General features: G+C 45.9%; 1 protein-coding gene across 10 annotated transcripts; it reads left to right on the top strand.

Annotated features, from left to right (window-relative positions):
• Nucleotides 1–419: 419 nt before the first annotated feature.
• Nucleotides 420–28,087, top strand: Ppcdc (phosphopantothenoylcysteine decarboxylase). 10 transcript variants are annotated; one of them, XM_008766306.4, is made up of 7 exons: nucleotides 493–524; nucleotides 4,406–4,593; nucleotides 5,618–5,788; nucleotides 19,744–19,839; nucleotides 20,687–20,815; nucleotides 25,435–25,603; nucleotides 26,019–26,811. In XM_008766306.4, the coding sequence occupies exons 2-7, from the start codon at nucleotides 4,516–4,518 to the stop codon at nucleotides 26,102–26,104; spliced, it is 729 nt and encodes a 242-aa protein (XP_008764528.1). In that variant the 5' UTR covers nucleotides 493–524; nucleotides 4,406–4,515; the 3' UTR covers nucleotides 26,105–26,811.
• Nucleotides 28,088–60,948: the final 32,861 nt, after the last annotated feature.

Genomic DNA, 60,948 nt, shown 5'->3' with positions numbered 1-60,948 from the left:
CCACCAGAGCCTGTCCTTCCTCAGCACCCATGGGTCTCTTGACGCTGATTGAGAAGCTCAATGAACATGTAAGTTCTTGAGACTTATGATGGCTGCACGGTAATGACTGCAATGATTCGAATAAACCGCGTCTTTGCCAAAGTTGTGCCCTCTAGGAATGCTGCCCAGATCCTCTGTGTTGCTCATCCCTCAAGATTCCTCTCAAGTAGCAATGGGCATGGTAGCACAGCCCTTTAATCCCAGCAATTAAGGAGGCAGAGACTGGCAGATTTCTAATTTCCAGACCAGCCAGAAGTTTTTTAAAAAAAATTTTTTTTCCCTCAAAGTGACCCTTTCAATGACATGGCTTCCCTGACTAATGTGGCTTAAATTCTGCACTAGGAGCACCAATGACTACAACTCCCAGAAGCCACAGAACTAAACTACGACTCCCAGAATGCCATGCGATCACTAGCTTTTCTCTCGAGTCATTTAGAGCCGGAAAGGCGCTAGATACCGCGATACTTGGGGGTATCCTGCAGCTGGTGAGCAGTGGAAGGGGCGGGAAGGCTGTGTCTCTGGTCCCACGGGGTGGGGCTGTGGGATATGCTTCTCTGGCTGCTGTGGGTCCGCGTGAGGGTTGAAGTGTTATGTGTGTGATGTGGGGATATAGGTGTGACCCCAGTCTTAGAGTTGGGGGATTTGCAGCTGCACCTGTGCTCCTCGACCAGGGATGAATCTAGTTTAAAAAGCGACGCAATCTGGACACCCACATTTGACATTTACTTTTGAAAAACTGCCACATAAGGTGCCCCAACAAAAGATTTAGGAGCGTCCCAAAGTGCAAACATTTTAAACAAAATGCTTGTTTTGTAAGGGGTGGCTGTCACAACGTGCATGTAGAGATCAGAGGGCAACTTGCAGGACTCAGTTCAACCCTGTAAGTCCCGCCCTCATATTCAGGTCCTCAGGCTTGGTTGCAAGCTACCGTAATTACTGAGCCAGCTTTCCTCAAATTGTATTTTAAAGTAATAAACGAAAGAAAGGAGAATTTGGGAATGTTTAGGTACTTAAACCCTAAACTTAACGAGTGGCATTTAAAAATTAGAGTCATGGCAGTTTTTGTCAGAAAAGAAAATCGCCATCACCATCGTTTGGAATATTGGAACCAGAACTAGATAATGGGCAGGAGAGATTCCCAGCTTGAGAAGCGACGTGTGTTTGGGAGCTGGGGTCTTCTGCTTCTCTCTAGCAGTTGGGAACCAGCAGGACTCTGATGTATCTTTCCAACATGTGTCCACAAATGAAACTGCAGTAGCTTTAGAGTCAAACATGCCTACTTCTGGTTTGAGAGAAGTCCATTAGAATGCCAAGCCTTTTGACTGCACCCAGAATTCCTTGGGTGCAGCTCAGTCACGCTTTCTTGGCTACATTCTTGCCCATTTTGTTACTGGTAGGTATTCATGGAAATTTTAAACTTTGTGCTTGATTAAACTGAGAGAAGGAGAGTTATATTCACACACTGAGGCCCCTTTCTCTGCTGTGTGTGTTCTCTGTCTCTGTGTCTCTTAAGTTTCTCTCTCCCTCCCTTCACCCCTCCTCCTTTCCCCCTTCTTCCCCCTCCCCTCAGGGTCTCTTTCTGCATTCCAAGTGCTGGGATTAAAGACATGTGCCACCAAACCCTACTTTTTCTTTTTTCTTTTTTTTTTTTTTCGGAGCTGGGGACCGAACCCAGGGCCTTGCACTTGCTAGGCAAGCGCTCTACCACTGAGCTAAATCCCCAACCCCTCTACTTTTTCTTGAAATATACATATAACTAAGTTCTGTGGTTATAATAAAGGTCAAGTAAAATAGGGAAAAAAATTGTTCCCTGCACATGCAGCTTAGACTATAAGACTGGTCTAGAGCTAGTTAGTTGCAGCCAGCACACCACTAATACAGGTGTCTCCCTTGTATCTGTACCTCAGCCTATGAGAGTGGAAAGAAAAATGAATCCGAAGTCCAAGGATGGCTCAAGAGTGACTCAGGCTCTACCCTGGAGACTTAAAGGGAACATTGAACCACATGATAAAATAAGCTTTTTGTCTTGGGAGGGTCAGGAGTGGTGGGAGAGAATCAGATATTATAATGCTCAGCTCCTGGACACTCCTGGACCAGCATGATAGGTCAGGGAATGCAGATAGGCACAGCCTTATCTCTGACCACACCAGTGAGCTCTGTGGTTAGGATGGAGGGTACTCTGCCGTCCTAACTGCCTGCCAGAGCGGAAGGAATTGTGCTGGAAAGTTCTTGCTCTGAAATATCAGAAGGTAATGTTAGCCAGCTAAGCACAGACAGGAACCCTTTCTACTGTACAAAAGTTTCTCTCTTGCTGTTGTGTTTTGGAAGTTGTTTATCACATAAGCAGAGGATCTTCGTGTCTCTCTGAAGGATGGAGAAAGTGCAGTTTTCTGGCTGTGGTTTACCTGCATGGCCAGCTGCCCTGATCCCTGAGCTCAGGGATCACAGCCTTTCAGTCATAACCTGCTGCCTTCTTGTCCACTCTTCTCTGCTGCTCACAGTTCCTGTGAGTGGCAGGATCCAAGGAGGTAAGGTACTTCCTATAGTCACCCTGACCGTGTTAATTAGTACAAATTTTAAAAGTCTTTAATAGGATCTGGGAGGAGGAAGAGACTAGATGGGCTTGGAATTTGATCTTGGAGAGCAAACAAACTCTTGCAAGCTGCCACTTTTCCTGGGACTCAGGGTGAACACATATGCTTCTAAAGTGGGTTAAATCATCTGGTTTCTCTCTCTTCTGTCTCTGTCTCTTCCCCTGCCCCAGCACACACCCCCTCCCTGCCCCACCCAAGAAGAATGGCTTTGGTCTTGAGCAAAGCTTGACTCTCACAACAGTGTTTCTTGGGGCACAGTGCCTTCTGTGGAGAACAGCTGAAGTGAGCAGTAGAGTCCTGCCTCCAGTGTAACCAATGGCTTTCTGTAACATGACCCTTAGGAATGTTATCTTTTTGAGGTTCAGGGACTGCACATGAAATCGTGTGTCTGTTTTACAGGACTCTTCTGTTCTTGCATCATTTATTTTATTTATTTATTTATTTTTTTTGGAGCTGGGGACCGAACCCAGGGCCTTGTGCTTGCTAGGCAAGCGCTCTACCACTGAGCTAAATCCCCAGCCCCTGTTCTTGCATCATTTGACTGAAGAAGGACAATAGGGTCGAGGTTTGAGGATCGACAGGTAAGTTTTTCTGGAGATTCAAAAATGTGCCTTTTAACAAGCATGGGGGCTCACTCCTTTAATCTCAAAGTCAGAGGCAGGCGGATCTTGGTGAGTTTGAGGCCAGCCTGGTCTACAAAGTGAGTTCCAGGACAGCCAGGGCTCTGTTACCCAGAGAAATCTGTCTCGAAAAACCAAACCAAACCAAACCAAAAAGAAAAAAAAAAAAAAAAAGGATGTGCTTCTTATGGGGCTGGAGACATGGCTCTTGTACTGCTCTTGCAGAGGACCCAAGTTCTGTTCCTATCGCCTGTGTGTACACCCATGTCAGGAAGCCCACAACTGCGCAGAACTCCAACTTCCAGGTGACCGGATGCTTCTGGCCTATGAGAGCATCTGCACTCAAGTTCATATACTCTCTCTCTCACACACACATAATTTAAAAATAATTAACAACAGAACCCAAACGTGCCTCTCACCTACTAATGATGTGCTCTGGGAGAAGCTGGCGGTAGGTCCCATGGACTCTGTCAGTTGTTAACAGTGCTCTTCAGATTTTGGGTGGACTCATTTCTCTAACAGGCCTGGTCCTGGGTGAGGCTATGAATTGTAGCAAGGGTTCTTTGGCATTGGTGGTGGGGCTAGGGTAGAAAGAAGGCTCAGTGGTTAAGAGAGAGCTCTGCTCTTGTAGAGGACCTTGGTTCAGTTTTCTAGACCCACATGGCAGGTCATAACCATCTATTACTCCAATTCCAGAGAACCGGACACCCTCTTCTGGCCATTGTGGGCACTTTACACAAGTGAAGGACAGACATGCATACAGTCAAAATACCACACACATGAGACATACATGCAGTCAAAATACCACACACAGTGCTGACATACATGAACAGTGCCTGCACACATGAACAGTGCCCACACACATGAACAGTGAATATGTAAAGTAAATCTTTAAAAAGTGCTGAGCAAGGTAAACTTTACGAATAGGAGTTGTACCTAGAGAACTAATTTGTGCTTACCCCCTTTGAGAAGGGTACTCTGTATCACCTCAGCTCTTATGGATATATGACTGAATGCTGTGGCAATTGCAAGTGGCAGACAGCCCCATGTGGTTACCTAGGCTTGGAGGGAGCTGGAGCTACTGGGTTCTCCTTCTATGGCTGACCTTGACCTTTTGGAGTACATCTTCTACGACAACATTTTGTCTTGCAGAAAGAGCCACTTACCATTGCTTTTGGCATACACTCAGGCTGTATTGCAGGAGGCTTCAGAAATCAACTGTTCCCATGTCTTTCATATGAGCAAAGAGTTTGGGGGAGGGAATGATCCCTGCTCAAGATCACACACCAGATCAGGAGAACAGCCCTGGACAGGACCTGGACTCCTGCTTCACAGGGCAGGTACAGTGCAGTTTATTCTTCCGGCAGATAACCAGGACTGTGACAGTGAGGGACATGGTGGGTGGTGGTTAATCTGGTCATCTGGTCAACCCAGAGAGATGGCTGGTAGGGGAAGAAGCAAAGGCAAAGGAAACTGATGTCTGAACCGTGAGAGACCCTTGACAAGGTTCAGTGGAGAAAAGGGCGCCCCCCAGATCCATCCACAGAGTCTGTAAAAGCAGCAGTGTTGTCTTCCACACTTTGCTGCCCAGGGTTTGGTCCTCAGTGACTATGGCTGATGGAGTGAGGTGTGCTGGCCCAGCCGCCAGGGTAGAGTTTTGATGTGAGCATCAGCCACAGCATCAGAAGCTGGAGGAGGAGCCCAGGCAGCTGCTCCTGTGGAGTGGCCCACTGCTTTGTATTCGACTGTTAGAAGTCAGTTTGTATTTCGGAGCTCAACAGAGGCAAGTCTCCTGCCTCCAGATGCACTCCCCATTGCCTGTGGCTCCAGTTTACTGGCATCCTTGTACCTTGTCTTCTCTCTGTCTGCTTCACCAGCCAGCCAGGCACACCGCAGTAACTCCCCGGTCTCCACCACTCACCACGGCCCTCTCACATTGACAGCACTCACATCGCTTTCTTACATCAAAGCACCCCATTACAACCCCACTTGTCCCTCCTACCCTTCTCAGGACTCTTCAGCTTCTCTCTTAACCTACCCTGTGTTTTCTGCCATTCTCCTTCAGACCTCTCCGCTTTGCAGGGTCATTCCATTTGAAGTAACTTCCTCCTGCCTGAAACAGTGCTCATCCTTCAGACTCAGCCTGAATGATAACCTTTACGTGACACAATCTGAGACAGTCTCTGGGCAGCCATGGCATAGGCATCGAATGGAGAGGAGGCCTGATTTGGTCCTCCCACTATGTGTTACCAGAAGCTGGGAATGTTTTGCCCAGAGCAACCCCAGCATCTAGATGGCCTAGGGCATACCACATGCAGCTTGTTTTATGACTGAATGAAGAGGGTGCCCTTTATTCTGTTTTAGATTCTTCTCAGCTCCCAGAAAGCCACCAGATCCCGCATGGAACCAGAGGCCCCATGCCCAGCCTCCATACCCTCAGTGGAGAGAAAGTTCCATGTTCTTGTGGGTGTCACTGGAAGCGTTGCTGCGCTGAAGCTGCCTCTTCTGGTATCAAAGCTTTTGGACATTCCTGGGGTGAGTATCCTCTCAAGATAAATGTAGTGGCTTCTGGCACTAAGGAATCGCCTCTTCTGGGGCAAACTCGTTTCTGCAGATGTATTTTTCCCTTAATCCTGGTGTGTTAGAGGGAGATCCTCTGTGTGTGCTGGCGTGTGAGGCACACAGGAGACAGACGAGTGTACAAGATAAGCACAAGTTAGATTGAGATACTGTAGGTGGGGCACGAGAGACGGGGAGGGAGCCACGACCCCACACACTGACCCTGAGGGTTCATGAAGTCCTCTGGTCTTGAGAAGGGCAGAAGAGTCTCAGCACCCCTCATTCCCCTGCTCCCGCTCTCATTCCTCCCTGAACGCCAGGCTCGGGTCTCCGTCCTTGGTCTGACACTTTGCTTGTCTCAAACGTACTGAGCTCTCCAGGGGCTGCTCTTGTTCCAAGCCCAGTTCCCTCCAGTGTTCTTAGATACTCCAGAAGCCACTCCTGTGTGGTGGGATGGGAGATTTTTTTTCACCCTGTTTTTGGCCAGGCCACCTCAACTTTGACTAGTTTTATATCTGAGGGTTCAGGAGCAGAAATTCAAAGACTGAAATATGATCAGCTCCAGCAGGTAGATGCGTCATTTCCGCAGAATCCTCTGTGGGTCTGTGTAGCCTCCTGCTGTTCCTGTGTTCTATCTAATGACCGTTGCTGTGGGTTACCTCCTACAGATAACTGCCCCTTTCTCTTCACTCTTCAAGTCTGTATGAACCCCCAACTCACACATACCTTTCCTGCCTGTCCCAGCCTGGGTGGTTTTATTTTCTCCTAAACTTACTTGACATAGAGCCTAGGCTGCGTTGGTCCTGCATGTGTTAATCCAGCACTAGTTTTGTGGGGGCACACATTAAGACACTGAGGTTCCTTTTCCTTCCTTGTGTCTGAATAGCCCCTGATGTGGGACCGCCTAGGTGGCTGTATCCTGCATGTCCAGCAGAGGGCGCTTCTCTCACACAAATGACTGATGTGGGTCCTTCCAGTCCGGGACTGGAAAACCTTGTTTCTTTCTTTCTACCAACTTCTACCGCGAATGTTACCTCCTCTCCAAGTCCCTCCCTGCCCCCAGGCTGAAATAAGCGATGACGATGCCAACTGTGCACAGTCAGGAGAAGAGAGATTCTCATGGCCGCTCTCTGTTTCATGTGCCCCAGAGCTGTTGCTAGAAGCTGATCAGATAGAGCCCGAGACAGAAGGCCTGGAAAGGGGCTCTGACGTAGTCACTGCCCCCTGGGGAGACAGGCGCTCAAACAGTCCGTTTTCCCATAGCCCCAGAGCAAGTGAGTTTCCGGGTAGGGGGATGGGGGTAGGGAGTCCTATCCCAGGACACAGATGGGCAGCCTCAGAGCACAAGGGAATGGTAACACCACTTCCTCCCAGCCCATGCATGTGTGGGGGTGTAAGGAAAGGGCTGCTGGCAGGGTGGTGGCTCCACCTACCCCAGGCTTTCTTAGCCTGGGCCCCTGGGAGGGAGGACAGGCTGTGTCTGGAACAGGCCTTGGCCCGTTCTTTCTCTGGCTGGGGTTGGAGCCCAAGTGAGGCAGCCAGAGGGCACTGAACTGTGGAGGCCTCTCCTTCACTTGACTCTTGAGAGCTGGCCTTTCTTGTTTCCAGTAGGGATGGTTCCTCTTGCCCATCCCCCAGGTGTGGAGGTGGAGGGCAGATGGCACAGTTTGACAGCAACTTGGCACAGAACTTGGCACATGGGAGCACTTAACAGTGCATGTTTCCTGCCTGGCACCTCTCTTCTGCTCTATGTCAGGGCCTTTGGGCCAGCACACGGCTTGAGGTATGGAGGCTGCTGAGACACCAACATGGGAAAAGGCCCTGAAATGATGTCCTTTGCATATGTGAGGGCCTCTATGCCCTCATCCTGAAGGTTGGCAGCTAGCTGAACCAAGCTTTGCCTTGTAGGGCTTCGGGGTATTGCTAATGCCCTGTAGGCATGGCCCCTGGCTGTCTGATGAACGCTTCTTACCTTCCCAGCATTCCTTTCTCCAGTTCCTCCCCTGGGAGACTGAGCTTCCCAATGTCCCTTTATATCGGGGTCTTGGTCCCTTGGAGCAGTCACCCTCAGCTCTTTACTGGGTTGATATTCATGTGAACAAGGTTTTCCCCAGTTCTCTTGAGGACAGTCAGCTTATGAATAGTCAGTAAGCATCTGGGTGTGGGTTGCAGGTACTGGCCATGCTACATACACACATAGCTGGTGTGCCAGCATGTGCAGGTGTCCTAGGAGAGCCAGAGACTGGAGGCTGGGCCGTCACACCACAGTTAGGTCTGAGATTGGAGTAAGCGGGGGGTGGGGGGTGGGGGGGTGGGGGGGTGGGGAGGAGTGCTGGTCTTAGCTGATGACCATATGCATAAATAGGTGAGAGAAGTCACCAGCAAAGGAGTCTAGGGGCCTTTTTGTGAGGCAGAAGAGTGTGACTAAAGGACTGGGAGGGACAGCTCCTTCTGGTAACAACCACCTGTGAGCCAAGCATTGGGGCCAGGAGACAGGAGGATGAGGACTCAAGGGTCAGTCTCAGCTTCAGGAGTCTCTGCTTCAAAAAAATAATGTCTAGAAATGTAGCTCCAGTGGTTGACTACTTGCTACTAAGCATAGAGTGCTGGGAAAACCAAGTGTGATAGGGCAAGCCTGTAGTCCCAGCACAGGGAAGGCAGGAGCAGGAGACCCAAGTTCAAGGTCCTCCTCAGCTACACATCCAGTCTTGAAAACAAACAAGAAGGAGGAGGCCTAGCGGTTTCCTAACCCAGACCCGGAGCCAGTTTATTTCTGCATTTGTTTCCTTTCTCAGCCTTAGTTATCCATGCAGTGAAGAGGAGGCGGGTAGACAAGGGATCTTTCCCGAGGGTCTCTTTGGCACTGGTGTTAGAAGATTCTAAATGTGAAGGCAAAAGAGACCAGGAAGGTCACCCAGGAGAATGTTTTTACAAATCTTTTAATTGTCATGTACATGGACAGCAATTTCATCCAGGTTGTCACCCAGCTTTTACACCTTGGTGGGAAGTCTGAGACCAGTGTGGTGGGAACAGGACTGAGCATCAAAGGGAATACCCCACAGAAGGAGCTGTGGTGGTCCTCGGGTTTACGGAAAGATAAGTCTCTAGCATGTCTGTCAGGGCACCAGGGGCTGAGAACTGGAAGGGAGGACCTTGCTCATGGCATAGGAAGTAATTTGCTTTTCCAGACGCTATACAGAAAACATGTAAGCGCTCATAGCCTTCACCTCACTCACAGAGCTAAACCCCATGGCTGCAAAAGTTCACCTTGTACAAGGATGCCCACAGTAGCATTGTTGACATTTCAAAACAAAACCGAAAGCAAGCCGAGAGCTCAGGGACAGGTACAGGGTGCACCATGCAGCTGTGGTGGTTATGGGCAATGATTTGGAACGATGAAGTGATGGCTTCCTACTGCTGTGGAGCCCTCCTCCGGATGTTACCAAAGGGCAGGTCACAGTCCGCACCCCAGCCACCCATCCTCAACAAGATCACAACAACAAAACCTAATAGTAAAAAGTGGAAAAGAGATTTATTCAGTCTGGCCACATTGGGAAGAGGGGTAAAGAGATCCCTTCCCTCCAAATCTGTCTTCAGGGCCTCGAAATGAGATTTCTATGTAAGTAGAGGACCAGGATTTGCGTATCTAAGCAGTCCCAGCTAAAATTTGGCCTGCCCACAGTTGATCACAGTTTCTTCTGTGGTAGTCTACCCAGGGGTCCCACCTCAAACACCCACCCCCACCTCCCACATACCCCCCTACCTCCTCCCCCCTCCCCCCAGCCCCACCCTCGGCCCAGGCTTTAAGCTTTCTCTTCTCCCAGCATGAGGTTCCGAGGGAGTTCAATCACTTGGGGTTTACTGTTTGAACAGTCTGATAGCCAAAATAATATCTCTTCAAAATATCCTAATTCCTTCCAAGCCAGGTAGGAGGACAGACGTGAAGCAAACCACAGTGCAGAGGGGAGAATCCACAGGCTGTCTGGTTCTCAGCCCCTTTTGTATAACCCGCAGCTAAGAATGGGTTTTAAATGCTTTGCTTCCTGTTTTCTTTTCAGTGCTAAGAATCAACCCCACGATGGCCTCACGTTGGTCATGTGCTAGATGAACAACTCCATACCAATCTGCACCTCAGGCCTCAGTTCTTACCTTTTAAAATAGTTAATCAAAAGTGGCTTTAAAAGTGTCAGGGATAGTGGCACATGCCCTCAATTCCAGCATTTGGTTTTGTAAGACCCCAAAGTGGCCCTACCTCAGGAGCGCAACCCACAGAGCACAGACTGACAGAGTGACCGATGCAATAGCCTGAGGGTATAAGGTTTTTAATCCATGTGCATGGGGTTGCTCCTCCACGCAGGGAGAGGCAACCCCGAACCCAAAAAGCACACAACTTTTATTCCTTACAGAGGGCAGACTTCAGCAACAGGGTTAGCTGGCCCATTCTCATTGGTGGTGCACAGGACAAAGGATCTGGTCAGGTATTGGCTGGCCTGCTCAAGGGGCTGTTCTTGGCTCAGTTGGTCATTTTCCTCATCCAGCCCTACACCTGGCCTTGGAGAATCACTGAGAAAGGGCTAAGTTGGCACGTCTCTTAGAGGGGGCTGTGAACTGGGTGGTCGGGCAGGGTCAGGATGACATCTTTCGGTTGTTCTCGAAATTTACCACAGGGAGGGGTAGGGGGTCTTTGTTATTGTGGTTGTTATTGTTTTGTCTTAATTAGCTTAGTCAGAATTGGCTCAATATCTTGACCACCAAAACTTTATCATATCACTGGTCATCCTGACGTCAGATGTATCTCTCGGAAAGGTCATGAGTTTGTCATAGGCATCGTGACCACCAGATGTATTTTTCAAAACCTTGTTTTTACAGCTTTTGTTTTTCACATCTATGAAACTTTATTTCTTCATTGGGAGGCAGAGGCAGTTGGATCTCTGTGAGTTCAAGGCCAGCCTAGTCTACATTGTGAGCTCTAGGCCAGCCAGGGTTACGTAGTGAGATTAATTAAGTCCCCAAACAAACAAACATGTCAGGGATGGGCTGAGGATGTGGTCAGTTGGTCAGGGGCTTGCCTACCATGCTCAGAGGTCTTGCTAGCTTCAACATAATCCTGGCACATTCCTGTAATCTCAGCACTCAGGAAGCAGACACAGGAGGATCTGAAGCCCAATGTCATTTTCAGCTACATAGCAAGTTTAAGGCCAGCCTGGGCTACATGAAATTGTTTCAGAAGGGGCTGGAGAGGGAGAGGTGGGGAAGAACCAGCCTCTTCCATCTAACTCTTGAAAACCATTTTAAAGGGGTTGGGGATTTAGCTCAGTGGTAGAGCGCTTGGCCTAGCAATCGTAAGGCCCTGGGTTCGGTCCCCAGCTCCGAAAAAAAGAAAAAAAAAACCATTTTAAAGACAAACTAGGTTCAATCCTGTTTATGATTAAGTCTGATTCTCAAGGATTGGGCTATGCCCTACCTGTAACCTTAACTACAAATGGTTCTGTACTGCCTGTTCCAGGAATGGCAATCATGTCTTTGTTTCAAAAAGTTAATAACCATCTTAGAACCCTACCTTTGTTTCAAAAGGGTTGTTATGGTTACTTTGTTATGACTACCTGTTGTTATAGTCATCTTGCAACTGTGACTTTCTTTCAGGAACCAGTGCAGGACTTACTTGTCATGCTTATGTTCTGTTCCTGAAACCCTGCCTATTTTGCCCCCCAAATACCCCCTTTGTAAACCTCATACCCCAGAACTATAAATATCTTGTCTTCTTCACATCCAGTGCTGACCTCTCAAACCCCGCCTTAGGGGAGGCAGCCTTTGTACACGAATCAAAAGGCTTGCTTTAATTAATCGCTTGCTTGCTTGCTTTAATTTGGCCATGAGGATTTGCGTCAGTGGTCTTTCTCTTCCCATCTTTAGGATTCACAATGGCTCAGTGGTTAAGAACACACACTGCTTTCCCAGAGGACCTGAGTTTGTTTCCTAACACGTTGGGTGACTCACAACTGCCAGTTCCTGGAGATCAGATCAGACTTTTATGAATCCCCACACTTACATGTTCACATGCACTTGTGTTTGTGATTGTGTATGCAGCCCCTGCCCCCCTTGGAGGTAGATGTGGAGGGAGATGGACTTCATTTTGTGTCAGGTCCTTTATTGTATACCCCAGCCAAGAGGCCCCATGCTGAACTTTGACACATTGTCTCACCACAGGATAAGGACATGGCAGATGGGCTTTGGGTGAGTGGTTCCCCCTATGCTCACACATTAGGATACTTGGTCCACAGTTGATAGTGTTCTCTGGGCAATTCAGGAGGAGTATCCTTGCTGGAGGAAATATGTCACTGGGGGCAGGCTTTGAGAATTCAAAGATTCCCACCATTCTCCGTTTGCTACCTCTGCTCTCTGCTTGTGATTTTAAGATGTGAGCTTTCACTTTGCTATCCCCGGTACCATGCCTGCCTGCAGCTTCTCATCCCTATAGTAATGGTGATGGGCTCTTACCGGCTGGAACTGTCAGCCCCAATAAACCCTCCCTTCTCTGAGTTTCCTTGGTCATAGTGGTTTATCACAGCCGTAGACAAGTAACTGATACAATGGGTATTTCCTCTTTAAAGTCCTTTGCTTCTGTGGGGACATTATCACATGCAGGCTAGAGATGCCAATCTCTGCCTGTGCTGAGACTTCAAGTGCTCTGTGGTCACCTGTAACTGGTGACCACAGTGGACAGAGCTGGTAAGACGTTTCCGTTCTTACCATCAGTTCTTACAGGATAATGTTGGGGTTCATGATTCTCTACTAGAGCAGTTGTGTCTCTAGGGAACATTGAACAATGTCTTGGCTGTCAAAATCAGGGATGGTCTTGCCACTGGCTACTAGTAGACAGCAGAGATAGAGGCCATGGGATTGTCTCACACCGTGACTGTGAAGTATTTCTTTGTTCTCTGCCATAGCCTGGACAAGACTAGGGCCCTAATGTAGAGGTGAAGTTATCACTGAGAGTTTCCATTGCCCCTCCCTTCCCCTCCCCTCCCCGAACTTTCCAGAGCCCCAGATTCCAGATTCAACAGAGAAAAGGAAACCAGCCTCATGAATTGGTTTCAGGAAGGAATCTCTATAAATGCTAGACACAATGCAGACAGCTTATGCAATCGTGTCTGGCCAGTCTTCAGTCAACATCGCACAAAGAAGTACCAGTTAAAAATACTCGATACAAAACCTAATCTTAAGAGGGATCTCGGTAGGGGACCAAGCACAGAGCTGACTTTTAGGAGTTATGCAGTGTGGGGGAGACTTTAATGCCCAGTTCTATTCCAGCAGGACCCACAAGGATTGCAGAGAAAGTAGGGGGGTGGGGGGGCGGGGTTCCTGCCTTCAGGACATTTTCTGTCCTGCCAGGACTCCTTAGCATTTATTGCCTGATGCAAATGAATGAACAAGTGAATAGTCCATTGTGCGTGCCTGCGTGTGTGTGTGTGTGTGTGTGTGTGTGTGTGTGTGTGTGTGTGTGTGTGGTATGTATATGTATGTGTATGTTTTGTGTTTTGTGTGTAAGTATGTGGTGTGTGTGTGTGTGTGTGTGTGTGTGTGTGTGTGTGTGTGCGTGCACGAGTGCGCCTATATGTGCATGCATGTGTGCTGACCCAGGGTCCATCCAACCCCTGGCACTCAGGACCTTTTTGCTAAGTGAATGATGATGAAAGAACAGACCCCACAGGGCTGATAAGTCAGATCAAGTGGCATCTCTTTAAAACCAGAAAAACTAGCCTGGGCTTGCCTATTACCCTGGGGGAGGGGAAGGGCATAGGGAAGTCCTGCCTGTCTTAATGCTCCTCACATTACTCCTTGGGTGAATACATTGCCCCCGAGGCTCCCTAGCTGTGTGGCTGTATACCTTGGGAGGGTAACAAGAGTGTGGACTGGCTGAGAGGTAGTGCAAGAATCTTGAAGGAAAGATCCCAAACAGACTTGTTGCTTAGGGTAGGAGGTCTAAAGGATGCCTGGTTGGAGATCCTCTGGAGGTGATAGTTTGTGGGAAGGCAACATGAAGACACTGAGGTATTGAAGGATGTGCAGAGAGGAAAGCAGGTGAGGAGCCAGGAAGCCAGGACTCCCTGAACAAGAACAGTACCAATCGGGAATGTTCCCGAGCCAGCCCTAGTCGGCTTTCCTTACAGCTGGAAGGAGGCTTTTGGAATCAGAGTGGAGTCCACTGGTCTTCAAGGAGCAGCGTTCCCCGGGCTTAGAGTAGAGAAAGTATGGATCCAGCGTTCATAATGACTGGGAAGTTCTTAGAAACGGAGGCACAAGTCCCTTGCCACATTGTGTAAGTGTGAGGCCAGTCTGGGCTGCATGAAACCTTGTCTTAACAACAAAGCAGGTGGTCTGTGCCTTTAATCTCCTCACTCAGGAGACAGAGGCAGGTGGATCTCTGTGAGTTCCAGGCCAGCCAGGGCTGCATAGTCAGACAGCTTTATTAAAGAAGAAAAGAGAAAAAACGTGGGTTCTGTAGGGCTCAGTGGGAACAGGCCTGGCTGGACCAGGTTTATTCATATGTGTTTGTGTGCATATGTCTTCAGAGGCCTGAAAAGAGCAGCAGACCCTGGAACTGGAGTTACAGATAGTTTTGAACTGCCAGGTGGATGCTGGGAACTGAACTTGGGTGCTGTGACAGAGCAGCAAGCCATCCCTTCAGCCCTTAAGTTATAACTTAGATTTGAGACAGTATTTTTGGTTTTATGTGTGAGGTAAGCACTCGCTCACTTAGCTGAATCTCCTAGCCCTAGAAGAGATGGACATCTTCCTAGACCCCTGGAGATGTTGTTGGCTGTTTATAACCAGAGGAAGATCCTGCAGGAAAAAGGCCGTCCTTGTTGGGGTGTAGAACAGTTGGTAGCATGCATGCTCAAAGCCCTTTGCTGATCCCCACAACCAGGTAAAATGTGAGAGATGGTGTAAGTCTATAATACCAGCACTCAGGAGGATTAGAAGTTCAGGGTCATCATAGGATGTTCAAGGCCAGCTTGAAATACTTGACGCCCAGTGTCACACACAAAAGAGAAGGGTACGATCTTGTCTTTTATCCCTCTTTCTTTCCTCCTAGCATGTGGACCTTGTGGAAGGTCTCTTGTCCTCAACTGACTCAGTATCTTTGGGGGCCTTGGGGGCTACTGATAGTGGTACAGGTAGAGAGGAAGCCAGGAGAACAGCAGAATTAAAATTTTAGGAGCTGCCATAGACCAGGTCAACAGCCGACTCTGGCAAGTATGGGTGTTTATGAGAAAACTGAGGAACAATGTGCCTGATTGTGTGGATGAGGACTTCGTGGAGTTCTTGCCGATTGCCAACCCCATGTGTATTGTCATGGCTGGTACTCTGTGCTGTTGTGCATCCTCTGAGATGGGGGTCTCTATCTCAGGCTTCTCAGGACTCATGATCCTCCTGCCTCAGCTCATCTTCCTGTCTCTGCTCCTCTGTTCCCTCTCCTTCCTCTTCTTCCCTTTCCCCTTCGTCCCCCACCCTCCTTTTCCTTTTTGTTTTTGAGGGTCTTACTGTGTGCCACAAGCTATCTCAAATTCATGCTCTCCTGCCTCAGCTTCCCGAGTACCGAGACTCTAGGTATTGCCATCACACCTGGCTTAATTAGACAGGTTTGTCTTTTTTAACTTTGCATTGAATTAAAATTATTATTATTATTATTATTATTATTATTATTATTATTATTATTATTGTAAATTTTTAAGATGGCGTTTTGGCTCTTGTCTCAAGAGCTTCACTAGGCTTGGCTGGTCAGGACCTCGTTAAGTAGATGAGACTCCTCTGCTACCTGGGTGCTGGGACTATGGATGTGAGCCACCATGCCCAGTGCACTGTCTTTTGCTTTTAAAATCTTTTTATTGATTCCCCGAGAATTTCACATCACAGACTCCAATCCCATTCATCTTCCAGTCCCTTCCTGTCCTCCTTCCATCCAGAAACTCCCACACCCTGCAAAGAAAACAAACCAAGATAGAATAAAAAGAAAAATGTGGGGGTTGGGGATTTAGCTCAGTGGTAGAGCACTTGCCTAGGATGCGCAAGGCCCTGGGTTCGGTCCCCAGCTCTGAAAAAAAAGAACCAAAAAAAAAAAAAGAAAAAAAGAAAAATGTGTCATGGAAGCTGTGGTGTGTCACAGTGTCACACAGTGTGCCCTTTTGTTCACACATCTCCACTTGCAGATGTTCACTGCAATGAGTCATCAGTCTGCGTGAGGCCTCTGTCCCTGCCATACCATCCATACTGGGTCCTCACAGGAACACCTCCCGGATATCCTGACATTGCCCGGTGTCATGGAGATCCTGCAGCTTTGGATCTGCAGGACCAGCCCTTTCACAGGCTCCAGCAGATCATAGGTGGGGTAGACGTTGGGGCTCAAAACCCTGGATCTGGCCCGGGAGGCAGCTGCTCTGGTCAGCCCACCAGCTCTCCTGTGCTCAAACCACCAGGCCAGCTCTCTAGTACTGCCCCTGCTAGCTCCTCGCCCAGTGCCTCAGCCATTGGATTTATTTCTTTATAATTTTAATTTCTCAGACTTTCTTTTTTTTTTTTCTTTCTTTTTTTTGGAGCTGGGGATCGAACCCAGGGCCTTGCGCTTGCTAGGCAAGCGCTCTACCACTGAGCTAAATCCCCAACCCCAATTTCTCAGACTTTTTAATTTCTCTGAATATATCTATTAAAAAAAAATAGCACTGTAGGGCTGGAGAGATGGCTCATCAGTTAAGGCACTGGCTACTTTTGCAGAAGATATGGACTGAATTCCCAGCACCTACATGGATGGCTCCTAACTGTCTATAATTCCAGCCCTAGGGGGTCTGCTTTTCCAGCCTTTGAAGGCACTGCATGCACATGGTACTTGGATATGCCTGCAGACCGAATACCCATACATGTGAAAAGAATAAAGATAGCACGATGCTACTGTTTGTTGGGTGCATCCTCAGCTCTGAGCTTTTGCCCTGCATTGTGTGAGTTTCTGTGTTTAATCTTGTTCTCTAACCCCTCAGAGGGTTTTCTTCAAATACCTGATGTTCTCTAGTTGCACCTATTTAGCTATGGCAAGCTGGGTGGAAACATCTCTTCATTGCTAAGACTCAGTTGGCAATGAAAGATGTTGTTGAGGGCCCTCAGAATTTAGTACCACAAAATTTCCTTCCCTGCAACCCCCTAATAGTCCAAGGGTCATTGGGTTTTCCAGAAAACCTGCCATAGGTCTCCTGCCTGTAGACACAGTGTCGAGAGTGTAGCTCCATTGGGAGTGCCTGTACCTGGGCATTTCTACAGATGACTTCTAGCCCAGGACTGGTTGGCCTCTGTTTGACAGCTCAGACGGCTGCTGGGCTGGGACAGAGGCTCCTCTGCTCCCTGAGCTGTCTCCGTCCTTTCCTCTGGTGGGCTTGTTTTCATTGATGTTCTGGGTCTTGATCTTTGGTCTTCTAATCTCATCTGCTCTTATTTCCTTCCACTTTAATTTTCCAGAAGCGTGTTGATAGGTCATAACTGCTGTCATTTCCTCCTCTGTTCTTCAGAGTTTCATCTACTTTACCTAGCTGAAACCTTTTTATTATTATTCTATTTACAGTATTGGATATCAAACAAAGGGCTCATACAAGCTATGCAAACACTACCACTGAGCTATCCTGCCAGCTCTTTCCCATATTTTGAGGCAGAACTTTACTAAGTTCCCAAGGGGACTTCCTCACCTCCTCCCTTAGCCCCCTGGACAGCTGGGTTGTGGGCATGTGCCACTGTACCCAGCTTGAATGAGAATGTGATTTTTTTTACATGTTTATTTATTTAGCTCATCTGTGTGCATCCACCACATGTATGGAGAGATCAGAGGACAGACTGAGGGAGTCGGTTCTCTTTTTCCAGCACCGGATTCCAGGGATTGAACTCACATCCAGGGTCAGTGTCGAGTGCCTTGACCCACGGAGCAATCCTGTCACCCAGAAAATGTATTTTGATCAGCTGTGTAGGTTATTATGCGTTTACATTTATTACATTTGGACTTAATTCTGCCATCTGTATTTTTTCCGTGTTGGAAATTGAGCCCAGGGCCTCTACCATGGGCCTACCCCCTAACCTCTTCTTTTTTTTTTTTTTCTTTTTTTCGGAGCTGGGGACGGAACCCAGGGCCTTGTGCTTGCTAGGCAAGCGCTCTGCCACTGAGCTAAATCCCCAGCCCCCTGCCTCTGCCTTTTGAGTGCTGAGATTGCAGGTGTGTGTCGTTGTAATCAGTACTTTCTACCTAGTGTGTCTTCCTTCTCTCTGCTGCTTTCCCTGTCTCCTTTGTTCTGCAGACTGAATTTTCTTCTCCTACTTGGAAGGCTGTGTGTGATTGAGTTCGTTTCATTCTCACAGTGTGACTTATTCATCCTAGACTTGAGCTTTTCACTGTCCTGTGTCTGATGTGAAAACATGAAGGCCCTCCCGTGGTCTTTCCTTGTTCTCCCTGCCTTGGTGGGTCCAGGCTGTACACAGTGGCTGGGCTCTCTGGAGGGGCAGGGTAGCCCTGCCTATCTGCCATTGCTCAGAACTGGCAAGGTTGTTCATTGGTGTCTTAGAGAGAGGCCTTCAGCTCCCGGTGATGGTCTGGTTTAAAGCAGTGGTTCTCAACCTTCCTAATGCTGTGATCCTTTAATGCAGTTCCTTATGTTGTGCTGACCTCACCCATAAAATTATTTTCACTGCTACTTCATAACTGTAATTTTGCTACTGTTATGAATTGTAATATAAATAAATATCTGATATACAAATGGTCTTAGGTGACCTTGTGAAATGGTTGTTCTATTCGCAAAGGGGTCATGACCCACAGGAAGAGCACCACTGGTTTAAAGGCTATCTAAAACCTTCCCTGAAGAGAACTGAGGCAGGAGGAACAGGTCAGGAATTCTGGAAACTTTAGACCTGCGGCTACTTCTCAGCCCTCCTTTCTGAGATGTCTGCTTTTCACCCCAGCATGGCTCTCAAGAGTTGTGCAGAGCTTGGTACTCCCACACCCTGCTCTATGCAGGGGAGAAGTAGCCAAGGGAAGGGGTGGCAGGCAACCTGGCTGTGTGCAGAGGCAACCCCAGCCTGAATCATCGAGTTCTTATCAAACAGCAGTGTTGGGGCTGTCAGTGTCTGTCCAGCAGCCAGGAAACTGAATTTCCTTTGTGAGATCTTCCGATTTATACATTCATTAAAGCCTCTTACAACTGTCCAGGCTACGTGACTGGCAGTGGTTGTCAAATGATTCTTTCTGTCACCCTTGACTGGCCTTCCTCCTTGATGAATGTCTTTCCTGACTCAGGGCTTTAACACAGGTTAAACACCCCCCTCATTTGCGTCAATACTTTTTCAGTGACTGACAGGGTGAAGATACTCATTCTCCCCCACATGAGGGCACAGACTTTATTTTCCCAGAGCCCATCTGCAGCCTGAGGCCCCTCCCCACACCCAGGCCTTATTCCTGAAAGTGGGTGAGGGGACTCTACGGTCTCACTGGAGCATGGATTCTGACACAGTATGGGCACACCAGCTGTCAATGCCTTTTCCTGTAGCAAAACAAGCTGTTGGCACAGAACTCAGTCCTGTGAGTCTCCTTGGTCGGCCCCGCTGCCTAAGTAGACTTGAGTTCCCTTGCATCCTGAGGCCACTGCTTATATACCCGAGGCAGGTGGTGACTCATCTCTCAGCAGCCCTCAAACAGGGAAGTGAGATGTGTGCACCTGGCAGAGCCTGACCTTTGAGTGACAGTGAAGTAGCTGTGTAAACATTAGGCTGATTGCTAGGGCGAAGGCCTGGTCAGTGCCAGCTGTGAGGAGAGCATCTGCCTGCACTGGCCCAAATGTGGCCTCTCCGCCTGTGGCTCTAGTAACTTTTCCCTTTATTCTCCCTTCCCTCTACTTTCTTGGTGACAGCTGGAAGTCACAGTGGTAACAACGGAGAGAGCCAAACATTTCTACAGCCCTCAGGATGTCCCCGTCACCCTCTACAGCGATGCTGATGAATGGGAGGTCAGTGGGGGCCCATTGCTTTTCTTCCAGCAGGACAGAGCTGTCTTCCTTGTAGCCTATGGCCGTGGCTGTTGGAGCACATGGTCTAGGCTCAAGTCAGTGGTCAGGGCCATCTGGGTAGAGGCAATGAGGAAAACATCTGTCTAGCTCCTGGCCTGCGGGAGGCCTGTGGTACCGCCTTCCTTACGCAGAGCTCAGCTTTGGCCCAGTGCCCTGGGTTGTGTCCTTGTACTTATCTGGGCTGATGAAACCACAGAGGAGCTCTGTTCCCACCACCCTCATCCACGTGCCTCTCAGCGTCCAGAGTGCCTCACTTCCCACGGCCGCTGGCCATGCCTCTGCCCTCCTGCAGAGGGGTGGGCACCAGTGGAGTTGCCAGGCGCGGAGTGTGGGCCTCATAGGGCTGTCCTGCCAGGCGGTTTAAAACATTCTCAGCCTTGAACGTTTCTGGCTGGCCTGCCCTTCCCTCCCTTCCCCTCCCCCTCCATTTCTCACCACCACAGAGCTCTTCTACTGGCTTGGACAACCCAAGCATCCGCCTCAAGCAGACAGGCCAGGAGTTCCCTGCCAGATGTCAGTTCTCTTGAAAACCAAACCATAAAGGGAATACGCTCAGAGAGACAAGGAGCGTTTGTTTCCTCGGGCCTGCTTTCTGTCAAGCTGCTGGCTCTGTGGCCATTGCTCAGCAGCTTCACTGTACAAGGGGATAGGTGGAGGACTGAGGGAGACCCAGCTGGTTTCCTTGGCTTTTTCAGATTACTGTACCTGGCCTATGTGGCTGCTTCCCCTCCCCACACACATGCTGAGAGTAACTGGATTGGTGACCCCTGTTTCTTTCTTCTGGCAGATGTGGAAGCGCCGTTCGGACCCAGTTCTCCACATTGACCTGCGGAGGTGGGCCGACCTCATGGTAGTGGCTCCCCTCGATGCCAACACTCTGGGGAAGGTGGCCAGTGGCATCTGTGACAATTTACTTGTGAGTGACTCCTGGTGTCTGTTCTCTCCAGCTTTGCTCCCAGTTTGCTGAGCTGCAGATTTTACTGTACAGGGAAGTCTGTTACTATGGGGTGCAGGTCTGTTGAGCAGCCCCTGTTACTATGGGATACCGGCATGTTGAGCAGCCCCACTGTTACTATGGGGTGCAGGTCTGTTGAGCAGCCCCACTGTTACTATGGGGTGCAGGTCTGTTGAGCAGCCCCCTCTGCTACTGTCTCTTTAGCAAGAAGGTTGAAGATCTGGGTCCAGTGGACCATCTGGCTTTGCCGCTGGTGTCTGGGTGTGTCCACCTTCTCCTGCCCTCAGTGGTCAGCCAGCTGCCCCTCCCTCAGCCCTTCCCTCTCCCTCCTCCCAGGCTGCCTTCACATTGACTTTCCTGCCTTTACTGCTTCCCATCAGTTTCTCCTCCCACCAGAATCTAGGAACACACAGGAACACCCTGAGGAGGGCGTCGCTTCCTCATGGGTCTCACATACTTATTTCTCTCTAGTCACTTTGGCCCCAAAGCTGAGACGCAGGAAAAGGGTCTTTCACATCTATCAGGAAATGCATGGAGAGAGAGAGAGGAGGAAAAACCAGCTGAGAAGTATTGTCAGATTGGCTTAGGCCTCTGAGACCTCTTGGGAGCTGCTGTCTTAAAGAGCATCTGCCTTCACTTTTGTGATAATCCTGGGAAGGTCTATGGTCACCCCTCCCTCTGTTTCTTGACCTTTCACCTCTCGTGTTCTGGAGGCGTCTACTGAGGACACAGAGAGTGCTTGCTCTGGAGAGAGGTTTGTAATTACCATGCAGACAGGAGGAAAGTGTTCCATGGTGAGCACCACAGTCTCAAGTGAGCCCATTAGTCTTTGGAGCCTGCTTGGTGCTAGTCACTAAGTAGGCCTTTAGTAATTCTGCTTGTATGTGGTAGGAAGTAATTCTCTCTCATAAATATTTTTGTTTGAATTTGTGTATGTGTGTGTGTGTGTGTGTGTGTGTGTGTATGTGTGTGTGTATGTGTGTGTGTGTATGTGTGTGTGTATGTGTGTGTGTGTGTGTGTGTGTGTGTGTATGTAGGCTTGTGTCAGACTTTTGGCAGTCCTCCTGCCTCTGCCTTCTGAGTACTGGCATTACTAGTGTGTGTTACTCAGCTCATTTTTAGAGCTGAAAATGCTGAAGAAGTGAATATTGAAGATGCATCAGGAACTTTAGGATATCACATATGATGTAGGCCCTCATCTGGGCCCGTCAGCAGAAGCCTATAATCCTGGCATTTGAGAGGCTGAGGCAGGAGGATCAAAATATCAAGGCCTGGTGGGCTACAGAACAAATCTCTAAATAGAAGGTAAAGAGGGCTGGAGCTACAGCTCAGTGGCAGAGTGCTTGTGTACTGAGTGGAAAACCCTAGGTTCACTCAATCCCCAGACAACGGGTAAAAGAAAAGCAGACATTAGTATCCTGGTTTGCTTTATGAGGAGGCTCTTAGCTCCTCCTCTGGGAAGCTGCTGGTGACCTAAGCATTGTTAGACTAAGAATATAGGATGAGAGGAACACCCCCTGATGCTATGGCCAGGGTCTGACTGGGAAGGACAGAGACGCAGAGCCGGGTACAGCACTGTCCTTGCTGCCCAGTAGGACTAAAACAGCACAGCAGGGCACTGAAACTGGTGAGGGGAACTCAGCCGTGTACCCTGCTGGGCTCCCATTGGGACCTCAGCCAGCTTTCTTAGGCTTCCTCCTACCCTCTGAAAACTCAGGCCTCTACTCCCTATTGTTGATGTTATCATTATTGTTATTGTTAGTATATGCCTGGCCCTCCCCCTTTAAAAATAGTCCTGAGCTGAGTTGGAGGATGGCTCAGAGGTTAAGAGCACTGAGTGCTCTTTCAGAGGACCAGAATTTAATTCCTAATACCCACACGGCGGTTTACAACTGTCTGTAACTTCAGTCTCAGAAGTGTAACTTCACACCCTCTTTTGGCCTTGGTGTGCACCAGGCACACATGTGATACACAGACATATATGCAGTCAGAACATGTAAAGCAAATATTATCACATGTAGCCCAATTGGCCTTGAAGCCCTGATCCTCTCTCTCTTCCTTCTCCAGGGGATGGGAGTGCAGGCGGCCTGAGGGCCTGACTTTTCTTCTTCCAGGCTGCTACATCTCTATCTTTGAGGTTCTCTTCTTCAGAATTGGCTAGACCGTGAAACATGTTCCCCAAACTAACCATTTGCCTCAAACAGTTTCCCTCGAAGATGGAGGTCTGAGACAACCTCTACTAGTGTTATGGTTTGGGCTGTCCGTGCCCTCAGTGGTGGCCACCTCCTCCTCAGTAGGTATCTTCTTAGAGAAGGAAGGCCGCACAGCCTGCCCCCTCTTTCCAGATGGTCCAGACGGTCCTGTCCAGCATGGGGAAGTGCTGGAGAGCAGTGTGCTAGATGTTGTCCTCATTCTGCTCTCCAGGCCCTCTGCCTGGGGATGGCTATCTCCACCTGCTCTGGCCTTCTGTGCTAAGCTGTCAGGTCCAGAAGAAAGAGGGGTTGCCTCCCCAGGTTGCCAGTCTGGAGCGGTGCTAGTCTCTGGACTGGGATCCAGCCATCTGCCCTGCCTGAGCAGATTCCCAGGAGCAAGGCTGAGGTGCCCAGCATGGTGCCAACCACTTGGCTGTAGGAGCCAGTGTCCCTTTCCTTTCCTACTGCCAGTTGCTTTGGAAGAGCTGTGGTTTGTCCAGGAAGCACTGAGCTGCGAGTCAGACGTTGGGCAGACAGGTTGGGTTTTGCTATGGTCAGTGCACTCTATTTGAGGGTTCTTAGAGCCCAGCCCCACCCCATTCCTACACCACAAATCATCCTTCCTAGGGTCCTTTCTAGGTTTGCTTAGGACTCCTGTAAAAGCAGCAGGTGGCCCAGAGCCGAGAAGAAATGTGACTAAAGCGTCCGCCCACAGCCAGGTTGTCTTATTGAGAGGAATTGGTGGGAAACCATATTGATGTCTGGGATGAGGCAAGCAACCAGATTCTGAGACTGTGCTGTCCCAGGAGAGGGCAAGGGCACTTGGGACAGGCAGCCACCGGCGTGTTCTCTGCACCTGTCCTCCTTTTCTAAATGGACTCTTTCTGGGAAGGGGTATCACAGTTGCTGTTTCCCCATGAGCCTCAGGAAGAGGTAGCTGGTGTAGTCAGAGCACAGGAAGCCCGTTTCCTCGGCCTCCCGAGCCTGTGCCTGGGGTAGGGACTGCAGTTGTGGAGCCTGTACTTACTGCCAGGCTCTCAGCTAAGGACTTTGAAAGTTTTTGCATTTTTGCTGGGACCTGGGGGTGCCCATCTTTAGTATCAGCATCTTCAATAAAGCAGAGGACCAAGCGTTGAATGTCGTCTGTTACATTACCAATTCAGAGGCCAACCTGGGCTACATGAGGTTGTGCCTCAAAAAACTACTACCATACCACATCACCATCAAAACATTCACATTCGTTTACATTTTTTAAAACATTATTTTATTTTATTTTATTTTATTTCATTTTATTTTGAGACAGGGTCTATGTAGCCCTTGGTGGCCTAGAACTTGCTAGACTGGCTTCAGAGTCCTAGGGCTAGGATTAAAGGAATATGCTACAATGCCCAGGTTTTTCTAAAGGGGGGGAGGGAGGGAGGGAGGGAGAGAGAGAGTAAGGGAGGGAAGGAAGGAATGAAGGAAGGAAGGAAGGAAGGGAGAGAGGGAGGGAGGGTCCTTGTATATATTCAGGTCTGACCCTGCACTTGAGATTATCTTGCCTCAGTTTCCAGAGGGCTATGTCACCCATGACAGGCGTATGTCACCATACCTAGTGTTCGACTATGGTTTGATTTCAAGCTTGCATGACTTCAGAATTCACAACCTAAGACTCTGAGTTGGCAAATAGGAAGGGAGGGAAGGTCTGAATTGGTTCAGCTCTTTCCTAACTGCTCTTTTGTGTGACCTGGTGGTCTTGTCTGGCTTTGGAAGATGGGGAGGTGCCCAGTCCAATGGCTGGCTGTACAGGACCCTGTTTGTATCTGCGTGACCCTGTCTCTCAGGGAGCTGCAGCTTGCTCCTCTGTGAACGAGGGACAATACCTTCCTTATAGGGCTACAGTAAGGGTTCTTGAGATGATGGATGAAGAAAGGTGCCATATGCTGGCTGTTTTCATTCTCAGAGTTTAGTTGGCCTAGAGTAGAACCGTTGCTGAGTAGATGAGTAGACCGTGAACAGTCTGGTTCCTAGCTTTCCAGTGACTAGTGAAGCTGGTCCCTGGACCCCCGGGATTTCTTCTCTCCCCTTCAGTTTGAGCCTGCGTGGAGGCTTAGGCTGGTGAGCAGGGAGGTAGCATACAGGATGGAGGTCTGCTGGAGTTGTCTGGGTCACTGTGGGTGCTGATTGGGTGTCTCCTGTGTCTAGAACCAAGAACCTCAGTAGAGATGATGAGGGATGAAGAGACAGCCCTCCCTCCCAAGGATGCAAGAACAGTGGGTGACGCCCGTCATCCCTAGGCAACGGCTGCTCTGCTGATTGTGGCAAGGACAGTGGGGAGGATTTAGGGGACTGAGAAGGGTCGGTAGGCAGAGCATCAGGATCTCTTCCCCTGCCCCCACTTCTTCACAGACCTGTGTCATCCGGGCCTGGGACCTCAACAAGCCTCTACTCTTCTGCCCCGCCATGAACACTGCCATGTGGGAGCATCCGCTCACTGCCCAGCAGGTGGGCCAGCTCAAGGCCTTTGGCTATGTGGAGATTCCCTGTGTGAGCAAGAAGCTGGTGTGTGGAGACCAAGGTAGGCTTCTTACCATACTTAACCCAAAGCTGTCGAAGGTGCTCTACATTGGGGCCACGTCTGGGTTCTGTGGTCCAATGGGTCTCTGGCCATTGTGGCCTTGGATAGAACTGTTTTCTGAGCTCAGCTCTCTGACTAGAGATGGATAGAGCGCTAGTTCTTGTCTCTCAGGATTGTTAGGCTGAAGCGTGACCGTGTGTGTGAAGTGCCTGGTGGAGCTCCTGCAATAGAATGAACACTGACTCCTGGGCCTGTCTTGAGCCATCTTGGAAGGGATATGGATTCAGCTCAGGCAAAGCCGAGCTTGTCCTCCTCTAGCTTAGGATGTGGGTGGAGTGGGCAGACTCCTGAGTAGTAGCCACAGGCAAGGCTAGCACATCTGGTGCCTCTTAGTTACAGTAAACTTTGCTTCCAGGTCTAGGAGCCATGGCTGAAGTGGAGATCATTGTGGCTAAGGTGAAGGACGTGCTCTTCCAGCATGGTGGCATCCAGCAAAGTTGAATAGGATTTCTGCCGTGATGTCCCTGCACCCAGTGAGTCCCGCCTGAGCTGTTGAAGGATGTCAGCACAGTGTGAAGAGCCCGTGCTTGCTGAGGAGGGGCCAGCCTGTACCTTCTCAGAGCTCGTGCTTGCTGAGGAGGGCTAGCCTGCACCTTCTCGGAACTTCCCTTCAGTCTAACCCTCTTCAAGCTACATGGGACCACAGAGCCAGGTCCTACTTTGTTTTACCCAGGAGATGCCTGCCTCCTGGAGGCCCTCCCATTTCTTTCTGGGATAGGCCCAACAGACTAGGCAAACACACTGCTGCTGGAAGGGTAATTGAATGACTGAGGGACCTCCTGCTTGGGAATGCCTTTTAGACACACCATGGCTGAAGCTGGGCATGGAGACTCACATCTGTAATCCTAGCACTCAGAAGGCTGAGGCAGGATTGCTACAACTTTGAAATTGGCTTGGTCTACATAGTGAGCCAGGCCTGTGAGTGTGATAGCCTATTTCAAATCAAAAGCAGCAAGAAGAAAGACCATAGCTCAAGGTCCCTGGTGCAGCAGGCTCCTGGCTGGGCTCTGGAGGCTCCCATTCTTTGGTGCCCAGGTGTCACACACAGTCAAGAAGTCTATGAGGTGGCAAAACTCTTCAGATTTCCCAGCGACTGTACTGAGAGTGGGGGCAGGAACGGTTCTGGGAAATAAAGAAAAGTGACCTTTCAGGAGGCTCTGTCCTTCTTTACATCCTGTCTGTGACCTCATAGGTCAGGGTTATGGCCACGTGAGACCTGACAACTGACTAGCATGCCCACATTCCTGTGCCCTCTCAAAGCAGACAGCTCAGATTCAGATCTCAGTCCTACCGTTTAACCCGCTCCGGACCTGAGGCCCTCGCTTTCCCATCTGCAGGGTCACGCGTCCGTAATAGAGCTGCTGAGAAGATTAAGTGGGGTGTATGTGAAAAGTGCACTTGTCTCTTACACCCACGGGGATACACTGCGTGGTTCCCAGCAGATGCCTGAAGCCAGAGCTCTATACGTTATGATGTCTCCCTTAACATACATACCCTGTGACATATTTTATTTTATAAATTAGGCCCAGCAAGAGATTAGCAACAGTAACAAAATAGAACAGTTATTCACTTAGTTCTGCAATACACTATTTTCCATGCTGAAAAAAAAAAAGAACAACTAAAACATAAAGGGACTGTTGAGTGTGTAACAGTTTGCTACCTTTGTGTAGCCAAACTTCACAACTGGCGTTTAATCCCTGGGATTCACATGGTGGAAGGTGAGAACCAGCTTCTGAAAGGTGACCTCTGACCACCACCTCCACTCTCACACTGTGACAGGTACTGTTTGCACATGCACACACATATAAAATAGATATCGCGAATACTTAAAAATATGATTTTAAAACTTGTTGAACACAGTCTCAGTAACCTCAACATACAATTTAAAAAGTGTATTAAGTCGAGAATTTAGACTTCCTATTGTTGTTTTGTTTTCTTGAGATGAGGTTTCTCTTTTTATCCCTGGTTGTCCTGAACTCCCTTTCTACACCAGAGTAGCCTAGAACACAGAGATCTACCTGTCTCTGCTTCCCGAGAGCTGGGATTAATAGTGTGCACAGAACTGGATCTTTTCACGCAAAGAAAGGCTTTGATGCTTCTCTGGCTGCCCCGAGTTGTCTGCATCACAGGTCTTGTGCTGTTACTGAGGTAAGGTTGCTTGAGCACAGACACTGCGCTCCCGTGGCAGTTGCCTTGTAACACTGCTGTAGTAGCTGACTGTCAGTCATACTCGGCATGGATGTGCTAGACGCTGATGATTCACGTCTGGGTTGAGGTGGAACAGTGGTATTTCAGGCTCCTCAGTGTGTGACTTAACTATGGGTCATTTTAATCAACTTTGATATTTCAGACTGCGGTTGACCGCAGAAAGCAGCATTGTAGGTAAGTGAGACATCTCTAATGGCTGTGGAATACCTAGACTAGTAAATGCCAAAAAGAAAGAGTGTGAAGCCTGTGCGTGCACACATCTCAGCAGTGCACACATCTCAGCAGTGCACACATCTCAGCAGTGCACACATCTCAGCAGTGCACGTGAGCGTGAAGAACTTCTCCAACATGAACTGACACCTTATGGAAGTGACAGGTAAGCCATCAAGCAGGTCCCAATCTCTTTTGAGTTCTAGGACTCAGACTTGCTCCCTGCTCTCTGTGTTGGACCTGACTCCTCTCTTTTCAGCTTGTTGCACTTGCATTGAGATGCCTGTCTGTTTACGATACACCTGCCCCAGAGGACTAGTCTCTAGAGAGGCTTTGGCCTAGAAACTGTTTGCTGTCTCACTTTGACCTAGTAACTCCGATGTGGCTACAGTGAGGCCCTGTGGGGCTGCTTCCTGTTCTGCTCCTGGACTAAGCAGAGTAGCATCCCTGGGTGTCCTGGAAGCATTGAAGGTACAAGTGTTGATGTACCAGGGCGTGGTCTCCAGCTGCCTCCAAGAGCCCTTCTCTCTTGACCTTAATCAAATGACCCTTGGAATAAAATGACCTTAGGGCACTAAAGAAAATGGAACCTAAAAGTAGGATGGAGAACACAACAGGAAAAACTGCCTGCCACCATGCCTGTTAACCTGAGTTCAATACCTGGGACTCACAGGGGGGAAGGAGAGAGCCAATTCCTGAAAGTTGTCTTCTGACTTCCACATGGGCATAATGACATGCGAACGCAAATGCATACAAAATAAATAAGGAAATACTAAAAAAAACAAAACAAAACAAAAAAAAACCCTCAGCTGGGACGTAGCAGCAGAAGAGTGCTTTCTGCCTAGCATATGCAAGGCCCTTGATGGTAAACTAAACCAGAAACCTTCCAGCATCGAGTTTGAGGCCTGTCTATGCTAAAATCTGAGTTCCGTGGCAGCTTGAGCTGCATAGCAAGACTTCCTCCTCTCCACCTCCCACCCTTCTCCCACCCCAAAAACTGTGACAGGTTTCTCAGAGACAGCATGTGGGGAAGAGAGCCTGCAGCACTAAGTTTCAAGAGGTCTTCAGGCAGTTTCCAGCTGTGTCTTGTCACCTCACCCTTTACCTCAGAGCCCTGCTCCTGAAGGTTAGGCAGTTTCCAACTGTGTCTTGTCACCTCACCCTTTACTCAGAGCCCTGCTCCTGAATGCTAAAAGTGATTTTAAAAGTAGCTATTTCTGTCTGCTTAGTGCTTGTAGGTGAGGCTCTGTGCTGGGGCACTTTAAGGAAAGCAGTTCCAAAGGTGGCCTCTGGTTACCTCTAGTGTAGCATGTGTAGGAGACAGCTAAGTGACATGTATCTTTACATTAGAAGTAGCCACAGACTACCTGTACCTTAGGGTTTCTATTGCTGTGATAAAACACCGTGACCAAACACAGCTTGGTGAGGAAAGAGTTGATTCCAGTTTGTAGTCCCTCACTGAGGGAAGGCAGAACAGAAACTTAGGAGGCCAGAACTCCAGCAACGCTCCTTCTGGCTTGTTCCCGGCTTGCTCAACCTGCCTTCTTAAAGCACCTAGGACTATAGTACCCAGGTGCCCAGGGGTGGTATCACCCTCAGTGAACTGAGCCCTCCCACATCAATCATCAATCAAGAGAAATGCACTACAGGTTTGTCACACAACAACCTGGTAGGGTCATTACCCCAGTTGTGCTTCCCTCTTCCAAAATAACTCTTTCAAAATGACTCTTTTACATCAAGTTGACATAAAACTAGCTAGCACGAGCTATAAAACACTGTTTCAAAGGCTATGGGAGAGCCAGGCATGGTGGTATATTATATATATATGCCTCTAATCTCAGGACTCAGTAGGCAGTGACAGACGGATCCTTTGAGTTCAAGGCTAGCCTTGTCTATGGACACAGTAAGATCCTGTCTCAAATAACAGTGGCGATGGGGGAGGGCAGGCATGGTGGTACATGTGGTTAATCTCAGCACTGCTAAGGCACAGGCAGACATATCTCCGTGAATTCTAGGTCAGCCAGTGAGAGGCCATGTGAAAAAAAGACTGAGAGCAGAGGACGTCATGGTGCCTGGTCCTGCCACTCTAAAAACAGTTGCTGCTGATCAGCAGAACTAATCCTTGGCTAAAGGGAAGTAGATGTCTACATGGACTTGATCCACATAGAGGCTCTGCTCCTGGGGTTTACTACTACTCTGACCCAGGGCAGTGTGAACCAACTGAGACTAGGAAAGGCAGGACAACGGCTGGGTGCTGCTGTGGTAGTGGCAGGACAGTGTCTTCTACTGAGGCTCTGTGTTTTTGAAATCATGGGTAGAATTGTTCTTCAGAGAATGTCTTAGTTTCTTAATAACCTACAGAATTCTGTAAGTTTGGCAGAACAAAACACTTGGGTCTGGAATTTGCAGTCTTACTTGGAAGCCTGTGTGGCACCGTCCTAGGATGCTGGCATAGCTGAAGCCACTGTGCTGGGCTCCTCCAGATCTTCCTCTGGGCAGCTCACCGCAGCTCACCTGGTCCCTCGGCCACTGTTTCACTGCCTCAAGCTAGGCCCTGACCTTGCTCTTCTAGCTCTTCTCTTGACCAGGAGCCAACCCTGCAGGGCCCCTGTCCTCTGCCAGAGCGGGCAAGCCGTGCTCTTTTGCCTCCTATCTGTGCACATGAAGCTGTATTGGAAAGACATTTGTCACCCGACTGATTCATACATGTGCTGCTTGCTCAAGGTAACCAGAGGTCACCTTGGCAAAGCCTTCCCTGACCTGCTTGGGCTGGATTAAAGGACCCTTACCCAAGTTCTTGTGTCCCTACTTATTAAAACGCAGGATTAGAATTGTCTTCCTTTGTGTTCCTCTGGCATTGGGCTCTCCTGTAGAGTGAGTAGCAGTTGTCTGTGCCTCACAGAACCCAGGATGGCATTTCAAGCTTCTTGTACTATATCAGGTGTGTGTATTTGTGTGGGTGGGTATGTGTGTGGGGGTAAGGGTCATATCTTGTTCTCTGAAACCCCAGGAATCATAGAAAAGCCTTAAAGATGGATAAAACAAACAGGTTGACAGCACAGAAGTCCAGAGGCAAGATTGAGAGACAAGCTTGGGAAATCACCCGCAGTCTCTTATGACGGGGGAGAAGGCCTCTAATATACAGGATCTGTCCTTGACGTGTGCTTGTTTGAGACAAGGTTGAACTATGTGGCTCAGGCTGGCTTTAAGCTTGAGATCCTCCTACTTCAAGCATCCCAAGTGCTGGGATTACAGGCATGAACCATAACACCTTGGGTTTCTGTTTTTGTGCTGCTGAGGATCAAATCCAGTGCCATGAAGCAAAGTACGGGAGGCCAGTGATACTGTCATTAAAAAGAATGTACAGTGTGGGGACAAAGGGAATTTATTGAAAATATTGCAAGGGAGCAGCTGGCAAGTTCCAGAGAGAGCTGCAGGGGGACAAACAGACATGCTTTCAGGGCAGTTGTGGGGGAAGTTACTTGGTCTTTTGGTTTTTTCTTTATGTTTTATTTTAGGTGTATTTGCTTACATATGTGTCTGCATACCATAAGTATGCAGTGCCTGGGGAGGCCAGAAAAGGGCATTTTGTCCCCTGGACTAGAGTTATATATGGCTATGAGTTGCATATGGGTGCTGGGAATCAAAATGTGCTCTTAACCACCAAGCCGTTTCTCCAGCCCCAAGCTTCTTGAACTTATCACCGTAGGACTTTTGTGTAGGCTCCTAGCTGAGAGGACATGCGGACCTGGGGTTATCCTGTCAAGTAGTAAACTTTACAGCCCAAGTTTTTCTTGAGATTAGCCATTTAGGTAAGGACATGAGTCAACTGCGGTTAGAGTACAGATGTCTATATAAGATCTACGTTACCAGAGATCAGACTGCAGATGGTCAGAGATCAGACTGCAGATGGTCAGAGATCAGACTGCAGATGGTCATCCAGTGACTGTGGGCATTCAGCTCTCAGTTCGTCTCACACATCTCACATATGCCAGGCAACAGCACTGAGCCACGTTCCCGGCCCATATTTAAAGTATGAATTTAAAGGCTGCTCATTGACTAGAAATGGACCAAGAACACAAGGAGTAATAAGAGGACTAAGAGTTCATGCTAAGCCATGGAAATGGTTCATACCTATGACCCCAGTACTTGGGGAGTGGAGGCAGGGGAATCAGTTCAGACATTCTCAACTACAGAGTGAATTTAAGGCCAGTCTGGACTACAGGAGGCCGTCTTAAAAAACAAAACTCAGAACCAGGTGTAGTGGGGCAGAGACAGGTGAGTTTGAGACCACCCTGGTCTACTTGGTGAATTCCAGGAGAGTGGACGCTATTTTGCTCCTAGACAGAAGTCTAGGGGGCAGAAGTGTTGGCTCAGCTGATAAAGGTACTTGTGGCCAAGCCTGGTCAGTGGTCCCCATGGTGGGCAGGGAGAACTAACTCCCACAAGTTATCCTCTGACCTTAATAAACACCGGAGCTTTAAAACATTCACATAGAAAACAGCCACACGAAGGGGGTAGACACTTTGGTGATGAGAGTGATATCAATCAAGTCGAATCCAAACGAAAGGTTTTTCTCTTAGACTAGCATTGTGCGGGGAACCAGAAACCTCATACGTTGCTAGGAAAGACTGGTGTAGTCTTTCTAGGAAACATCTAGAAATATAAACTACAACTCTATATGTCTCTGCTTTAGTTCCTGCCTCTAGGTTTCCGCCCTGAGTTCCTTCCCCGACTCCTCTTTTCAACAGACAGCAACATAAGCTGAGATAAACCCTCTCCTCCCTTCTCCAAGTTGCTTATGCTCACTGTGCCTGTGCGGCAGTAAAAGGCAAACTGGGACAGCAATGGAAGACTGGAAACACTTCCACCTGCTGGAGCACCACATAGACACAAGCGCAGCTTTAGGAAAGCTCCTGATTCGGGAAGATGTCTGAGGTAAAGTACAGGAAAAATCATGTACATCATGACAGCCTGTGTATAAAAAAGGGGGTGGGGATCTGGGTGGTGGCAGCACATGCCTTTAATGCCAGCACTCTAGAGACAGAGGCAGGTGGGTCTCTGAGTTTGAGGCCAGTCTGGTGTACAGAGTGAGTTCCAGGACAGCCAGGTTCACTGTCTTGAAAAAATAAAACAAGACAAACAAAAGCGGTAGGATAGATTCATATTGGTTTGTATATGGAACAAATACATACTGGAAACTAGTAAGAAATCCTTTATCAGGGACCTGAGTTGGAGAAGCAGTGGTGGGAGGCAGACTTTGTTTTAAAATCTTAAGCCAGATGAACATATCTGACACAATATTAGTGAATTGTTATAAAATTGTCACCTCTAGGATTACCAGGACTGTCAAGTCAATTGATCTAGCTGTGTTTAGTCAGGGTTTGCTAAAGGAGCAGAACTGATGGAACATATATATCTGATTGTATCTATGTATAGATGTAATGCATACATGTTTATATGGAATATATGTATGTGTATATATGTATATATAATGCATATATGTATGTGTATATGTATATATGTCTATATAATGTGTATATGTATATAGTGTGTGTATAATATAATTTATTTGTGTGGCTTCCTGTTTGTAGTCCAACAATGGCTGTCTCCTGTTTGAAAGGTTAGGACTCTGTGGTGGAGCCCAGAGGATCTTAGAGGGCAGAGTCTTCAGTCTACAGAATTCTGAAGAAGGAGATTCTGATACCAACGAAGGGATGCTTTAGTAACACAACACGTGAAATTGCTAGTAAAAGCGAGGGTACATGGATGAAAACCAAAGCTTCCTTATTCCATGTCCTTTTATGTGGACTGACACCAGAAGATGTGGCCCAGATTTAGGGTATTCTTCCCACGTCAAATAATCCAATCAAGAAAATTCCCCAAGGTGTGCCTGGCTGCTTGGGTTTTAGCCCATTCCAGATAGTGGTCAGGTTGGCAACCAAATTTAGCCATCACAGGCTGGCTAGGCAAGTGTCCCCTTCCTTCACTGTTCATGTGAATTCCTCCTGGAACCGCATGTTCAGTGGAAGAAAATGAACTTCCCCAATAGTGGAGGCCATTCCTAGGTCAAAGGGAGCTGAGTAGCTGTGCGTCCTTGCTAAATCCTTCAAATAAGCTCTCAGGATCCGTTTGTAGGGAATGCAAGAGAGTTAAGCTTCTAAGACTTCCCACATTTTCAAACAAGGTGGTGTATTTGACATTATCCTCTTCTTCTTCCTCTTCCTTCTCTTCTTTTCCTCTTCCTCCTCCTCCTCCCTTCTTCCTCCTCATTTTATGTTTATTGATACAAAGTCTATGTAACCTGATGGCCTAGAACCTACTATGTTGACCATATTGGGCTCAAGCTTGCAAGGATCCTTTTGCTTCTGCTTCTGAAAATTCTAAGATTCTGGCCATGTATCACCATGCCCAGCAGGCCTGCTCTTCTTTAAAAAAAAACTTAATAAAAAACATAAAAAGCATTCTTAGCCAACTATGGTGACACATACCTCTTAATTTTAGGAGGTAGAGGCAGGAGGATCAAAGTTCAAGGCCAGCTTGGGTTACAAGGCTTCAAAACAAATTAAGCCAATCAGTAAAAACATTTGTCACACAAGACCTGCACCTTGAGTTTGATGTTTAGAACCTATGTAAAAGTGGAAAGAAAGAACTGATTATTAAACCTGAGAATCTCAAGGATGAAAGACCAAATCTGGGATTGTCCAACTAAAGGAAGCTATACTTTAGGGACTGGCCAGGACCAGCCAGCTGGCTGGCTCACCCTAAGTTGGGAGTTGAGAGAGCAGCCTCTGCTGGCCTCTTGAGGTCCTTGTTATAAGAGAGATAAGGTAGTCACAGGATCAAGAGAGTTATATAGTTAGAAAGATACATTGAAAGGGAAAGATCACGGGTAAGGATATACATCGTGTGAATGGTGTTACAAGTAGTTTACATCAGATGTAAGAAACAGGGACCTTATTAAGTACAAACAGAAACCTTAACCTGCACAGGACGAATGGAAACTTACTCTTACCTGTCTTTTTTTTTTTTTTTTTTTTTTTTTTTATTAACTTGAGTATTTCTTATATACATTTCAAGTGTTATTCCCTTTCCCGGTTTCCGGGCAAACATCCCCCTCCCCCCTCCCCTTCCTTATGGGTGTCCCCCTCCCAACCCTCCCCCCATTGCCGCCCTCCCCCCATAGTCTAGTTCACTGGGGGTTCAGTCTTAGCAGGACCCAGGGCTTCCCCTTCCACTGGTGCTCTTACTAGGATATTCATTGCTACCTATGGGGTCAGAGTCCAGGGTCAGTCCATGTATAGTATTTAGGTAGTGGCTTAGTCCCTGGAAGCTCTGGTTGCTTGACATTGTTGTACTTTTGGGGTCTCGAGCCCCTTCAAGCTCTTCCAGTTCTTTCTCTGATTCCTTCAACGGGGGACCTATTCTCAGTTCAGTGGTTTGCTGCTGGCATTCGCCTCTGTATTTGCTGTATTCTGGCTGTGTCTCTCAGGAGCGATCTACATCCGGCTCCTGTCGGTCTACACTTCTTTGCTTCATCCATCTTGTCCAATTGGGTGGCTGTATATGTATGGGCCACCTGTGGGGCAGGCTCTGAATGGGTGTTCCTTCAGTCTCTGTTTTAATCTTTGCCTCTCCCTTCCCAGCCAAGGGTATTCTTTTTCCTCATTTAAAGAAGGAAATTTAAATTTAAATTCACATTTTGATCATCCATCTTGAGTTTCCTTTGTTCTAGGGATCTAGGGTAATTCAAGCATTTGGGCTAATAGCCACTTATCAATGAGTGCATACCATGTATGTCTTTCTGTGATTGGGTTAGCTCACTCAGGATGATATTTTCCAGTTCCAACCATTTGCCTACGAATTTCATAAAGTTGTTGTTTTTGATAGCTGAGTAATATTCCATTGTGTAGATGTACCACATTTTCTGTATCCATTCCTCTGTTGAAGGGCATCTGAGTTCTTTCCATTTTCTGGCTATTATAAATAAGGCTGCGATGAACATAGTGGAGCACGTGTCTCTTTTATATGTTGAGGCATCTTTTGGGTATATGCCCAAGAGAGGTATAGCTGGATCCTCAGGCAGTTCAATGTCCAATTTTCTGAGGAACCTCCAGACTGATTTCCAGAACGGTTTTACCAGTCTGCAATCCCACCAACAATGGAGGAGTGTTCCTCTTTCTCCACATCCTCGCCAGCATCTGCTGTCACCTGAGTTTTTGATCTTAGCCATTCTCACTGGTGTGAGGTGAAATCTCAGGGTTGTTTTGATTTGCATTTCCCTTATGACTAAAGATGTTGAACATTTCTTTAGGCGTTTCTCAGCCATTCGGCATTCCTCAGCTGTGAATTCTTTGTTTAGCTCTGAACCCCATTTTTTAATAGGGTTATTTGTTTCCCTGCGGTCTAACTTCTTGAGTTCTTTGTATATTTTGGATATAAGGCCTCTATCTGTTGTAGGATTGGTAAAGATCTTTTCCCAATCTGTTGGTTGCCGTTTTGTCCTAACCACAGTGTCCTTTGCCTTACAGAAGCTTTGCAGTTTTATGAGATCCCATTTGTCGATTCTTGATCTTAGAGCATAAGCCATTGGTGTTTTGTTCAGGAAATTTTTTCCAGTGCCCATGTGTTCCAGATGCTTCCCTTAGTTTTTCTTCTATTAGTTTGAGTGTGTCTGGTTTGATGTGGAGGTCCTTGATCCACTTGGACTTAAGCTTTGTACAGGGTGATAAGCATGGATCGATCTGCATTCTTCTACATGTTGCCCTCCAGTTGAACCAGCACCATTTGCTGAAAATGCTATCTTTTTTCCATTGGATGGTTTTGGCTCCTTTGTCAAAAATCAAGTGACCATAGGTGTGTGGGTTCATTTCTGGGTCTTCAATTCTATTCCATTGGTCTATCTGTCTGTCTCTGTACCAATACCATGCAGTTTTTATCACTATTGCTCTGTAATACTGCTTGAGTTCAGGGATAGTGATTCCCCCTGAAGTCCTTTTATTGTTGAGGATAGCTTTAGCTATCCTGGGTTTTTTGTTATTCCAGATGAATTTGCAAATTGTTCTGTCTAACTCTTTGAAGAATTGGATTGGTATTTTGATGGGGATTGCATTGAATCTGTAGATTGCTTTTGGTAAAATGGCCATTTTTACTAAATTAATCCTGCCAATCCATGAGCATGGGAGATCTTTCCATCTTCTGAGGTCTTCTTCAATTTCTTTCCTCAGTGTCTTGAAGTTCTTATTGTACAGATCTTTTACTTGCTTGGTTAAAGTCACACCGAGGTACTTTATATTATTTGGGTCTATTATGAAGGGTGTCATTTCCCTAATTTCTTTCTCGGCTTGTTTCTCTTTTGTATAGAGGAAGGCAACTGATTTATTTGAGTTAATTTTATACCCAGCCACTTTGCTGAAGTTGTTTATCAGCTTTAGTAGTTCTCTGGTGGAACTTTTGGGATCACTTAAATATACTATCATGTCATCTGCAAATAGTGATATTTTGACCTCTTCTTTTCCGATCTGTATCCCCTTGGCCTCCTTTTGTTGTCTGATTGCTCTGGCTAGAACTTCAAGAACTATATTGAATAAGAAGGGAGAGAGTGGGCAGCCTTGTCTAGTCCCTGATTTTAGTGGGATTGCTTCAAGTTTCTCTCCGTTTAGTTTAATGTTAGCAACTGGTTTGCTGTATATGGCTTTTACTATGTTTATGTATGGGCCTTGAATTCCTATTCTTTCCAGGACTTTTATCATGAAGGGGTGTTGAATTTTGTCAAATGCTTTCTCAGCATCTAATGAAATGATCATGTGGTTCTGTTCTTTCAGTTTGTTTATATAATGGATCACGTTGATGGTTTTCCATATATTAAACCATCCCTGCATGCCTGGGATGAAGCCTACTTGATCATGGTGGATGATTGTTTTGATGTGCTCTTGAATTCGGTTTGCCAGAATTTTATTGAGTATTTTTGCATCGATATTCATAAGGGAAATTGGTCTGAAGTTCTCTTTCTTTGTTGTGTCTTTGTGTGGTTTAGGTATAAGAGTAATTGTGGCTTCGTAGAAGGAATTCGGTAGTGCTCCATCTGTTTCAATTTTGTGGAATAGTTTGGATAATATTGGTATGAGGTCTTCTATGAAGGTTTGATAGAATTCTGCACTAAACCCGTCTGGACCTGGGCTCTTTTTGGTTGGGAGACCTTTAATGACTGCTTCTATTTCCTTAGGAGTTATGGGGTTGTTTAACTGGTTTATCTGTTCCTGATTTAACTTCGATACCTGGTATCTGTCTAGGAAATTGTCCATTTCCTGAAGATTTTCAAGTTTTGTTGAATATAGGTTTTTATAGTAAGATCTGATGATTTTTTGAATTTCCTCTGAATCTGTAGTTATGTCTCCCTTTTCATTTCTGATTTTGTTAATTTGGACGCACTCTCTGTGTCCTCTCGTTAGTCTGGCTAAGGGTTTATCTATCTTGTTGATTTTCTCAAAGAACCAACTTTTGGTTCTGTTGATTCTTTCTATGGTCCTTTTTGTTTCTACTTGGTTGATTTCAGCTCTGAGTTTGATTATTTCCTGCCTTCTACTCCTCCTGGGTGTATTTGCTTCTTTTTGTTCTAGAGCTTTTAGGTGTGCTGTCAAGCTGCTGATATATGCTCTTTCCTGTTTCTTTCTGCAGGCACTCAGCGCTATGAGTTTTCCTCTTAGCACAGCTTTCATTGTGTCCCATAAGTTTGGGTATGTTGTATCTTCATTTTCATTAAATTCTAAAAAGTTTTTAATTTCTTTCTTTATTTCTTCCTTGACCAGGTTATCATTGAGTAGAGCATTGTTCAATTTCCACGTATATGTGGGCATTCTTCCCTTATTGTTATTGAAGACCAGTTTTAGGCCGTGGTGGTCCGATAGCACGCATGGGATTATTTCTATCTTTCTGTACCTGTTGAGGCCCATTTTTTGACCAATCATATGGTCAATTTTGGAGAAAGTACCATGAGGAGCTGAGAAGAAGGTATATCCTTTTGCTTTAGGATAGAATGTTCTATAAATATCCGTTAAGTCCATTTGGCTCATGACTTCTCTTAGTCTGTCGACATCACTGTTTAATTTCTGTTTCCATGATCTGTCCATTGATGAGAGTGGTGTGTTGAAATCTCCCACTATTATTGTGTGAGGTGCAATGTGTGCTTTGAGCTTTAGTAAGGTTTCTTTTACGTATGTAGGTGCCCTTGTATTTGGGGCATAGATATTTAGGATTGAGAGTTCATCTTGGTGGATTTTTCCTTTGATGAATATGAAGTGTCCTTCCTTATCTTTTTTGATGACTTTTAGTTGGAAATTGATTTTATTTGATATTAGAATGGCTACTCCAGCTTGCTTCTTCTGACCATTTGCTTGCAAAGTTGTTTTTCCAGCCTTTCACTCTGAGGTAGTGTCTGTCTTTGTCTCTGAGGTGTGTTTCCTGTAGGCAGCAGAATGCAGGGTCCTCGTTGTGTATCCAGTTTGTTAATCTATGTCTTTTTATTGGGGAGTTGAGGCCATTGATATTGAGAGATATTAAGGAATAGTGATTATTGCTTCCTGTTATATTCATATTTGGATATGAGGTTATGTTTGTGTGCTTTCATTCTCTTTGTTTTGTTGCCAAGACGATTAGTTTCTTGCTTCTTCTAGGGTATAGCTTGCCTCCTTATGTTGGGCTTTACCATTTATTATCCTTTGTAGTGCTGGATTTGTGGAAAGATATTGTGTAAATTTGGTTTTGTCATGGAATATCTTGGTTTCTCCATCAATGTTAATTGAGAGTTTTGCTGGATACAGTAACCTGGGCTGGCATTTGTGTTCTCTTAGGGTCTGTATAACATCAGTCCAGGATCTTCTGGCCTTCATAGTTTCTGGCGAGAAGTCTGGTGTGATTCTGATAGGTCTCCCTTTATATGTTACTTGACCTTTTTCCCTTACTGCTTTTAATATTCTTTCTTTATTTTGTGCGTTTGGTGTTTTGACAATTATGTGACGGGAGGTGTTTCTTTTCTGGTCCAATCTATTTGGAGTTCTGTAGGCTTCTTGTATGTCTATGGGTATCTCTTTTTTTAGGTTAGGGAAGTTTTCTTCTATGATTTTGTTGAAGATATTTACTGGTCCTTTGAGCTGGGAGTCTTCACTCTCTTCTATACCTATTATCCTTAGGTTTGATCTTCTCATTGAGTCCTGGATTTCCTGTATGTTTTGGACCAGTAGCTTTTTCCGCTTTACATTATCTTTGACAGTTGAGTCGATGATTTCTATGGAATCTTCTGCTCCTGAGATTCTCTCTTCCGTCTCTTGTATTCTGTTGGTGAAGCTTGTATCTACAGCTCCTTGTCTCTTCTTTTGGTTTTCTATATCCAGGGTTGTTTCCATGTGTTCTTTCTTGATTGCTTCTATTTCCATTTTTAATTCCTTCAACTGTTTGATTGTGTTTTCCTGGAATGCTTTCAGGGATTTTTGTGTCTCCTCTCTATGGGCTTCTACTTGTTTATTTATGTTTTCCTGGAATTCTTTCAGGGATTTTTGTGTCTCCTCTCTATGGGCTTCTACTTGTTTATTTATGTTTTCCTGGAATTCTTTCAGGGATTTTTGCGATTCTTTCAGGCATTTTTGCGATTCCTCTCTGTAGGCTTCTACTTGTTCTCTAAGGGAGTTCTTCACGTCTTTCTTGAAGTCCTCCAGCATCATGATCAAAAATTATTTTGGAACTAGATCTTGCTTTTCTGGTGTGGTTGGATATTCCATGTTTGTTTTGATGGGAGAATTGGGCTCCGATGGTGCCATGTAGTCTTGGTTTCTGTTGCTTGGGTTCCTGCGCTTGCCTCTCACCATCAGATTATCTCTAGTGTTACTTTGTTCTGCTATTTCTGACAGTGGCTAGACTGTCCTATAAGCCTGTGTGTCAGGAGTGCTGTAGACCTGTTTTCCTCTCTTTCAGTTAGTTATGGGGACAGAGTGTTCTGCTTTCCGGCGTGTGGTTTTTCCTCTCTACAGGTCTTCAGCTGTTCCTGTGGGCCTGTGTCTCGAGTTCACCAGGCAGCTTTCTTGCAGCAGAAAAGTTGGTCTTACCTGTGGTCCCGAGGCTCAAGTTCGCTTGTGGGGTGCTATCCACGGGCTCTCTGCAGCGGCAGCAACCAGGAAGACCTGTGCCGCCGTTTCCGGGAGCTTCAGTGCACCAGGGTTCCAGATGGTCTTTGGCTTTTTCCTCTGGCGTCTGAGATGTGTGTGCAGAGAGCAGTCTCTTCTGGTTTCCCAGGCTTGTCTGCCTCTCTGAAGGTTCAGCTCTCCCTCCCACGGGATTTGGGTGCAGAGAACTGTTTATCCGGTCTGTTTCCTTCTGGTTCTGGTGGTGTCTCAGGCACAGGGGTCCTGCCGCTCCTGGGCCCTCCCCCACGGGAGCCCAGAGGCCTTATACAGTTTCCTCTTGGGCCAGGGATGTGGGCAGGGGTGAGCAGTGTTGGTGGTCTGCAGCCTCAGGAGTGCCCACCTGACCAGGCGGTTGGGTCTCTCTCTCACAGGGTCTGGGGGCAGAGAGCTGCTGCGGGCTGGGATCCGCGGGTGTGGGACTTCCGGTAAACACAGAAGGTGCCCGGTCCTACAGGAATTCTGCTTCCGTGTGTCCCAAGCTCACCAGGCAGCTTTCTTGCAGCAGAAAAGTTGGTCTTACCTGTGGTCCCGGGGCTCAAGTTCGCTCGTGGGGTGCTGCCCACGGGCTCTCTGCAGCGGCAGCAACCAGGAAGACTCTTACCTGTCTTAACTGCAAACAGAACCTCTAACCTGCAAAGTATATTTTTCCTATTTTAGTATCCCATTATAATAGAACCTCTGACCTCTACTGTAACAGATTTGCAGACCTTAGCACGAATGACACCATATTAGAGGCACCATTTTGACCTTAAAACTCCACATGTAGGCCCCAACACTTGCCAAAATGAAGCAAAAACCTATTCCATCAAAGGCCCAGTCCATAGTTCCAGGAAGGTCCCTAAACACACTAACCTTGTTTTTTGGCTTCTGAGTTCTGCTTCTTGCTAACTGAAGTATGATAACCAGGATGTGGGGTTTGTGCCTAAAAGACAAAGGGTGCAAGACTTGGGGCTGCATGATTTGGGTAAGTTCCCCATGGAACTGCCAGCCATCAATAAAGGCTTTCTGTCTATGTTATGGTCTCTGATGGGCATACCTTGCAATACAACGTGTGTGTGTGTGTGTGTGTGTGTGTGTGTGTGTGTGTGTGTGTGTGTTGTAGCACACACACACACCTGTGCAAATAATAATAATAATAATAATAATAATAATAATAATAATGATATCAACAACAATAAATTTAAATAAGTGGTTTATCTGCTCTTTGTCCAGACATTCTTTTTTTTTTTTTTTTTTGGTTCTTTTTTTTCGGAGCTGGGAACCGAACCCAGGGCCTTGCGCTTCCTAGGTAAGCGCTCTACCACTGAGCTAAATCCCCAGCCCCTTGTCCAGACATTCTTAAGAATGACTTTGTAGTGAGTTAATGCAAGGGAAATCAGGGAGAAGACTTGGTGGGGTCAGGAGATTTTCATCAAGGTCTTTGGAGTAGAAAGGGGTCTATTATACTTGGCACATGACTTCCCTGAGTGTCCCTAAGAGACTCTATCTCTTGGGATACATGGAGGTCTCTGGCCTCAAGGAACTTAACACATAGGAAGATTAAAGGCCAGCCTGGGCTACATGAGACACTGCGTAAAAACAAACAAACAAACAAGCAGAAAAAAATAAGGACAAGCAACAGTAGAAAAGAAACTAAAACACAGCATTTTTTTTTGGCAAGTTGGGGTGGGAGAGAGGGGACTTAATGGCAATTTTGTGTTGGAACCAGAAATGTTCACAGGCCAGGCCATGCCACACCTGTCAATAATGCTTTGCTACCTGTGTTTTTTTCTTTCTCCTGATAGGATTGTGTCTGTCCCTGTGTTCATAGGAATTTTGAGCTGTGGTGTTAAAAAAACAGATCAGGACAGAACTGGGAAGATGGGCAGGAAGAGGAAGCAAGCCTTGTCGTTTGGGTTTATCCAGGTCTCTTTTGTTGGGACAAATTCCGGCAGTGGGTAAAGGGGTAAGACATTAAACCAAGGAATAAAGAAACTAGGCTCTTACGTTAACTATGTAAGAGCAGAGAGGGGCCTGCGTACAGTGGGTAGTCTCAGAGCCAGGCAGGATGGCCAGGGACCTGACTTAAAATAGGGTTCTGCAGATGGGTAGGGAATGAAGGAATTTTTGAGAAGCGTTGCTGAGAATTATGAGTTGGACTCACTTTATATTCTTCCTTGGCCAGTGTTCGGTTCTGGATGTACAGGACTGAGCCACATGGAGCCCCAGAGTATACAGGTGTTGTTTGTGGTCTGCATGATTAAGGGTTTCCCTGGTCTCATTTAACTGCCTTCACAGTGCGGCTCCAGATAGTCAAGGGGTATATAGAACTCTGTCTTACGGTATTGAGATATTGAGAGCATATCCTTCTGATTGTGTGGACTTCTCTTCCTGCCTTGCAACTGCCTCCCAGCATGCTCTTGCAAAGGAGACCTGCCCTTATCACTCTCTCAGTATCAGCTGGAGCGTTCCTTTCACTACACATAGAACCTGCTTCTCCAGTCTTGATTTAATAGCTCCTTTACTACATTTCCTTCCATAGCTTCCTTCACAAACATATTGTAGTTTTGAGGTCAGCCTCAGACCCCTAAAATGCACACTTTGAAGCAAAGTACCTTGGAGTCAGACCCCAGTGACAGGAAGGCTATGTACCCTGAAAGCTTCTTGTTGGAATCAATAGTCTCTGAAAATCTAGCCAGGCTTGGTAGCACCCAGGGTAAAGCAAAGGCACTTAGAGATATCGCCAAGAGCACTACCCATTGTCCCATGGCAAAAGAATGTTGGTAGCAGCTGGGTGTGAGGGCAGTCGTCCAGTGGGAAATCTGAGCCTTTGGGAGACTCACAGCTGATGCAGGTGTGATCGGGAAGCATGCCACCCCTTGCTGCAGTGGGCTGTTCTTATGGTGGCTTGTTTTCTGCCAAGATTAGGTGGTGACCTTTTACCTGGTAGCCCAGATAGTAGGCCCCTGGGTACTGGAGGCCTAGCAGGTTCCTTTTTGTCCCTCCAGATTCCTAGATGAAGAGGGAGCGTTGCAAAGGTGCCTTCTACATAGGTGGTCTCAAAAATGAGGGCTAAGGGATTTTCATCTGCCACAGTGGACTTTAAAGTAGCCAGTGTGAACAGAAACTCACAGAGACACTCAAGAAAGGTGAAGCAAGTGCACCTCAGGGCATGCAGTGTGAGTTAAGAACAGGGCCAAGATAATTTCTCGAACTTAGGAGAGAGATCGTGGTTAAGCTGGGCTTGGGATCTCATGCGTCACTTGGATCTATTGAGAAATAATTCTCCCTGGTGGCAGAAGCAAAGCTGTGATGAGGAAACTGGCAGGATGGGGGCAAGGGAGAGAAAGTGCTGGAAAGGAGCTCAGGCTTAACTAGTACCTGGCGTATGGCAAAGTGTTTGCTCCTGCCTCCCACCCATCCAAGGTAAGCATTAATAACCCCACTTTTTACAGGTCAGAATCTGAGGTTCTCAGAGGGAAGTATATACCCCAGCAGTCTCTCCATGCTGAGGATGGAGATGGCCTGAGTCATCTTTTACCAGGAAAGAATCCTTTCAACTGACTCAGAGCTGAAATCTCTGTATCATCTAGCTTTTGTCTCCTGATTTCCCATGAATTATAAGCCTGTTGTTGTGCATGGTGGAGAGAAAGCAGGATCTATATATATCTTCCCAGTTTGGCCAAACTATAACTAAATTACTTTCTGTTAGCAATTTTTGTTTTTAATTTATTTGGGATACAGGGAAAATAGGCAGTGGATTGTGGATCTGAGTATAGTAACAGAAGCATAAAGCAGACCAGAGCAGTCACAGGGGAGGGAGGAATGGTGGTGATTAGTGCTCACACAGGCTGGGCCTGTGCTGAATAGGCTCACCTCAGACTTTATTGTCTGTCAGGGCTGGATAGGAGCATAGTGGTAGGGGACACCCATCTTCAACAGGCTAATCAAAGGGACAAGTAATAGCAGAGAAATGTGGCCATATCGAGAAAAACAAAGAGATCGGTGACATCTACCAACTCTGCCTTTTGCTCTGAGGCAAGAAGCTACAGATTCCAGTTTAGCACCTCATGGTAAAACATTGGGAAGCTAGGTAAAGTAGCCTTTGTTCTATCTAGCAAGAATTGCAAGGCTCTAAGTCTCGGGAAGAAAAGGGGAGGGAAGCCTGTTTCTGCTCTTTGTTCTTAGCACTTGTATGACTATCAGAGTGTGTGATCACATGGTAAAAAGTTCATTATGAGTTTGCACATAAATTAAGGCCATAAATTGAATAAGAGGTTTATAACAGAGAATGTCTACATGTATATCCACTAGGAGTAATTATCTGGCTAAACATTCATCATTTGTTACTAGCTTATAGGTTCATGGAGAGTTAAAATCCATAACCAGGTTGTCCTTGAAGTTCTGTATAAACCCAGTCAATATTTTACCTCCTGTCTTTGCACCTGTGATGTACACCCTTAGCTCCTTCTTTATGACCTTTGGTTAATGGTTTTTATAACACCTTAGAATGTGCTCTAGGTTTTAGAAGTCCGTTTGTTGTTTCAGAAGCAACTAAGAAGTTACTTTATAAAAAAAGGGGGGGCTTGAATGACTTTAGGTAATCATTCTGAAGCAGTGGTGACTCTAGCATGCTGGTTGTTTCTTCAGAATAAACGCTCTTTGTTCTTGGATACTATTTGAATCTGGAGTCTTTAGCAATTTTCAAACCCTAACAACAGGTATACATAACTCAACAGTCCTCAGGACACAGCCCTATCCATGTTGACCCGTCCTTATCTAAGATCCAGTCTTTTCGTCAAGGTGGTCTGACTCTGCAGCCAGATTGTGCAGCCTCTTTCTGGATGAGACAAGTCTTCTCTGGGTGGCACCAGGCTTCAACCTTTCTCTTCCAGTCAATTCCAATTTCTTGATGTCCATTATTTCAGTAGTCTGATGACCAAAGGAAAGGGGGTAAAATGTCTCTGTTTATAACGCCTTCCCTCCTACCAAAGTGGTTACAGAATGAAAATGTCAAATGTTTCTGGAAAAACAAGACAAAGCAAATTAAGATTTTAAACTATTTGTCTTAAATAGTTCTATTCTGTTCTATTGCCGTGAAGAGACACATAACCAAGGCAGGCCTTATAAAAGAAAGCATTTAATTAGGGGCTTGCTTACATTTTCCGAGGCTTAGTCCACTATCATCATGGCAGAGAACATGGCTGCACAGATAGGCATAGGAGCAGCAGGAAGAAGATTGAGAGTTTTCTTTTTTCGGCTTGCTGTTGACTGTTGCTGTTGCTAGGTATAACCAGTAAGTGCTCAGTTAAAAAATGTTTGAGGATTGATAACATCTTGCCTGGCTGGCAGGAATTTGGGGTCAGTGGTGCAGGGAAGGCAAGAATCTGAGGAACAAGTTACTTTATTTCTAGAAAGCAAGTCAGGGCTCAATGTTGGGTATAATGGTTTCAATAAGAATGACCCCCCCATAGGGGCTGGGGATTTAGCTCAGTGGTAGAGCGCTTGCCTAGGAAGCGCAAGGCCCTGGGTTCGGTCCTCAGCTCCGAAAAAAAAAAAAAAGAACCACAAAAAAAAAAAAAGAATGACCCCCCATAGAGTCATATATTTTAGTCACTAGGGAGTGGCACTATTTGAAAGGAGTAGAGGGATTAGGAGGTGTGGACTTTTTGGAGTAGGTATGGTCTGGTTGGAGAAAGTGTGTCACTGGAGATGAACTTTGAGATTTAAAAAGCTTTTGCAAGGCCCAGTATCTTTTTTGCTGCCTCTCTACCTAAAGATCAGTGTGTAATTCTCAGCTGCAGCTTTAGCACCTGCCTGTGTACTTTTTTTTTTTTTTCTTTTTTCTTTTTTTCGGAGCTGGGGACCGAACCCAGGGCCTTGCGCTTGCTAGGCAAGCGCTCTACCGCTGAGCTAAATCCCCAACCCCATGCCTGTGTACTTCTATGCTACCCACCATGGTGATACCAGACTAAACCTCTGAAATTGTAAGCAAGCTGCCCATTAAATGCTTTCTTTCATAAGAGGTGCCTTGGTTATGGTGTCTCTTCACTGCAATAGAACAGTGACTAAGACATTGGGTGTCTTCCACTATTGCTCTCCAATGCATTTCTTAGTTTGTTTGGTTTTTTCCACTTATAAAACCCTGGAAAGATGCCTCAGTGGTTAAGAGTACTTGGTCCTGGGTTTGACTTCAATGCCTGCATGGCAGCCCACATACAACTAATAATTGCAGCTCCAGAGGACCTGCTGTCCTCTCCAGGCCTTTGGATACTGCACATGTGTGGTGAATATACATGAACGTAGGCAAAACAAAATTAAAAATTATTTTTAGAAAAAGTTTTCTCTTAGTTTGTGTATTGTATGAGTGCCACAGTATCCATGTGGAGGTCAGAAGACAACTTGCAAGGGTTGGTTCTCTCATTCTACAATGTGGATCTCAGTTACTGAACTGAGGCTTAATGTAAGTACCTTTCCCTAATAAGCTACTTTGTTGGCCTCCTACTTTATTATTTATTTATTTATAAAGTATTTTCTGTTTTATCTGTATATGTTTGCCACTACCCCAAAGTCCCAGGTTGCCCCATAGCCTTAGGAATAGAGACAACAGAGCTTGCTTGTCAGAAGCCATTTAGGAAAGATTAAGGCAAGCATACGAGTTTTCTGGAGATGGCCCACTGTTTTTGTGTGGCTATGATGGGTGTGCTCTGAGATGCAGGGTCCTCAGAGACTTCATCCCAGATTGCTTCTCACTGCTGATATGCCTTTACTGCCACTATTCCATAGTCTAATGATTCCTGGGCATCAGCCCACCCTATTGGGCAGATTTTCTGCAGATCAAATGAAGATATACTGTCATGTAGTAATGCTGTGTAGACAAATTGTTATTGTAAATTACAGAAAAATAAAATGTTTTCTTTTATTCCCAACTAGATCTAGCACTGCAGTGCCCTAAGATGTCTGCTAGGTATCTTAAGTATCAGTCAGTAAAGCCTCTCACCCGCTTTGCTCCATCCCATATCACATTGCCAAAGATCTCTCTCTGAGCCTGGTAGCAATCTCTCTACCTATCTAGTTCCCAAGCCAGGTTTCCATGCCAGAAACACACATCCCAATTCCACAGCGGGCCAGTGTCTCTAGTAGCTGCACACTTTCTTACACTTAAATCGCTACATGAAAGAACACACAGCACAATAACCTTTGATCCAATTGATAAGATATAATTGCCCACCTAAACTTAAAAACCCTGTACACATCCATCCCTTAAGAACATTTATAACAACCTGTAAAGGTGCAGCGTGGAATCTTAACGTCAGCTTCCACATTGTCCCTCAGCTACTTGCTCTCTCTCTCCTTCCCTCTTCCCTTCCCGTCTCCTCCCCTTCCTTCAAACTTTTCTCCCGCCCATCCTTCCTTCCTTCTCGTCCAATGACAGGCCTCATTGTATCTTGTACCTGCCTCACCTATGACATCATCCCACACAAAAAAATTGATGATTTTATACTTTCTGATCATGATTTTATAGAACTTCTAAACTAATACAAGTAATCTCGAGCTTCCTATAGGATGAAAGCTACAAATAGAGCTCTGTAAGCCTTCATGTGCCACAGTCTAATTGCACTAGGAAAAGAAAGCAGGCTTGACACAAATTTATGATCAAGGAAAACGTTCTTTCTAGGTTAGGTGTGACTGGTAACTAAAGGTCTTAAATTGGGAATAGACAATTTATTGCAGGTGCGATGACAGAAAATAAAATACTGACTAGTCTATACAAGACTTCAAAATAATGAGATGCGAGGCAGTTGGTTTGTCTCCTGACAAAACCATGCTAACCTGTGACATAAAGTGTATTGCTTTGCACTTATAATGAACTTATGGGGGGCTAGTGACAGATAATGAATCTTTAGTCAGATACTAGTCTTAATGGAAAGACATGTAAAAATTCTGTTGTAACTCCTAAAATCTTATCAAGCTATGACATGAATTATTGCCTTAAGCTTACTATAAACTTACTGGAATGTGAAAGTGTTGTTTAGAAAATCATGGAATAAATTATCCTGCTGTAAGGGTTCTACCTGACAGTTGTATGAGGTACTTTTTTGGAGAAAGTATAAAAAACTAAGAACCACAATAAAATGATGGTGCAGCTTTCTTCAGCTTCATCCAGCATGTGTGTCTCTGGTCTTTCTTTTTCTTTTCTTTTCTTTTCTCTCTGGTTCATGAAGAGAATTCCAAGCCTCTTGCCTGGCCAGCAAAGAGCACTTGAGCCAGAGAGAAAAGAGATAATTAACTATGACTTTTTCTCTTAATCCATTGCTACTAACAGCAGGAGTTTATTGCCAGAAGGCATCAGTTTGGGCTATAGAATAGCAAAGAGTTAAAGAGTTAAGGAAAGAGAAAATTTACCAATAGCAACTGCCGATGCCACCCATGTCTGCCTGCCTCAGTCTAACCGGATGCCGGGCTGGTCACTGGCACTTGCCAGAGGTTAGTAGTAACTTCTCCATATGGATGGCCCAGGGTTCACCCTGTGTTAGTTCTCAGGCTGATTAGGCCACCATTTAAGTTTAGGAGGCCCTGTCCACATCTGTAATCCTCTAGCTCTGCTCAGCCCTGCTCTGCGCTGCCCCTGTGCACTTCACATCACAAACTCTCCTCTAGGAGACTTTTCTTCCTATGGGTTGAACTTTGCCTCCAGGATATTCTTCAAAGGTGAGATTAGAGCCTTATCCCCAAGGCTGCTCATACAGTTTAGTTTTTTGTGTATGCTTTAGCATGATTGCTCCCCTGCAAATGTTGGGTAGCAAGATCACCAGAGGATCACAACCCTTCCAGTGAAGTTTGAGCCAGAAGGGGGAAAACGGTCTCCCATGCCCTGAAAGCTGTGATACTGCTAATACACCCAGAGTATTAGGAAAGCCTGTGTCTATGTGTTCATAGGAGGAGAAGATGCTCTCATTGGCTTCTTGGGTCTCTCCATGGCTCCCAGTCCTTGCCTCACTAGGCTTCTGCTCACTTTATCTTTCTCACACTCTGTACTTTGCTCCACTCATAACTTCTCTTCCAGCTCCTTCAGCTAGCCCTCTCCTACCTTTGCACATAGATGGCATTGATTGGAAATGTCTGACCCATCATCCTTTTCACACATAGGACTAGAGTTCATCTATCACCCTGTGAGGTGGGTCCTGTCGCCAGTTACTTTTCCAGTGAATAAACTGAAGCTGGGAGAGGTGAGGTCACTCACTAAAGGTCCAGTCTTAAACCAGACAGAGCTCTTGGGTGTGACATGCTGTTTTGCTAGTCCTCAACACACACACACACACACACACACACACACACACACACACACACACACACACACCACACAGGCAGACACACACAGGGACACAAATGCACACAGATATAATATATATGACATATATATGTGTATATATATATATATAGACACACTCTCACACAGACACACGCAGACACACAGGCAGACACACATACACAGAGACACAAATGCAAACACCCAGAAACACAGACACACACACACATTCACACACACACACACACACATTCACACAGACACACACAGACACACACACAGACACAGATACACACAGACAGACATATACACTCAGATACAGTCACACAGAGACATAGACACATACACATCACACACACACACACACACACACACACGGGGTGGGGGGAGGAAGGGAGGGGAGTGGAGAGAGAGAGAGAGAGAGAGAGAGAGAGAGAGAAATAGAGTAGAGAGAGGGAGGAGAGAGTTCTTTTCTGCCCTCATTTCTTTCTTAGATAACTCTATAGCTCTTTTAGAATTATCCTAGTTAGTTTTTACTGTAAACTAGAGACAACCAAGAATCATCCGGGAAGAGGGAGTCTTTTTTTTTTTTTTTTTTTGGTTCTTTTTTTTCGGAGCTGGGGACCGAACCCAGGGCCTTGCGCTTCCTAAGTAAGCGCTCTACCACTGAGCTAAATCCCCAGCCCCGAAGAGGGAGTCTTAATTGAGGGATTGCCCAGCTCAGATTAGCCAGTGGCCATGTATGTAGGAAGTGCCACGATGGTTGATTGGTTTAGATGGGCCCCACTCACTGTGGGTGGTGCCACCCCTGGGCTGGCTGTGCTGGGTAGTATAAGAAAGCTTGATGAGTAAGACCAGGGCAATAAACCATGTGCTTCCAAGACTTCCTTGCGTTCCTGCCCTGACTTAGTCAGTGATAGACTGGGATCTGAAAGTGTAAGTGAGATGATGTAAACCTTGTCCTCCTCAAGTTGCCTTTGGTCGTGGTGTTTATCACAGCAACAGAAAACAAACAGGACAGAAATCCAAGCAGCCAGAGCACCCTCAGGAGATGCCCCGCAGGGCTTGGCAGCCTGAGATCACTCACCTCTATCTGAGAACATCCTCCATATTCTACTTCCCTAGGCTGGCTGCTCTATCTCCTTCACAGAGCTGAAAATGTTTGAAGCAGTGCTGGGCCTTGATCCAGAGCCAAGTCTAGAACACAGAGTTTGAACTATTAATGAATGTGCAGAGGTTATATAGGAGGGCTATGGGAGCTGCCTGAACGGACTCTGTATCATAAACTTAAATCCAAAATTAGTGCTCCAAAACAGCTTACTAATGTGAAACATTCATTAGACATGATCGACCTTTGATTATGAAGCTCTGGCTTGTGGAAACCTCAGGTTATTGTACTTATATAAAGTACCCTAGGCAATCTGTTTACTTCTGAAATCAAGAATCTTCCTTCCCTTGCAGACTCTCTGGCACACTAGTGGGAATATTTTAAAGGGACACGTGGACCTCTACTTTATGCTATTCAGGTATTGAAACAATGGACTCCAAGAAATTGGAATTGGTCTAGGAGTCCCAAGCTGGGAGAAGGAAATGGCTGAAGCCTGATGTCAGTCAAAGGAGGGAACTTGTCTTATTCAAAGAGATTTCCTGTAGTCTGACAATGTGTCACACTACCTTATGAGAGAAACTGGAGCTAAGACAATGAAGGAAGTTAAGACAATGGTGGTGATGGGTGGGACCACACCAGACTGGGACTGCTAGCTATGTTTCCTCTTCCTCATCAGTCTTCTTCTCTTTCTGCTTCTTTAAAGTGTGTGTGACATGTGTATGATGTATATATGTGTATATGTGTATGTCTGTGAGTTGTGTATACATGTAGGGGTATGTATGTGTATGTGATATGTTTGTGGATATGTGTATATATGTGTATATGTATGTATGTGATATGTATACATGTGTGGTTTGTATATGTGTGTATAATTGTGTGTATGAGTATATATGTGTATGATGTGTGTATATATGTGTGTGATATGTGATGTGTGTATGATATGTGTGATATGTATGTGTATGTGTATGTGCTGTGCATGACATATGTGCAGGTATTTATATGTGTGTGATATGTGTGTGGGTATGTATATGTGTGCAGGTATTATGTGGGTATGTGTGATAAGTGTGTATGTGTGTATGATGTGTGTATGACATATTGGTGGGTATAAGTGTGTGTGTATGTGCATGTGCATGTAGATGTATATGTTATGTGTATGATGTTCTATAAGTATGTGTGTGTTTGTGTGTGTGTATGTGTGTGTTTGGGCACATATGTGCCATAACATTTCTGTGAAGGTCAGAGGACAACTTCTGGTGTTGATCCTTACCTTGTTGAGATGGGGTCTCTTGTTATTTGCTGCTGCCTGCAAGCTTCCAGGGTTCTTGGCTACCTCCTCTCATGGTGGTTAGAGCACTGGACTACAGATATGCACAGGCTCTGGAGTTTTGGACAGGTTTTTATACCTGGTTAAGCCCTTTACCCATTGAGCCATCTCCTCAGCCCAGTTATGCATTTGGCTGGCCCCCTTTCTACACCTAAGCCTCAAATGAACTCTGAAGATGGGCCTGGGGACTCTGCTAGGTTCCTTTTTGTTCTTTCAGTTCTTTTGTGTCTGTCAGCAGTGGAAGGAGGGAGGCACAGCTGCGTGCTGTTGCCCACAGCAACCTGAGAAGTTCCATTTTGCCTTAGGGACCTCCACTCAAGCAAACCCAGGATTCTTGTCTTTACCACAGGAAAAATGTCAGGACAAATCAGTATGAAGAGGCAGAATTGGAGTTTATTAAGAGATTGCAATATGGATTTTAAGCATGATGGTTAAGAAAAAGAGGCCCCCAGAAGAAGACAAGACATACCTGCGTGTGACTGTGGGCTTCTCAAAGGAGAGCTGAACTTAGGGATGTTTACACTGGCTATGTAGAATCCTGAGTCTTTCTAGATTACCAATCAGAAATTGTAATTTACAGCAAGGATTAAAGGGTAAAGATTTTCCCTTTGTAAACAAAATTGTAAGGTGGATTTATGAGGTGGTATTATTTATATTTGGGAACAAGAAGCAAGTGTCAAAACCCTAAAGTTGTAGATTATTTTAGCCCCATTTGAGCACATTTGATTTATTGTCTTTGACATCTTTGATTGTACCATCTTTCAGAAGAACACGCATTGTCTCAGAAGGTATTTTGGCTTAATCAGTAGTGTCTGATGTTTCTTTTTTTCTTTTTCTTTCTTTTTTTTTTTTTTTTTGGTTCTTTTTTTCGGAGCTGGGGACTGAACCCAGGGCCTTGAGCTTCCTAGGCAAGCGCTCTACCACTGAGCTAAATCCCCAACCCCGTGTCTGAAGTTTCTTGATGCTGTAGCCAAACCAGATGACAGAGTAGAAGAGACGCTTTACAAAATTATTTTTATTTTATGTGCATGAGTGCTTTGCCTGTATGTATGAACGTGTACCCTGTGTGTGCCTGGTGCCTGCTGAGGCTGGAAAAGGGCATCAGATCTCTGGAACTGGAGCTACAGATGGATGTGCACTGACATGTGGGTGCTGGGAATCGACCAGTGAGCTTCAGGGATTCTTTTTCTCCATCAGTGTTGAGGTTCGAAGAGTTCACTTTTTGTATCCCATTCCGTCTCCACTCAGAAACTAGGCCATGGACCATTTGCTCTCTATCCTGGGTATAAGGTACTCTGCTTCCACAGCTCATCTGCCTATCCCAATTGCTCTAGAGCTGGAGGTTGCAACCTCTGGTTTAGCACCTTGTGATGAGAACAGCGAGAGGCTAGGTAAAGTCTTGTAGGGGATTGTGCTTCTCTAAGTTAAAGTCTTGGGGAGAAGAGGAGAGGGGGACTAATTTCTGTCTTTTGTTCTCAGGACTTGTAGGCTCTCAGAACGTGTGTTCATATGGTAAAAAAGCTCACTGTGAGTCTGCACATAAATTCAGTCATAAATTGAATAAGAGGTTATAACAGAGAATGCCTAAGTGCATATACACTAGGAGCAATTATCTGGCTTAGCTTTCACCATTTGTTACTAGCTTGCAAGGTCATGGAAAGTTTAAGACTGTAACTAAGCCATCCTTGAAGTTTTGTTTAGACAAACCCAGTCAATATCTTATCTCCTGTTTTTGCACCTGGGGTTCTGTGGTGTATATCTTCTTTATGCCTTTGGTTAGTGGTTTCTGTAACCCCTTGGAATGTGCCCTAAGGTTTAGGAGTCTGCTGTTATCTCAGAAGCAATTAAGCGGTTATAAAAGGTCCTTGAATGCATCTATCTGAAATGCCAATTCTTGTTGAGGATAGCATGCTAGCTTTTTCTGCAAAATAAACAAACACTTTTTGTTTTGCATACTATCTGAGTCTAAGGTCTTCCCTCAGTGATATTTGGAACCTTAGGGATTTAGATGTTTGTCATTGTGCCAGCTTTTCCACGGGTACAATGCAAGTCTTCATGCATAGTTGGCAGGCACTTGACCAACTAATCCGTCTCTTCATTTTGTTATTTTTATATTTAAGAAATGTTATGGGCCAGTGACATGGTTCATCTGGTAAAGGTACTAAGCCTGATAATTTTGATCCATGGTGATAGAAGAGAACTGACTCCCATAAATTGTCCTCCACACATGCACAGGTATACTTGAGTGTGCATGTGCACATGTACTTGCACACACACTAAATAAAACTGCAATAAAATAATTTGTTTGCAGTTACTAGAAGTTGAACCCAGGTCCTCACATATGCTAGGCACCTATTCTACCATTGAGCTGTACTTTTAGCTCCTTTTAAAATTTTGTTTTATCTTGCTCTTTTTCAAGACAGGGTTTCTCTGCATTGCTCTGGCTATTTGGAACTCACTTTGTAGACCAGACAGCCTTGAACTCAGATATCTACCTGCCTCTCCTTCTTTAGTGCTGAGATTCAGGGAACATACTACCACTACCTGGCTTAAATTTTTTTTATTTTGAAACATGGTACTGCTCTGTAGCCCAGACTGGTCTTGAATTTGCAATCTCTCTTCCTCAACCTCCCACGTAGCTCAGATCATAATCATTTATCATGGCTTCCAGCAAAAGCTACTTTTACAATACAATAAATAGGCCAGTTGTGTGTGGTAGCCCTGTAGGATAAAAGGTTTAAGCTCACTTCCTGGTTTTGAAAACCCACCAATCTCTGAGCTCGAAAACTCACCAATTCCTGGGCTCAGGGCTCACCTTAAACTCAAGACTTGAAATCCTAGCTATCTCCATCCTGTAAAACTCTACCCCAACCCTCCCCAACAAACCCTACATAATGTCTGCTTTCTTCGAAGTTCTCTGCTTCTTCTCACCCCAGCAGAGGCACTGCCCTTTGGTGTCTTTCCCAATAAATTGCTAGTGTGAGGTTTGTTGTAAGGTGTGACTTTGTGGTATTCCTTGGTTCCCAACTGCCAGGATACCTTTCCCTTCAGAGCTGTACTACTAACAGGCACTCACCAATAATCTTAGTACTCAAGAGATTGAAACAGAAGGATCAAAAGTCACAAGGCCATTTTGACCTACATATCAAAAACCAGTCTCAAAACTAAACAAATAAAATGTAATAAACATATTTGGGAAAGACAAAGGTAAATAATTAAAGTAAGTTTGATAAGTGTCTGGGCACAATGAAAGAACAAAAACAAAGGCAACTTCTTAGCAGGATGGCCCTATGCTTTTATGTAACAATTTCCTCTGAGATTGAAACATTCTATCCTTCAGAAAGCTCCTCAAGTAGGAAGGTAAAGAACTCAAAATAGCTTCAGGAAGTCCCTGAAAGTGACCAGGTTCACTAGGCCCCTCCCCGACAGATTAAACAATAAAAGCTAATAAGAGTCCCTTTCAGAGGACAAAAACTGAGTTGCAAAGAAGACTCTTGAGACAAGCTCAACTATGGGAGATGCAGGAGCCAGTTGAGCTGCCTGGGAGAGCTTTAGATCAGTTACCTGGAAATGACACTTTCCAGCTTGTTGAGCTGCCCAAAGGCTGTGCCGTGTGCTCCAGGTTCTCAGCTTTGTGAGCCATCATCCATGCCGGGATGGTCTTGATGATACAGTTGTCTTTGAGTCATTTCTGCTCCTGTAAGTAACCTGTGTAATCCTGGCTGTCCTGTAGCTCACAGGGGTCCACTGGCCTCTGCCTTCTGAGTGCTGAGATTCAGGGGCTGCACCACCACCATGTGGAAGTAGATTTGAGTTTTAGAGTTGGGCATAGGAGCTCATCCCTGTAATCCCAGCATCGGAAAGGCCAAATCAGAAGGATTTCTGTAGGTTCATGGCCAGCCTGGTTTACATAGTAAAACCCTTGTCTTAAAAAGAAAGAGACAAAACAAAAATGAACTCTTACAACTCAACAGGAAAGCAAGGAGGATGAGGCCTAGCTTAGTGGTAGAGTGTAGGCTTAGCATGCTCCAAGCCATGAGTTCAATACCCAATGCATTCGTGCTCTTGTGCTCCCTGTCTAAATGACCCAATTTAGAAGTAGGTAAAAGGGTAATAGCTATTTAACCAAGGAAAATTAAATATATACTTACCTAGTAACCAAACAATCTCATGCCTAGTTATCAGCCCCAGAGGAATGAAAACATGTGTTTCTACAAATAGTTGATTCCCACAATCAAGAAACATTATTCATAATGACCTAAAATTGGTAATAACCCAAAAGTTTATCAATAGGAAAAAAGCCAGGCGTGATGGCACATACATGTAATCTCAGCACTTGGGGGTTGGAAGCAGTTCAAGGCTGGCCTTGTTCTGTAGTGGGTCTGAGGTCAGCTACATGTGGCCTGTCTCAAACACACAGGGTTTAAAATTATATTTTCAGTCTCTCTCTCTCTCTCTCTCTCTCTCTCTCTCTCTCTCTCTCTCTCTCTCTCTCTCTGTGTGTGTGTGTGTGTGTATGAGCACTTCATGGTGTGTCACATATGTGGAAGAGTCAATTTTCTCCTTCCACTATGTAGGTCCCAGAAATCAAACTCAGGTTACCAGGCTTGGTATCAGGTTCTTACCGCCTAACGAGTCATCTTAAAGTGCCCACCTTTGCTTTAGATTTATCTAATTTTATGTGTATGAGTGTACTGTGTGTGTCCAGTGCCCTCTGAAGTCAGAAGAGGGCACTGGATCCTCTGGATTGATGGATTTGGAGCTGGGGATGGTTGTAAGCTACTGTGTGGGTGCAGGGAATCAAACCCTGGTCCTCTGCAAGAGCAGTCAATGTTGTTAACCACTAAATCATCTTTCTAGACCTCCCCCCCTTTTTTTTTCTTTTTTCTTTTTTTTGGAGTTGGGGACCGAACCCAGGGCCTTGCTCTTGCAAGGCAAGTGCTCTACCACTGAGCTAAATCCCCAACCCCCCCTTTTTTTTATTAAAGAGAGAGAGTAAGTTTATTTAGTACATTGCAAAGAATATGGCAAAAATGGCAATAACAGAGAAAACTCTGTTTTTGTCAGAAATATTTTAATGCCAGGGAAAGCATAAGTTCTATGAATGACAGTTTATTTTTGTAGTGGTGGTGATATTATTGTGTAGCCCAGGCTGGGTTTTAATTCATTGTGCAGTTCAGGCTGCCTCAAGCTCATAACAGTACCCTTGCCTCTTTCTCTCAAGTGCTAGGATACAAGTCTGAGGCAAGCCTGGCATTCTTTGATAGGATTAGAAGGATTAGGGGGTGTGGCCTAGTTGGAAGAAGCATGTCACTGGATGTGTTTGCTTGGAGATTTCCAGAGCCCATTGCCAGGCCCAGTCTCTCTCTTTCTGCCTCTCTGCCTAAGGATCAAAATGTAACTCTCAGCTACTGCCCTAGCACCTGCTTGTGTGCCACTGTCCTACTTGTCATGATGATAATGGACCAAGCCTCTGAAACTATAAGGAAGTGTCCAATCAAAAGCTTCCTTTTATAAGATTTGCCTTGGTGATGGTGTCTCTTCACAGCAATAGATCAACAACTGAGAAACCAGCCTATACAACAAAGACCGTCTCAAAAGAAAAAGGAAAGAAAAATGGGAGTGAGCATTAGGGATGTAGCCCAGCAGGTAGTGTGCTTGCCTAGCGTGCATAAAGCCCTGGGTTTGATGCCCATCGCTCCTTAAACTGGGTGTGATGGTAAACAGCTGCCAGCCAAGCACTTGTGAGGTTAAGGCAGAAGAACCAGGGGTTTCAGATCAGCCTCAACCATAGAACAAGACTGGGTCGAACGTGGGCTACATGACACTATGCCTCAAAGGAAAGAGAGGTGGATGTAGGTGGAGAAAAGGGAAGTGTGTGATCTGGAGCCCTTAAACATTATAGAGATTGTTGACTGATATGGCAGCTAGTGTGCTGAGTGGATCCAAACTACACAGTGCCTGACCACTTGAAAGGCCATTTGGAGGTTTTTTTACAACATCAAGCACAGGGGCTGGAGAAGTGGCTTAGTGGTTAAGGGCACTGACCGCTCTTCCAGAACACCTAGGTTTGATCTTCAGCACCCACATGACAGCTCACAACCATCTGTAACGTCAGGCCCAAGCGATCCAGTGCCTTCTTTTGGCCTCCCAGGGCACGGCATTTCAAACATGGCACCCAGACATTCAGGCAAAACACCTGTACAAACAAAACAATAAACAGTCCAAACAACAAGCTGGGCGGTGGTGGCACATGCATTTAATCCAAGCACGCTAGAGGCAGAGGCAGCCTGGTCTACAGAGTGAATTCCAGGATATCCAGGCCTACACAGAGAAACCCTGTCTGGAAAAAGAAACAAACAAATATCCCAATCAAAAAAAAAAAAAAAAAAACCACACTACCATCACCACCAAAAAATTGAAAAACAATTAAAAGTAAAGTAGATTTACTATATGATCCAAAAATCAGATTAGTTCATTCTTATGAAATAAAATCATTTAATAACACAAAAGCCTGCATATGGATACCAGGATTGAGGAAACAAAATTAGAAAGGAGAAGGTGGTTAGAACTTTCGAATTCTGGAAAACTGTTATGTGAAAATCCTTTCCAAAAAACAAACAAACAAACAAACAAACAACCCCAACTACCAAACTACCAAGAATGAGAGCTCCAGGGGCTGGAGAGATGACTCAGTGGTTAAGAGCACTGATTGCTCTTCCAGAGGCCCTGAGTTCAAATCCCAGCAATCACAAGCAAATCCCAGTCTGTAATGGGATCTGATACCTTCTTTTGGTGTGTCTGAGGACAGTGACAGTGTACTTATATATAATAAATAAATAAATCTTAAAAAAAAATAAAACACATGCCTTGTTATCTTATACGATCAATGGTCCAGCATTCTTGGAAGTGATTCATCCTTGGACAAGTGGGACTTATAGACTAGAGGAATTTTTGTGTTTTATAGATCTCTTAAACATAGTAATTAAAACTTAAAACAATTTTAGCCTTTACAATGGCTCACAATCATTTATCTCCTACTCAAGGGTATTGGTTGCCCTTGTCTGGACTTCTTTGGCACTTGCACATACATGGCGTGAACTCACACAGATACACAGAGATACAGACCCAGACCCAGACACACACACAAAACACACACACAGATATAAACACACACATACAGATAACAGACACACACAGAGATACACACACACAGATACAGACACAGACATAGACACACACACACACAAATAAAAATAAATCTTAAGGGCCCGGAGAGATGACTCAGTGATTAAGAGCACTGACTCCTCTTCCAGAGGTCCTGAGTTTAATTCCCAGCAACCACATGGTGGCTCACAACCATCTGTAATGAGATCTGATGCCCTCTTCTGGTGTCTGAAGACAGCTACAGTGTATTCATATACATTAAATAAATAAATCTTAAAAAATTCCCAAATGTAGCTGAGTATAATGTGTATAATGGTGTATGCCTGTAACCCTGGCACACTAGATGGAGACAGGAATTCCTACATTCAATGTCATCTCCGAGAACAGATCAAGTTCGGGGCCAACCTGGAATATCTGAGCTATCTTATAAAACATTATTTAGGCTATATAAATAACTCTACTTATTTGTTATATTTATCTACCCATTTTCTGTATGCGGCATGTTATTACATCTTTATAATAAGAATTCAAGCCGCCCCCAAAATGATTTAAATGGGCATCTTCTAACACAAATTTAGAAGCTGCTTCTATTAAGAAGCAGAGACTCCTTACTTGGCTCTGCAGGGTAACCACAGTGGGATACAACAGGTGTCTGTCTTGTCCCCATCACTTTAGGACAGATTCCTGCTCAGCTCTGTAGGGCTGTTCATCACTCAAGGGGCAGTCTGCCTGGAAACTGGTGACCACATTGATAAGGCCTACATTCACCTAACTGTTCAAAGGTACAAGGATGAAAACACTTAG

This window comes from Rattus norvegicus, chromosome 8, assembly GCF_036323735.1.
Source record: "Rattus norvegicus strain BN/NHsdMcwi chromosome 8, GRCr8, whole genome shotgun sequence".
NCBI lineage: Eukaryota > Metazoa > Chordata > Mammalia > Rodentia > Muridae > Rattus > Rattus norvegicus.
Note: the sequence above shows the minus strand (reverse complement) of the source record. Positions and strands in the feature narration are given on the sequence as shown.

What these genes read in the sequence shown, in the direction of transcription:
- Ppcdc (XM_008766306.4), top strand. Translation starts at nt 4,516, where the DNA reads ATGATCCCTGCTCAAGATCACACACCAGATCAGGAGAACAGCCCTGGA. An exon ending in ACTCCTGCTTCACAGGGCAG is followed by an intron (nt 4,594 to 5,617) that starts GTACAGTGCAGT and finishes ATTCTGTTTTAG; the next exon opens with ATTCTTCTCAGCTCCCAGAA. An exon ending in GCGATGCTGATGAATGGGAG is followed by an intron (nt 19,840 to 20,686) that starts GTCAGTGGGGGC and finishes TTCTTCTGGCAG; the next exon opens with ATGTGGAAGCGCCGTTCGGA.